Source organism: Hermetia illucens, chromosome 1 (assembly GCF_905115235.1).
Source record: "Hermetia illucens chromosome 1, iHerIll2.2.curated.20191125, whole genome shotgun sequence".
NCBI classification, from domain to species: domain Eukaryota; kingdom Metazoa; phylum Arthropoda; class Insecta; order Diptera; family Stratiomyidae; genus Hermetia; species Hermetia illucens.
In genome coordinates, this window is record NC_051849.1 from 99121114 (window position 1) to 99193202 (window position 72089).

General features: G+C 40.9%; 1 long non-coding RNA gene across 1 annotated transcript; it reads right to left on the reverse strand.

The window, feature by feature from the left end:
* Window positions 1-25485: 25485 nt before the first annotated feature.
* On the reverse strand, window positions 25486-46199 carry LOC119649093. The gene is made up of 3 exons (XR_005249089.1): window positions 46049-46199; window positions 45885-45983; window positions 25486-25690 (listed from the first exon to the last, which is right to left on the reverse strand). It is a non-coding gene; the product is annotated as an uncharacterized LOC119649093 (long non-coding RNA).
* Between the last annotated feature and the right edge of the window lie 25890 nt (window positions 46200-72089).

Below are 72089 nucleotides of genomic sequence, written 5' to 3' on the forward strand. Positions count from 1 at the left end.
TAATTTGGTCAATGTACCGAGTCGTGAATGGAACAGGTATATGTCACCAGCCATACGTTTAAGGGAGGGAAGATGGCATTGTTCATTCAATGTCTCTAACATGAGATCTTCCAGACCAGATGCTTTTTTGCTCATGCAAATATAATACCAGCCTTTTTGTTGAGAAAACATTCATTTTAACTGAACCTGAAATGTGGATACCTAGGGATATATTTCTAGAAGAAAATGTTAACCCCACTTCACTGATATTTTCAAAAATCTGCACCTAATTTCGCTTCAATATATACATATGTATATGTAGCAGTTTTCGAGAAAAGTGCGTGTTGCAGACAGAGAGTAATCCGATTTTAACGAGTCTTTGTTTTACACAAAATCTTAAAAGCTACAAGTCATACTTTTTTAGTTGTTGGAACATGTTAAGTGCATTTAAGCCAAATGGAGGTGACAAAATCCATTCTATTCAAGAGAAATATTATTAGCGAAGCTTGGACGTCAGACGAAGTACAGAACATAGAGCTAATGAAAGTTAAAATTTCCGAGGAATGTGCTCGGAATAATCTGACAACTTGTTTTGGAAACCCAGTTGCACAATAAAAAGGATTTTAATGCTAAAAAACGTTTACCTTTATTTACTTTCAATTCAATTCCTGTAATGAGCTTCTTATTGTATTGAATGATAAAATTTTAAATTAATCTTCTTATATTTCTCCCAGAAAAGCTTTTATATGTTCGTAACTAAGATTGATGGATATAAAGGATTACGACTTGATTCAAACAAAACAAAAAATATTACGTTCTAAATTGAATGCAAACAATGTTATTTCTAATTCATCCTGACGAACTTCCATTCCCTGAAAGTTCAAGCTTTCCTGTGAATTAATGATGCTAGTGTCTGCGCTCACAGCGATGGAAATGCGAACGTGCCAACGAAAGGGTGTGTTTTGTAAAAATAGCAATTCTCCCCTTCCCTGGTAAACACATGCCGAGTTTCCGCTAATCGAAACAGCTAACGGCTTTTCCAACATTTATTTTTAGATAAAATGCGAGGAGCACTTAAAGCATGTAATTTCGAACAATGATGTTTTTTCCAGGACTTAAAGCTGTGTCCTTATGTCTATACATTTAAGGTGTTCGTATACTATAATATGTACATGTTTGGCAAGGTTTCATTCTGCTCTGTGAGGCTTTCTGCAAGGCGCGGTTTCCCACGCGCTATGGAGCGATGTTCTCGGTATCCCTACTTGTTGTCATCTGCAATTACCGCGATAATCCGTACGAATTACTGGAGCGGTATGTAAGCAATGACAGGAAATATGCGGTTGTGGCAGTTGCATTTCCTGGAGTCGTAAATGATTGAACGTGGAGGTACAACCTGGATTATATCGATTTTCGAGAATCTCCTTATCATAGCGGCATGAATTAAGTATGCTATTTAATTTGCGATGACCTCGCGCTTCCACTGGATTGCTAGCGACCGTGAATGTAAAAAGGACTGGCTTGAAACCGCGCATGTATGCCGACTCTTTTTGATTCACGATTGATAAAGATAACAAAGTTGACAAGGATGACGAACTTAGAATTTAAGGGATCAAGTTTAGCATTATTCAACAAAATCTTCAGTCAAAAGTAATGCGATTGCATGTAGTGCTTACATTTGATCTATAATAGTATTCTCCATGCATCCGTTCATTCCATAAGCTTGACATATCAAAACCTGCTCAAAATTGTACTTGCTTTACTTTACTTAAGAAATGTGTTAGATCTGATGAACATGAGAAGCATTTACTGTTTACAATAGGATCATTTTCGGTAAAATCCATATCCCTATTTTACTGAAAATCGCCCCCACTCAATTGAAACATTGAGTCGAATGGTAGGTTATTGTGTAATCGTTTAATATATTTGCATCCAGCCATTGGATTAAAACCTCCAACGGAATTTATAATTGAACTTACAACAAAGTATTGAAGTAAAACGTCAATATTGAGACAAGGTAAAATAGACTAAAAATTTCATAATTGCCATGAATTGCCCGCAGCTGGTTAACAGGAATCCGAAAACAATGTTCTGCCCGCGACTACCAGAAGTTTCAATGGCTTAAAAGAACTCTATCAACACAAGAATGAAAGAGAGAAAAATCTCCCTTGTTGGCTTGTTGCTAAAAATCATAACGAAACAAACTCTCCCATGGCATCGGAATTTTTAGCAACGCAGTCTTCGTGGTTGATGCGGTTTGTTGCCGTAAGGATGCAATATTCAACATTTTCTAGATGTTATGGACTGACCGCGCTATCACCTGCGCAGGTTTATTGAGCGAAAGCAAAAAGAAAAACAAAAACAAGTCAGCATTTCGGAAGCTCGATGCTTCGGGTATAAATGCTTTGTGTTCATCTTTTGTGAGAAACTATCAAAGCACGTTTTCCACTTCTTCACAGCCAAAAATTGAAAACATTCTTCAATATGTCTCCAAACCCCAACTCCGTCGTTCATATGGGCTCACCTTATGTGATGATGACGTCGTACGCGTCTTACTTTGAATTTGGTTGGATTGCCTTCAAACTTCCCAGAATTATGTCTAATATTTTTCTTACTTACGCCGACGCCAAACTTTGTACTTCTAGAGTGAACTTAAGGGGCCTTTCGGGTAAATTTCTAAAATATAGTATTATGTCATCATTAAGTTATTTATGCAGATATCGGAGTGCGATATATTTTGGGGCCTATATTTTGCCTAAATGCATCACTGCGATTTTTTCATATTTTCGGATGGATTGGTTCGAAACCTGTTACAGATATATATATAAATATATATATTATATAGATGAAAAAGCCCACGGACCCTCTTCCCACCCAACCGGACCGAGGGGCGACCAACCTAAGGATGGGCTGATGGCAACATCCAAAGGCCCGCATCACAGCGATGATGCGTTTTAACGCAAAGTGTGTGCGACCATGCGAAAATGTATTACTACATCCCGATTGTCGCAAACACTTCAAGCAATGACGCGTTGGTTCTATACTACAGAGACATGGATCTTAAATCGATGACAGTGCGGATCAAGACTGAAACCCATTAGGTCAGATTAGTACCGGACAGGACTCTTCTGACTATAGCACAGGTTGCAAGGATAACCGCTTTTCTCCATGTATCGTCCAGCCCTAAGATCGAGCGTTTTCTGCGCTTTATGTAAGTTCTGCGGGTCTAATCCCGTCGCTGAAATTGCTACTGGGACTACTTCGATCTTTTGTAGTCTCCAAGTCTGCTTCATATCATTTCAACAGTGTTTCGGCCCAACGATACGGCTACATCGATTATGAAGCACGCTCGTTCTTCCTTCAGAAGCAGAGCTAGATCGGGTCTGTTATGATTAACACTGTGGTCGGTGGCAATAGTGTGATCCCACAGTAGTTTGGCCCGATCATTTTCCAAGATTCTCTACAGAGTATACTTATAGTAAGGATGGTAAGTTGCCACTAAGTTATACTTCGACGCAAGGTTTTCATGGAGAATCTTGCAGACAGAGTTATGACGATTGGTGTACTCGGTACCGCTCAACATCCTGCACGGAGATGTTATTTGCTGGATGGTCTCCTCCCCACAGTTGCATAACCTACAACATGGGTTGGTGATTGAGGAATGGTTTCAGCTAGAGTACTTGTGTTGCGCCTTTGACTAGTCCGGTAATTTGATGACTCGAAATTGAGCTCAAGTGAAACTTCTTGCGAGATTTGTTGCCTAGCTGGTAGGGCAACTCGGTTGTTATTCACTATCACCCGGTACTAGTTGACGACGTTCTGTTCCGGAGCATGACTTAGTTCCGGAAATCGGTTTATGAACGTGTAGTCGGTGCCTGTACCCTAATGGATTCCGTTTGAAATCCGTGACCCGGTAATAGGGGCGGACGATAAATTCATTGAGTTGGTTCGTCCAAACCATACGACGCCTAGGTCTTCCGTCCCTGTTGGTTGAGGGCACAGCCACCCAAATATCCAAAGGCGAAGAGCTACTTGGTGTTGTTGAGGGACTCTTAATCGTGTTCGGTATTATCTTCGTGTCCTTGGGGTCCCATTCAAATTGTAAAAAATGTCCCCCGTTTTGTTCCTACTAGTATTGGGGAGACAGTTAACCCTGCAACTGAGCCCCTATGTTGCAATGCCCCATGGCTACCTCCAAAGGTAGGGAAGGTATTTGGAGGGTAGCCGCCGAGTCGATTTCTTCACCGCGGATTACGTATTTGTTAAGGAGGTTTACTCCCCCTGAAAGGGAAGAATAGGTTATGGAGGACGAACGCAAATGGAAACGTTCTGCTTGCCCGCGGCTACTTATTTACAAGGTTAACTTGTGATATTCGTAGCTGACCTGGTGAGTCAGGTCATTATCCGCAACCCATGACACGCGCCTGGTTGCATGCAGCTTTGCGTTTGCAACTCAGGTCAGGATAAATTTGGTACGCCAGAAGATAAATATTCCCCTCTTTCGCATATATGGGGAGCCCCTTTAAATTCAACAAAAAATTATGCAACTCATTGCATGCAAAACGGTTCACAGACCACATATTCCCACCAAATTTCGTGACGATAACTCTAGCCGTCTCGGAGTAAATCTCGTATGAAAGACAAACAGACAAACAGACTGACATTGAACCGATTTTAACAAGGTTTTGGGCCACAAAAAAACCTAAATGAAAGCTTAGGATTCGGGTATGAAAGGTTTTGTGATTCAGGGGAGAAACTTAAACTGCCTAATACCGAATATTGTACATATATATGCATCTACATTAATTGATCGTATCTGCATTTCCGATTTACTTAGTGCCCAAAAGCGTACATATGTACATATACAGTACGGATAATAAATACGGCTGATTTAATGTACAAATATATCTATCTGAAGTAGTACGTATATATACCCATATCCACACATATGTCTGTCTGGAGTAATTGATACTGAGATACAAACTAAAACAAGATATTTCTTTGCGACTCTTCGTTCATAAGGGCTCACTTTGTTGTGGTACTGACGAATTTATATGTGATGATAACGTCATGCAAGTTGTAGAATGCATGAAATTCACAAAAAAGTGCAAGTTTCACTCTCTATACCTTTGTTAATAATAGTTGGATTGTTTTCACACGTGACCAAATTGTGCCTTCAGTTGTCCCTTACATAAATACCAAATTTTACTTCTGGTATGAACGTGATGGGGGTGCCAGGTAAATTTCTAAAATATGGATATATGGGTACTGTTATTAACTTTATTCGTGCAGGTATCGGAACCATATTTCGTAGAGATGCATCACTATGTTTTTTTCAGATTTTGTGGTTAGATAGGTTCTGAGAACGAGACCTGCTTCACATTCCTCTTCTTTAAAAAGTACTAATCGAGCCCTTTCATTTGATACCCGATATGACCATATTTGGTGAAAAAAAATGACACCCCCCTTTCACATGTATGGGGGCTTCCCCCATTAAATGGTGCCACTTGCTATATGTAAAGGGATTCGCAGACCACATTTTCTTACCAAATTTAGTGACAAACGGTTTAGTCGTTTTCGAGTAAACCGGGTGTGGCAGACAGACAGACGTTGAATCGACAAAAGCAGAAAAGGGCAACATTTCTTATTTCTGAATTCACATCTTGCCCGGATAACGTTTAGCCAGCACTCAGTTTCAGTATTTGATAATCATACTCGCTGTTTGTATGGAATCGGTAATTATCTTTTCAATTGGAAGTAGTTCAGTTATTCCACCTGTTGGAACATTGAATGGTGGCCACCCCAAGTGCACACTGGTGGAATCGCAATTAATTTCTTTACACAATCTAAAAGATAGTTTATTTCACACCCTTTTCCCTCTCACCTTCTTGTTGCTTTTCTGCTTTTGTATTACTAGAAAATATTGTTAAGAAGGACATATGTTTTTGTAGTTGCTCTACATATATGAACCATCCTACCAGTCCCCCGGTCAGCTTCTGTATTACTGACAACCCTCGAATTGTAGTTCAAAAATCTCGTGCGCACTTGACACCTTTCAGCCTTCCCGTTTGAAAAAATTCACCCACGTCATCACCACTGCGACCAAAACCACATAAGTCGTCGGCCTTTTGGTCGTCTTTATTTGCAACACTGACAAAGATCAAAAGGGCATTAGTGTCAGCATAGCTACAGCTCAATATATGTGAATGAAGTTTGCAAATTTTTTTCATACAAAGGGCTCAATTAATACTTTTCAAAACTGGTCCCATATTTGATATCCGGTGAAAGTTAGGGGAGTGAGGGCTCAAAATATGACCCCCAAAAAGTGTAACAGGTCTCGTTCTCAGCACCTATTCATCCGAAAAATCTGAAAAAAATCACAGTGGTGTATCTAAACGAAATCTAGGCCTCAAAATACATACACCCCATTTCGATATCTGCACAAATAAAGTTATTAATAGTAGGTTACCATTTTTTAGAAATTTAGCCGGAGACCCACCTTAAGTTCATACTTCATAATTTCGCACTTGTATAAGGGATAATATAACGCATAACCTTGGGATGTTTGAAGGAAATTAAAAAAGTTATAGAAGGCGAAACTTTTACATTTTATGTGAATTTCGTGCACTCTAAAACCTATATGACGTCATTATAACATATTACTTCATCAATACCCCAACATAGTGAGCTCAGATGAATGGGAGGTCACTGGGACATTTCGTTTCAGGTTTTAAATCATTTATATATTAATCTGAATTACTCGAGACCGACACATGTATGTATTTATATGGAGCTTTGGAGTAGTGCCTAATTCAAATAGATATATTTGTACATTGAACAAGGTTTCTTATACTTTGAAAAAAATATGAAGGAAGATTTTGGGTTTTTAGCCAGATACGAATGGAAAAATATGCGTGGAAGGTCTGTCTCATAAGATGAGCAGCGAAAACTTTAAACCCGAAGCGCCAGCTTTCGGAATTCCGACTTGTTTAACATTCTTTTGGGAAAGGAGTTACTTCTTCCTCGGAGTATAGGCCCTGATCCCTCCCTGTCGAGACGATTTCGGTTAGTTTGTGGATTAACTGTCACTATAACTTTGTTCTCCAAATTTTGTGCAATAGATACTGCAGTTGCCTTCGAATTGTTCCTTATGCCCCGGAACGTTTGTTTGTTTTGTTTTTGTTTGTTCCGATTGGATTTTCGCAGGTTAACTACTACCTATTCTTCGATAAACGGGTCCAGTTTCTTTAAAAATTTTTATGACGTGGTACACAGTGGACTTTGGTCTTCCTATTACTTCAACTATTTTCCGCACACTTTTATTATTATTGAAATATTTAATGATTAGCTCATTCCAGCCACGAGACCACTGCTTATTGTCCATTGTCGAGCTTTTACCTGGCGATACTTGCAAGGAACTAATCGTTGCAGTAGATGCTAGGAAGCCCCCCTCCCTCCACTTCTAGACACAATATGAAACATAACGGTACTCTTTTTGAACCGCAATTACGTTACGTGTTGCCGATAAGAAATGATTACTCGGAAGTGTCTAAGTTTTTGTTTGTCCACAATAAACGTTAACTTTTTTTTAGTGATTTTTCTGTGCAACGTAAAATAATAAAAATAATAATAATGATAGAAACACAGATTTAGTATTATTGTTTTCTCTTTTTTGGCTTCAAAGTGTAATTTAATTGGTTGACTATATGTGAAGGAATATTTTGAATTTAAAATAAGAACAAGATGATCATAAAACCTTTTTGCCTGAAGCGCTCAGCTTCCAGTATTCCCACTTGCTAACTTATGTTTGGTGTAAAAAAATTCCTGTGACTGCCTCAGATAACAGACAAACAAATATATGTGAATGTTCCGGACATCAGACAGACAAATATCTGCCCCCGAATGTTTCAGGCAAAATCTTCACACAAATGCCTGAGTGTGGTTCATACATCAGATAGTCAAATTTCTGTGTCTGTGTCAGACAAATGTCAGCCTCAGCCAAACGTCAGCTTCAGACATCCGACAGATGTCTGTCTGATGTCTACCGCATGCTCAGACATTTGTCCGGCTGATGTCTATCTGGTGTGTGAGACAGACACAGAAATTTGCCTGGCGCAGGAAAAGGTTTTGTCTAAAAACAGACATTTGTCTGACTCGAACATTTGTCTGTTGACGAATCCAATTTAGATGCCAACTTTTGTAAAAATATGTACTATTTCACTGCATTGCACATTGATTGGATCAAAATATTTGTTTTGAGGACTTCTTCGTTTGGCATGGCTGTAATCAATTAGATTGAATCCACACTCATTTAAGAAAATTATTTTTGGCCGTATTCCCTAACATCTTGTCGAGAAGTCGGTCTTTTCTTAGTTAGATGCTTTCCCCTTTAATTCAATCAGGTTGCAAATTTTCCATTGCAATGGTTTTCTAATGTTCTTTTTTTAATTTTTAAGTAATGAATTTAGAAAATTGAAGATTCAATGTGAATTTATTCGAAAAAAATGTTAATTTTATTTGGAAAGATGTTAATGTTAAAAACCATTACGGGTTAGAGAAAAATCTACTGCTTGGTTCCTAATATTTTAGTCGAAGAAACATAATGTGTTAAGCAAGTAGTAGGTTACTCCGAAATTGCCCCATAAATTTATGCGTTTATGAAGCTTGATGAATACACCCTGTGAAAAGGAAGAGCGATTGACAATTGATCTGATTCATGGGAGAATATCACTTCGAGGGAAGCTATCACAACTCGGTACAAATCCAAATTGTAAATTTCACAATTCAGTCGGAAGTTCAAAACTTTTATAGTTATTGAAAACTTAGCCTGTCATGGAAACAGCCTTTATTTGGGAAGGGAATAATCGACAGTGCATACATATACATAGTTCTGCTATTATAAGGTGTATGTTGCAAACGGTGCCTTCCAATCACACATTTCAGTATTGTGTTTTTAAAGTTTTGTTGAAATGCAAAACTAACTTTCGAGAGCGTTGCCGACTATACACAACTGCTTGTACGAATTTGATTTTTATCTCTATCAGTATCTAGAACTATAATATATATACCATATTTGAAACGGAAATCTCTCAATCAGGTCCCGCAAATAACAGTGCTTTTTTAGAATGTTTATATAAGAAATCAGTCTAAGCCTGCAATCCTTTTTATTCGTTGCGACAACAATGGCAGCACAATGGCTCCATATCTCCATTAGGGTTTTACCTGTATTCATTCCTCTTGGGAAATACCATCTAGCTCCTTTAATATGTATCATATCAAAGTTCATAGATCTATGGCAGGTTAGATCAATTCAATTTTAGATTCTGGGTGTATTTTTCAAGCAAACTTTTTGTTGCGGCTTGTGAGAAATGATTGTATAACGACAGTGAATCCTAGACTAGACAGAATTCAACAGAGAATAAGAAATTCAATTTTAAAAACAGATGCACGCTGGGAATTCCATACGAAAATTGGTAGCGACAGAATTCCATGCATTTTAACTACTTCTTTGTTCTCGTTTTTATGCAAGTACATTTCTCCAAGGACAAAGTATGATAGTTTTCTAAACGAATTTCAATGTCTTTGCTTAAGATTAGAGTGTTCCATTTGCATTACATATTTCAAACGCGCGCACCGTATTCACATTTGACTTCACAGTGCAAATGTTTCTTGTATTCTGATTATCGAACTACTTCCCTAGATTAGCCGTTCGGAAATATATTCTCTTGATCAAACGATTTTCCATGGTGTCGCTCCCCTATCGACCCGATTTAAGTTCTGGTTTTTGCTGAGTTACCAGGTCTGTTACTAATATTCTCTACCGATTTCAGTGCGTTTTCCGTTATATACTATTTTCAAAATGGCACTAAATTTGTTCCAACGAGTTTGCACTAAATTTTCTTGTGACGAAGGTAAGATCTCCATTGCTGAGTCCCAGCCCAGCACAGCTTTCACCGACTATAGCGCAATAACGCGTGGATTTTGCATCACGTTAAAGCACTCTCTCACTATGCTATCATTAACTAGAAATTTGTATGATTACTATCCAACATTCTCCAGATAGACCCTATGTAGTTCCCTGCGATGCGATTTCTTCCTCTGCCTCTCTAAGAACCTTTTTTAAACGATCGGCTCCCTCATAGTTTAAGGGGGTCATCCCGTGTGAAGGGCGTTTTTTTGGGAAGAACTGAATAAAGAATAAAGAACGCTTCGAATAACTCAGCGAACATGTCCGGCCTGGATTTCACGGCAAGCTTAAAGGCCTTATTCGGTACTCCGTCCAGGCCCGGTGCTTTATTGTCTCCTATTCTGCTGCAGATCTCCAGCAGCTCGTCTTTGATGACTGGCGGGATTGCCGTCACATTCAGAGGTGGTTGGAATATGTCGGTGCTCTCCCCTTGCTGGGGGAATAACCCCTGGATGATTTTTAGCAAGAGGGTGGGACACGTGATCTGCGGAGATGAACGGCCTCTGAATCATCCCATAACGATTCCATAAGCTCCCCCCACGGGTTTATGTCCGCTTCTGAGCAGAGCTCCTTAAAGCATTTCCTCTTGCTACGCTGGATGGCGAGCTTAAGGATTTTGCGGGCTGCCTTATAGGCGCATTCTTTCTGCCCCTGATCGACTCTACCTACCGCCCTCTGAGCCGCTCTTTTGGCTCGGTGGCAGGCTGATCGAAGACCGGTCAGTTCATCGTTCCACCAGTAGTTTGGTCTTCTACTGGGGAATGAGCACCTTCTAGGCATGGACACGTCACATGCTTTGGCGATGCATTGAGCCAGATGGACGGCTCTTTCCGTAGAGGTGCCTGCATTATCAGGTTGATCTAACCACACCTCTATGAAGGTCCGTTCATCCAAAGATTTTGCGGACCAGCCTGAAATCTTTTTCGGTTTCGGGCATGATAGCTCTTTGGCCTGAGGTTCGACACATGTCTCAAAGAAGATTGCCTGGTGATCGCTGTGGGTGTAGCGTTCGCTGACGCACCAGGACATACCACGCGCCAGCGAAGGGCTGACAAAGATCAGGTCTACAACTGAGCCTGACCCCCCTTTCTGGAAGGTGTTTACAGCACCTTCGTTGGCTAAAACCATGTCCATCTGCGCGAAAGCCTCGATTAAACTGCGCCCCCTAGCATTGGATTCTCTGCTGCCCCACTCAAGGGCCCAAGCATTGAAATCTCCAGCAATCACTTTTGGACTTCGTCCCCTTGCGTCGAGAACAAGATTATCAAGCATTTACTCGAATTCAAACCGTGTCAAACTTGGTGAGGCGTAGCAGCTTTATACATATACACCACTTATTTTCGCCCACACAAAGCCACTGGCTGCCTGACTTGCAGTACATTGTATGGTCTGTCGACTACAAGCCCATATAGCCGCTCCACCAGTCGAATCTGTGACCCATATGCCACGTGACGGTTTCTATATGGTTCACTTATGATGGGAATTTTCATCTCAGATTCGAACGTGGTCTGCTCAAATAAATCCCGAGCGACCCTGCAATGATTCAGGTTAATTTGAATAAACCTCATTTTCTCATTGCAGTGAGCGCCTTCCTGAATTCCGGACATTTACCACTTCCGGCAATATGCCGGTGATCCTGTCCCTGTTTTACTTCGCACAGTAGGCATATGGGGTCCCTATTGCACCCTCTGGCAATATGGCCTTTCTCCCCACACCTTCTGCATCGATCGGACCGATCAATGCTGCTGGTGCATGCCTTCGCGAAGTGCCCAAACATGAGGCATTTAAAGCACCTCTTCAGTAAAATTTGTTCTCTTAAACAGCAGAACACCCATTCAATCCGAACCCTTCCAGCAGCCAACAACATCTGCGCTGCCTCCGCTGGCACTCGTATTGTGGCCGTTTGTTTACCACCATAGGCTTTTCGTAAGCCCGCAACAGACTCCTCGGTAAGTTCTTCCAACTTGAATTGCTCTTTCAGAGCAGTACAAATTTCTCCTTTCGATGTCACTTCATCGAGATCCTTACATTGTATATAGATCTCATGTTTTTGGGCACGCACTGCGGCATTCTCCCCAAGTGAGTTTTTCACTAGAGTGCGAAAGTCATCAGTTTTGCCACCGCTGGATCTTTTTAGCTCGAACATGAGATCCCCTTTCTGGGTTCTTCGGATTCGATTCACATTTCCGCTCAGATCTTTTAGGTCGGGATCAGCTTTGACCTTTTTGAGTATCTCCGGGTAGGACAGATTGCCCTTACTGGAGATAACAATTGCATCTGGGCGAGTTCGGGCTTTTGCTTTTCGTTTCACTTTTTTGCTGGTAACTTTAGTCCATACACTGTTTTCGTTCGTCTTGGGCTTCGCAAGGCTGGTCGAGTTTCCTACATTCGCTGTATGCTTTTCTCCTTCTGAGCTGTTGGTGTTGGTTTTCAGGATGCCCTGTCCGCCTTTTTTTCTCTTAGCCGCCTGCTGATTATTCAAAGGATCCCCCTCTTTTTCACGTACTCGCTTATTTCGCTGGGATTCGATGGTAGTACGGTTAGGCGTCACTTGGGTCGCTTGTGATACTGTTGGCACAGCGGAGTTCGGCGTGTCCTTATTATTCTTTTCCTCCATCTGTGATCTATTGTAGAGCACTCTAATAGCCCTCACCATATTCTTTATGGCTTGGTGCACGTTGTGCTTGTCCTTGATAAACTCGGACAGCTCAAATACTTTTGCCCCAAGCTGGGTGAAGGGTAATTCCTCCGGATTGGGACTCTGCTTTCTGTAAGTACCGGCAGGGTTACTCCTTTTACATGGTCCTTCACTTTTGGTCTGTACTTTATCCTTCATCGTCTTTGGCATTGGTGCAAATCTCAAAGTTGATGAGCTTCTTTTGAATGGATCTCTTCCTTGTTCCTGGAGCACCTCCTGCTGTCGAGCATCTTGAACGTGTGCGGTGGGTGTTGTCACGGTTTTTGTTGTCCAAAAAGCTGCTTTTAATTCATCTTTGTTTGCTCTTGTTATTGGTGTTCTCGGTAAGGTCGTACTTCGCTTGAATACCTCCTTCTCCAAATCCAAATCACTTGTAGCATTATATGCCAAGGTGGCCAAGTTGTCCACCACCGAGGCACTGCGGTCGAGGGATATCGACGGCCGGGAGCCCGCTTGCTCAATTCCAAAAGCCGCCAGTACTGGGTTCCGTGCCCCTGCACCGTAAGTTTCCTCCTTTTCTCGTCTTCCATGGTGGTTTTATGTTCTGGGTATCCTTCCCATAGCCATTTTGGTCCGCGCACCAGAGATGAGCAAACACTTGTCCATGCACAGTCAGAAAATAAAAGTGCATGAAAACATATTTATACATCAATAGTTATGCCCCAATCCGCCAGCTGAGGTCGCGCCTGATGGGAGATCTGGCCACTCCTCACAGGAGATATCCCTAGCTTCCCTAGGAGATAGTTCAGCCGACAATGACCAGTGAGAATTCTCACTATGATTCGGAGGTTCTTTTTGGTGAGGTTTGAGCATTCCTTTGTGCGCATGGGTTCTTATTCCCCAATAAGCAGCCTCGTCCGCTCCATCTCTGGTAGGCCCGCTCAGCATAGTTCCCTCAACCGTTTCTCTTCATTTCTTAGATTCATAGCCATGAAACCGTTTCCGATTCCACAGAAGGGTTCTGGCCCGTATAAAGGCGTCCCTGCTCCCTTTTTGGCGAGTTCGTCCGCTGCCTCGTTGCCTTCCAACCCAGCATGGCCTGGAACCCAAAGTATCCAGACCTTGTTGGACGAGCCGAGTGTATTCAGTCTCTCATGGCATTCCCATACCAGTTTAGAGTTCACCTGGTTGGACCTAAGTGCCTTGATCGCTGCTTGGCTATCGGTGAGAATAGCTATGTTCTACCGCCTATAGTTCCTTTGGAGATTAAAGGAGGCATATTTGTCATTTGTAATATGCTAATGAATCTGCCTATTGGCTCAAATTACATTTTCCTTGGACCAATGACACGAGCACCTGCTCCCTCTGCTGTGAGAGATCCGTCAGTGTACCAAGTAATCAGTTGCTGGTTTAGGCCGTATGTCGCAGCCACGCTCTCCCAGTTTGCCTTGTTAGTCCAACGTGTTTCAAACTTCTTATCGAAGTGAAACCTCGGTGTCATGTTATCCCTTGGTATCAGTAATTCGGGATACCGCCTAGAAAGAATATCAATCTTCAATTTCAATTTAGGCAGCTCCCCCTCTCACTCTAGATACAATTGATGCCAAAAAAAACATTCGATTCCGCGGATCCGACACTCGGGATGACCACCCTTAAAGGCAATCCGAATCCTCAAATGGACTTTGGGTGCGGCCTCGTATCCGTTTAGGTGTATCCCAGTCATCTTCTGGCCGAGAAGAGACTTACGAAATCTCCCTGTGAGGTTGAGCTTGTCAAAATTGACACGCGGAAAAGAAACTGGACGGAGCAGAACGATAATGGTGTAGACATGGTCCGCAGAATTGGATTTAAGCAGTCGCGCCAGGCGTTCAGATGACGAGTCATCATAGTCCAGTTAATAACCACTGCAGCTGAGAAACATACTGCTCTCTACAGTTCACAAATATTACAAGGGCAATCACCCTACAACATGTATGCTATATATATGTATATGGTTTTGTAAAGCTACGATGCTAACACAGCATATACATATAACCGGAGCCTTCAAATACTATCATTTCTAAATTTCAGATAAAACAATTCGGAATACCGGAAGCTCGCGCTTCGGTTATAAAGGTTTTCTGTTCATCTTGTGTAAGAAACTTCATCACACATTTTTCTGTCCCTATATAGCTACAAACCCAATATAATCCTTCATAGTTTTCCAAACTACAGGGCATACGTACATATTACAGCCATAGATATTATACTCACCCTAAACAAACAAACTGCCTATTTCCGAATGCTGTACATATATATGCACGTATATAAATTGATCGTGCCCATATTTCCGATTTACTTCGTTCACAAAAGCATACATATGTACATATATAGTACATATATTAAATACGGCTGGTTTGTACAAATATATCTATCTGAATTACTCGCAAACTTCATTAGCACACATGTACTATATATCTACACACACACTTGTCCCTTTAGAGTAATTGATATTTATATACAAATGGCTAAAAACCTAAAACAAAATAATTCTTTGCGACCCCATTCATAAGAACTCGTTTCGTTGTGGTATTGAATTGATATGTGATGATGACGTCATGCAGGTTGTAGAGTGCACGAAATTCACAAAAAAAATGGCAAAGTTTCACCCCCTATAACTTTGTTAATCATGGTTGGATTTTCTTCAAGCTTGACCAAATTGTGTACTGGACATAAGAGGGATATGCACCACTACGATATAGGGATATGCACCACTGTGATTTTTTTTTAGATTTTTTGGTTGAATAGGTTCTGAGAACGAGACCTGTTACACTTATTGATGGTCATATTTTGAGCCCTCGCTCCCTTATGTTTCACCCAATATCAAATATGGAATCAGTTTCGAAAAGTACTAATTGAGCCTTTTCGTTTGATAACTCACACGGCCACATTCTGTGAAAAAAAATGTTGCATCCTCCATTCACATCCCCTTAAACTTAACACAAAATGGCGGCACTTGCTGCATGCAAAGGGAACAGCAGATCACATACTCTCGTCAATTTTCGTGACAATCAGTCCAGCCGTTTCTGAATAAATCGGGTGTGACAGACAGACAGACACCGACTCCATTCTAATTAGGTTTTGTTTCACACAAATTGAGGCAGTTTCATATGGATCTAGCTCGTTATTGCCTTTTGGTTGGTTTTTATTGTCATTGCAGATAATAAGCATACGACGGTGTAGAAGTTGATATTCAAATATATGAAATATGTCGTCAATATTTTACTCGTCTCCACTTTTTTGTAGAGCACAGGGTATATGCACTCCCTCTTTCCTTTTACTCGCATTTAACGCAAAAAAAGCTATGCGTTAAATAGTCAACAAGGATCTCCGCTACATGCCTTTCACAATTAAACCGAGACAAATGCTTTCTGAACTGAAACGAAAGTTCAACTTGATTTTATATTGCTACGATCACACTTGTTGGGCAAAAAATAAGTCATTCCAATGGATCTTTTTAACAAAAACTCCGGAAATCTTTTAAACGATCATTATATCATCTTAAAACGAATACATTAAAAAAATGTATCTTCTCATGTTTTGGTGTGACCAAAATTCTGGCAGACTTTTTCATCTGACCAAAAAAATGTCAATATATTTAGCCAAATAATAGTAAGAGCAAGGCGGGAAACCAGAACCTGGACGCTTCAAGGTTTTGTGTATTTCTTTTATAAAAACATTGGAGCGGACATTTAACATTAGTACCTAGCACGCAATGTATATACGTATATTAGGTGAGAATATCCATTTTCGCGTAATACTGACATTCAAAGCTTTGAATTTGCACAAAAGCGATCACTTCAACCCATTATAACTTTGTTAGTAATAATTTGATTTTCACCAAACTTAGTGGGATCATGCTCTATTTTATAGCCTATATTGCATGCATAATATCATAATTCTAGGATGAATGATGATGATGAGTCAATTACGAAAAGTTATAGTAACAAACTATTATTCACTTTATTTGAAGATTTATCGGTATTGAGGGTATTCGGAGCCTAGGTACCATATAGTGGCACCTGCTTGATTCTTTTTCAAATTTTTCGATTGGGTGGTTTCTGAGAATGGATATGTGCAAAAAATTAACCGTTTCGATCCTCCGCACTACACAATACAACCGTCTTCGGAAAGTACTAACCGAGACCTTTCATTTGATACCCAACATGACTATATTTGGTGAGAAAATTTTACGTCCGCCTTTGGCATTTGTGAGAACCCTCCTTCAATTCGACGTAGAATGATGTAACTCGTCGCATGCATGAGAGTTCGCAGTTCCCACATTTTCCCCAAATTTGGTGTCAATAGGTGTAGCCGTTTCCGAGAAAAATGCGTGTGGCAGACAGCCAGACAGACTGTAAACCGATTTTTAATTTTATACAAAATCTTAACTAGTGTTTCGTCGAAGCATTTGAAAAATATACATTTGTCACAAAATGGCGGACAACCAAAGTTAATAGTTAGATTTGCATTAAAAACACGATTGCTCTTGGGCTAGGCCAGAAATCGAACGATGAAACTCTGCATTTGTGTAAAAAAAACCTTATTAAAATCAATTTAGTGTATATATGCGTTTTTTCGAAAATGGTCAAACCGATCCAAACGAAATTTGGTGGGTATATGAGAACTATCAAATTCTATGCATGCAGTTAGTGACATAAATTTACGTGAAGTTTAATACATGCAAAGGAGGATGTAAATTTTTGTTTTCACCGAATCTAGTTAAGTAGAATATCAAACGAAAGGTCTCGATTAGTACTTTCGGAAACTGACGCGGACGTAAATTGCAAAGTATGCTAGTAAAGAGTCAAAATGTGTTCACTCAAAGTGGGACGGGACCCATTTTCTAAAACTACCAAACCCAAAAATTTGAAAAAGTTAAGGTGGTGCGCTTATATGAAATATGTGCTCAAATAAAGTTACTAATAGTACATTTCTTACTTTCATAAATTAACTGAAAAACCCTCTTAAGTTCATCATAGGAGTACTACTGGAACAGTGTAGAGATTATGGCGCATACGCATACTAAGTTTCATAGAAATCCGGCTACTGTTGTCGCAGTTATATCAGTTCAAATTTATCAATTTCGCACGAATTTACTGCATCTAGAGCCATGCAAATAAAATGCTGACGTCATAGAGAATAATTGAAAATATTAGAATTCCATTCATGAAGCATCTTCTTCTCCCCAACCTGTTTTGTTTTGCAAACAAAACCTTATTAAAATCGGTTCAATGTCTGTCTTTCTGCCTGTCTGTCACACCCACTTTCCTCAGAAACGGCTATAGAGATTGACACGCAATTTGGTAGGAAGAGGGGAACTGTGAACGCACAGACATGCAGTGAGTGGCATCCTTCCATGTTGAGATTTAGGGGGGCTCCCCATATATGTAAAAGGGGAGTGTAAAAATTTGTTTCACCAAATATAATCATGTGGGGTATCAAATGAAAGGTCTCGATTAGTGCTTTTCGAAGCCGGGCTTAGTTTTGCGATTTGTTGAAAAAGCGGCAAGCGGGAAGTAGGAGGGGTAGAAAGTGATGATTTCTTTAACGGACCCATTCTCAGAAACTACCCAACAAAAATCTGAAAAAAATCATGAAATAGTGGATAGTGCCCAGGCCTCAAAATGCTCTATCGATATCTGTTCAAATTAAGTTAATAATAGTATGTTACCATATTTTTGAGGAAATTCAGTAAAACCCACCTTCAGTTTATCCCAGCGTTATAAAAGTTGGTAGTAGTATAAGATATAATATGAAGCCTATTATCGCCTATTATCGATAAAAATCATACTATTAGTAACAAAGTTACAGTAGCTCAAAGTAGACTTTACCCTGTAAATTTACTGCAACTAAATATCAATATCACACTAAAGTGGGTAATCAGACATGCTAAATGCATATACATAACGGGTTATGTACAAATGGGATAGTTCGACACTCAAATATACTCACAGAAGAAGCAAACAAAACCTTTCATACCTGAAGCGCGCAGCTTCCGGTTTCCCGACTTGTTTTTTTGATTTTCTTGGTCCGGACTAATGACTCAAGAGAGCAATACTATGCTGACGGGTCTAGATCTGCTCGTGTTCGGTAACATTCCCGAGAGCGCTGTCTGTCACAATCATACTTCTTAAGCTTTTATGAAAAAAGAAACCTTATTAACATCGATACACTGCCTGTCTGTCTGTCACACGCGCTTTTCTCCAGAAGGGCTAACGCGATCCGAATAAAATTTGGTGGATATATGGAAACAATGAAATTACACGCATACAGTGAGTGACAAAAGTTTGGGTGGAGTTTGAAGGTGGGCTCTCCATACATGTAAAAGAGGGATGTAAATTTTTTTTTCACCGATTCTAGGCATGTATTATCAAACGAAAGGCCTCCGTTAGTATTTTCTGAAAATGATATTAATTTATTAAGTGAATTGTAAAATGCGTGAGTTAGAAGTCAAAATATGCACACCTAAAGTGACACAAGACTCATTTTCGGAAACTACTTAGCCAAAAAATCTGCAAAAATTGGGGAGGGTAGGGGCTGGAAAGTGGTAATTTCTTTCCCGGATCCATTCTCAGAACTTACTCAACCGAAGAATCTGAAAAAAAATCTCAAATCTGCCATTATACGGTGCCTAGGCTCCAAAGCCGATATCTGTTCACACAAAATTAATGATAGAATCATAAATTTTCAGCAGTATGCATATAGAGCATGATCGTACTAACTTTGGAATGTGGAGGGGACATCGCACTATTACTAACAAAGTTATAGGTGAAAGTAGTCGCTTCAGTGCAAATTCCAAGACTTTGAATGTCAGTAGCATGCGAAAGCGAATATTCTGACATAATATATGCATATACATCACCTGCTAGGTACTAATGAAACAAATGTCCACTGAAATGTTTTTGCAAAGAAATACATAAAATCTGCCATGCCTCAAGTCAAGCGTCCCGACTTGTTTTTCTATATATTCCATGCACTTTAAGTTGATTGCCCAGCATTACTCCCAGTGATTTAAATACCCTCGGCTTCTTATGGTCTGTAGAAGGTATATTGGACGATATGATGACGATGACGATATGTTTCTTTTCGGTAACAGACCAAGCATTGTTGCTCCGATTTCTTAGGGAACTTCTTTCGTCGAGAGATTTTCACATGGTTTCCATATGCATGTCTGGTTTATTGCGGGCGGTAGCTTTCACTGCTTTGTCCGTAATACCATCAGCTACCTGGGTTTTTTTTGTCGCTAATTCTCTTAGAAAATTTGAGCAATTCCTCTTCGGCCATCTGAGGAATCACGGTATTCGATCTTTGTCTGATCAGTATCTCCTTTGTTGATTTCAGCATTATCGGACAGACTACTTGCCATATCTTTTACTTTTCTTGACCTTCTTCTGTAGGTAATGCTTCAATTGTCTAAACATTAAGAGCTGAAACTCCGAAGTGTAGTCCTTCTCTCTATCGTTGAGCGTGTGAGGGTTGAATTTACTATCAATATGGGTCCCCCAGGGTTCGTCAGTGATCCTTAACTGGTCGCTTACAATACGGGGAGTGGCGTCCACGAGGTGCTCGAGCAAGTAGTTCTGACTCCCTAGCTAGCATAATACCTTCGTCCTAGAAAGTTTCTAGGTGAAAAGAGCCGTCGACAACTCTTTGTCGACGTCGATGGGGTCAGTTGAGCCCAGTTTTGCCAAGGTGGTAGTTGTGGCGTGTACAGGAGCCAGCCGCTTCGGGACCCTGGTCGGGTAGTGTCTATGGAACCATTATTAGCAGACCGCATTGCCCCGAGCGAGTGCTGATCCATCCGTGAGTTCCGGAGTCAGCTAATCGTAGCTTAAACCCATACCCATTCCTGACTGACGGTCTGCTCCCTTGCACGCGGTACGCTGGTAATCAACTTGAATGGCGAACAAAAAAAAATCAAACGAAGAGTGGAAATGGTAGAGTGAGCTGGCTGCCCAAATAGTTTGGAAAATAAGACAAGTGGGAGGGCTGTCGACTACTCTGGCGCAAGCTGAAGAGGAAAGGCTTATTAATAAATGAGCGGCAGTTGTGAAGCGCATGCGACCTGTCACGCTCCTCCAGAAAAATGTCAGCAAAGGAGTGGAAAACGGGCTAATGGAATTGGAAGAGTTCCTGGACAGGATTTCATATTATAGGCGACATGGAGAGTAAGAGAAGCGGCAGGAAGCAAAAACAGCCGCGTCTCCCGACAAGAACACTACGAGTACCAAACGGATGGCAGATAGACAATTGCAGAGCGAACTGCAGAAAAGCGAAAGAGGGAAGCGACAAATGAAGGAGACTTCACTCAGGTTCTCTCTAGTGCTCCAAAGAAGAAGGCGAAGAGGAACAAAAAGAAACAACACGTCGCGCGTCAGAAAAACCTCTGCCTAAAATTAAGGTGGACACGAAGGATGGAGCACCAAAAGATAAGGCGGCGAGACGAAGGAGAGCCAGACCGCCAGCTCTGCTTATTGAGCCGACGAAAGGCAAGACTTTTGCGGATGCCCCCAGTGAAATCCATTACAAGAGTAAACCCGAAGATAACGGAGCAGAAGTGTCTTCCATTCGTAAAACAAAGGGTGGTGGAGTCTTAGTCGAACTAGGACCGAAGACAATAAATTAAATTACGTTCTATGAAGCAGTTAAGGGGCTTCTAGGAGAAAAAGCCTGGAACCTGGGTATTCACAGGATATCCGAAACCTTGACTGTCTCAGGGAAAAGAGGTAGAAGGTAGAAGAGGCCGTCAAATGCGAATGTCCGGAGGTAACCAATGCCCGGATTGGCATCACCTCTCCGAGCTTCCAAGGCCAAAAACTCGCTGTGGTGGAAGTTGCGAAGTAATAATTATTGTTATTATCTGCAAGCTGTCGGGAACCTGACAGAAGGGCAACATGTCGTAAATGTGGTCAAGCCGACCATAAAGTGAGCACCTGCAATGAAAAGGAAAGCGGCGTTCTATGCAGGGATCATGGCGCGGTTGGTGAGAACGTTACGCACACTCCGGCCTCGGGGCGGTATCCAGTCTTCAGAGCAGATTTGGAAAGAGCTAGGACGCCACCAATATGATTCGCATCCCACAAATCAATATGCACAGGAGTGCAATCGCTCACGAGTTGCTAGTGCAGTTCGCTGCGGAGAACAAAGTTGATTTAGTATTGATCAGTGAACAACACCAAAACAAGGACCCAGTTCATGGCACCCTGACATACCAGGTACCGCTGCCATTTGGGTTCGGAAAGGCAGCCTGCTCAGCGTTCTTACCCAAGGCCGAGGGGACGGCTTTGTCAGGATTCGGTGTTCAGGGATAACGTTTTTTCGTGCCTATCTTACGCCGAATGAGGCGATGCCTGAGTAAAAATCAGCCAGAACGAGACTCCGCAACGCATTAGACAAGAGCAAAGCTTGCCCAGCAGATTGGTTTTAAAGCAGGTAGATCCACAGTTGATGCTGTCATGCAACTCGTGGATACCGTTCAACGAGCGGAGACACATAGTCGCCGAACTTGACGGGTGGTGCTTCTCGCAGCACTTGACGTCAGAAACGCCTTTAATTCCGTAAGATGGAAAGATATTCTAGGCACACTAGACAATACTTTCCAGACTACCGAACTATCTCTTACGGATATTGAGGGAGTATCTGAAGAACCCTTCCCTGCTCTATAAAACACTAGAGGGTCAGAGGAGGATGGAGGTCGCGCCGGGGGTAATACAGGGACCCATCCTAGGGCCAGACCTCTGCAACGCTACCTATGATAGTCTACTTAAACTCGACATGCCAGAAGAGTCGCGCCTGGTCGGCTATGCAGAGGATGTCGCAGCGCACTGTCGAAGAGGCGCAAAGCAGACTCGGCATATTGATGCAATGGGTAAGCGGATGGATGACTATTCATGTTTTCAACCTTGCACTGGAAAAACCCGAAATAGTCATCCTGACTAAAAAGAGAATTCCGACCCTGCATTCCATATCGTTCAGCGAGTCGATAATCGAATCAAAACCAGCGGTAAAGTACATCAAGTTGACTCATGACTCAAAGATGACCTTTTCCTACCAAATCAAAGCAGCAGCGAACAAGGCTGCAGCTGGAATTTTGGCGTTAAGTAGGCTAATGACAAACTTTGGGGTCCTACGTCTAGCAGGCGACGTATCCTGATGAGTTCAACGCAGTTTATCCTGCTCTACGGCGCAGAGGTATGGACTGACGCTTTTGGAAAGAGGTATATCGTAAACGTCTCGCGCAAGTACAGATACGGGAAGCTTTGCGGGTGGCATCTGCGTACCGCACTGTCTCTGAACCGGCCATGATGGTGATTGCGGAAGTGATCCTCGTTGCCCTTCTTGCAAAGGAGCGTCAAACCATATACAAGCGCAAGGAAGATGAGCCAAGGGAGGTGGTTGCTCGTGAAGAACGGTAACGCACTCTACACGAGTGGCAGCTCTCGTGGCAAAATAAAACTAGAGGCAGATGGACTGCGCAGCTCATCGGCAACTTAGGTGTGCGGCTGAATCGAAAGCATGGTGAGACTGACTATTTCTTTACTCAATTTTTAAGTGGGCATGGAAGTTTTCAGTCTTATCTGCACAAGATTGGAAAGGCGCGATCTCCCGATTGTGTGTTTTGCAATGGAGTTGTGTACGACGGCCACCACACTTTTTTTTGTGTGGAAGGTGGAGTGGGGTTCGTCAGCAGCCCTATTCAAACACAGATCTCTCTCCAGACAACATTGTCGAAGAGATGCTGAGGAGTACTAACAGGTGGAGCCGTGTTGCCCATTACGTTCGGGTCCTTCTCGTTGTTAAGAAGATAGAGCTCTTACCGGTGTGGGAGCCGGATGACAAGGGGTTCCTTGAACTAACAGTTCCCTCCCTCCTCTCCCCTTCCGTTAGTTAAGGGAATTCTCTGATTTGAAGGCTCCGCTGGGCGGGAGAGTTCGGGGACTAACCCGAAGTAATGTGACAAACGGTGCCAGGCTAGCTCTCTGACGATGGGGCGGTGTTTAGTTGGTAGTGCGGCGACGTACTCAACCGGGAGTCCAACATTGTGTGCATAAATGGATGAACCTAATCTACTCCAAAAAAAATAAAATTGTAAGTTATGCACTTTACATGGTTTTTTAGGCTATCCGGTCTTTGTTTAAACTATATGTATTAAATAAGACCCATTATCTTTGGTAATTTTTTGTATTGTAATCTGTTTTCCATACCAGCCCCACCAAGCAACTATTAGAACCATATTATAATAATAATAATAATAATCGTTGGGGCAACAATCCAATTGGATCAGGGTCTTGAAGTGTGTTAGAGTGCTTCATTCAAGACGGTAACGGTGCAGGATTATAGGAGGCAATGTGCTTAGCATTGCGTTCGACCGAGATTATTACCCTGATTCGACTTAGGTACCCATTTACAGCTGGGTCGGCTTGTATCCTAAGTCAAATCACGATACAAATCCCACTGCCACCATTGAGATTTGAACCGCGACCTTCCATACGACACCCTTGCGCTACAACGACTCAGTTCTTCGGATACCATATTGCTTTAGGGAAAATCAGTATCACTAATGTCTCACTGTTCGCTTTGTTCAAAGGGTTTATGGATAGAGCGAATTGTTTTGACAGCAGTGAGGGTACATCGCAGCTATAACACTCTAAAATGTTTCTTATTGTCGACTGGGATCCGGCAGTCAAAATCCTGCCTGACAATGGCTTCCAAGTAATGTTGGCACACCTTGCGATTCGTAATTACTTCAGCCAGGCTTTCCAGGCTTTCACTTAGCCTAAAATATCTAAATTACACATAAGTAGGAAAAAGCGAACATCCTTGGGGAAGGGGAGGAGCGACAATGTTGTTGTCGTTCTGTCCCTTTTAGTTGCCTTTTACGACAAGTGGGCACACTTACAGTGAATTCTTAATCCCCGCCTCGCTGGGGTAGAAAGCAAATTAATGGCGAAAACTATTAATAAGACCTCACCTATTCTCTGAGACGCCTGAATGTTCCATGGCCATTCAAGCCATTGCGGCTCTTCGCTCCTTCTCCTTTGGGTTCTCGTTTTTGGCAGGGTTAAAGTACAAAGAAGTGGGGACGGAATGGGAAGGAAATCAGATATGGGACATATTGAAAAAAAATAACACAGTCCCCTACATATTAAGTCATATAATAACGTTGTTGTGGACCAATATCAAAAACCGATTGTCTTAATATTCAACAATATTTGTCCGTACTAAGTTTGCAGATCATAGATATTTTACGATATTATGTTTAGCAAGTTAAACATTCATGAGTATACATACGATAATTCGATAAATGTTCATACAATCATTATATTAGCATAAACTTAGATATGTACACAAACGATGCATACGTTTAAGGAAAACACGGCGGAGAAAAATCGATTTAACACATGCATACATTACTGGAAGTTTTCCTCTCGAGTCCTTCATTAGAATTTTATACAAACCAAAATGGAGGTGATAGTGAGGAGAAAGTGTGCTTTAAGTGGAGGCAACGATGTGAACAAAAGGGCACTTTGCGACTTTGAGTTCTTAGCGAAGAAAGCTATTCACGGTTATTTTGGTTACTTTTCTCCCTTACATTTCTTACACTGCACATTTAAATAGGTGTGAAAAATCATCTCTTTGTACCTTATTCCCCATTTCACTACCCAAGGTCGATGTTACTCACTTCTGGAAGTTTTTCTAGCTTGAGTAGAGAACTGTGAGGTCCTGAATAAATCAGAATGATCTGCGGCTAAAACAAAATGTTTTGAGCTTTATACTTTGCAGAAAACTTAATTATTTGATATTTCTATTTGCGTATGAATCTATGAAAAAAAAAAATTCAATATTGGCTAAATCAATTAGAGTGCTGAACAAGTTGTATCAATTTGAGCCTGATTTTTTCCGTTATTATTTATTACTTACTAATAATCGTATATCGGTATCGTTTGCTTTTACCTGGAATATAGGACTTATCATGTCCACATCTTAATTAAATCTTAATGAAAATGTGTGTCTATATTTATCCATCCCTCTGTCCATCATACGCCAATAATTCCGAATAGTTGATCCTGAAATTCAATGGAAATAAACGAATTATTAGGATTGATTGACATGGTTTTGATTTGAGCTTAATCTTATGAATTGCCCATAGACCCCTTTCTCGAATTTTTTTTCTGATTTTGTCATTTAAGTTGTCAAACGGATTTTATTTCGCATAGTTTTTGAGAAAGAGAAGAGTGGGGAATGGAAACATTCGGACTCAACGTGAACAAGACCGTGGATATCATTGTTTGTTGACATGTAACAAGCTCAATAAAGTATATACGATGCGGGGTATTCAATGCACATTCAACAATTACCAAAATGGAATTACTTCATCTTAGTCCAAAACAACACAGCTCTAGAATGAAAACACTCTGTCCCGTGGCGTAAAAGATCCATAGCGGAAACCGTGCTTTTATTCATTCTATCCCACGCGATTCAGATTATGTTTGTATGAAGTTCAATCTCTCCTACTTGATGTTGAAAACCACTGTTGAGTCTGACGTTTTAATTTTTACTTTCTTTCGTCATATTGTGATATTAGTATAATAGTTCCCCTTGCTATATCTCAATATATGTCAAAATTGCCTTCGACGAATTTACCAACACTCAACAGTTGGACTTCTACGAAACTGGCATACATGCTCTTGAATCTTGTTGAGACAAGTATTTTGAATCGACTGGCACCTATTTTAATTAAATAAATAAATTTTTGTAAGCTAAATTTTAGTACCAAAACAGCCATTTCATTTGCAACAACTTAATAGCATAAAGAAACAGTCCGTGCAATCCATCGGTTTAAAAAGTATAAGTCGCCGGGAACCGATGGCATTACAGCCGAATTTTTGGCCCCCTACATAAGGATGAACGAGTCCGTAGCCTACATAACGAAAACTATGAGTTACACTATGACCGTCAGGTTGTTGATAAAATCTGGCTTAACATGTTACGGTGGGCGTATGGATGAGAATGATCCAGCCCGGAAAGTCTATAAGGACAATATACGGAGCCGGAGCGATGGCGTAGGATGACAGACAGCTTTTAGGGGCATGGAATTGTCGGACCTCGGCGCAAAGCAAAGCAAGTGTCTAGAGGTCCTTATTAAGGCATGCTTAGACCGAATATTGGTCTTTGCGCCGTTGATGTATATGAAATTAGCCATTTCTGAGTGTGTCTTACGGAAAAGAAAAGGAAGAGGCTTGCTTCGTTTTCTACAATTACATTTTTTGAACATACGCTATGCCTTGAATATTTTGTTCCCCTTCTTCAGTGTGAGCAAAACACTGGGGAAGGAAGGAACTGGACCTTTCTTTAAAATTAATCACCTCTGCTTGGTGGGTAAGCTAAGATGATATTGGTTTAAACAGGTCTGCTGAATCTGTAGCTGAAATCGACAGCCAAGCTTGAGTGTGATTCTTCATTAGCTGTTCTTTTAATGGTCCTTCGACTCTGAACCGGGAACGAACACGAATATATTCACGTCTTTGGAATTAAATGTCCCATTGTACGACATATAGTCTCTGGATGAAGACTTTCGAAACTGGATTGTGAATGCGAAAAATAAATCATGGAGGAAACTTCCTTTTTAACCGTGTATATAGCGGCTCAAAGCTTTGCAAGTAAACTTGATACTTTTTTTAACTAGCTGCGTTAAGTGTGTTTCTACTGCTGACTACGATTATGTTAGTAAGTTTTATATTGTTTTTCCGATGCTAAGTGTCGAAGGAAGTGTCGTAGAATATAGTGGCTGGCAATCTAGTGTTTCCATAATTGGGGAAAAGATGGTAGGGGAATCACACACAGACTTCGCACCAACCGCTCTGGAACTGCACGATCCGTGGAAGTATTTTCTTTGAATTGTTTTTTTGTTCTTCACTTGGCAAGTGCTTAACCACTTTGCGTGAGTCACCCGCCACCCGCTCTTTAATTATATTCCGAACTTGAGGGATTTACTACGGAGGCTTTACTGCGATGACTTCTATATATTGGCGTTATTAATCTGTTAAGTTTACCTCGCGAAGGTATATTATTTCAACCCAAATTTCGAAGCCATGGCGATTGTAAATTTCAGTGTGCAGGTCCCAATTGGCTCAGCCATACTAATACTGGCAGATTATCTGGCATCCGCGTTGGTACCTCTTTTATCCTTATTTTGAATCAGGCGATTCTTTGAAAATAACCAACTGTAGCGGATAAATTGCTAGAGATTTAAAGTTTTAGGTGAGTCCGGGCTGAACTCTCTTCCAAGCAACCAGTGTTTTTAACCCTCTAGAGGGTTTTTTTTTGTTTTTTAAAATCATTTTTATTTTTAAGAAATAGGTAACAATAGTATATGGATTGGAAAAATGAAGAATAAAAAACAATCTTTTAAAATAACAAAAATAACTTAAATCTAATGGCCACTGTGGGCTCTCAAAATTTTTGAATAACGATTTACAGACAGAGAAGAGAAACAGTAAGAAATGAAAATCTAATTTTACAATAAGTTGTCAGGAAATGGTCAAAAACCCGACAGAATTCACTTGGCCTTAGTGGCAAATAAAGAAATATAAAAAGTAATAATAAATATTTGATCGCTTCAAAAGACACTTTTAACTTAAATTATTGTTCTTAAAACTATCATAATTATAGATTTTATATTACACATTTTTTCTTTTTTTTTTAAAATAACATCCATACAAAAAAAAACAAACAAAAAACAAAACAAAGAATAATAACGTATGTATTTATAAGTTACAACTGGAGACAAAATCAGCACCCGTTCAATGTATACATATTTACAAAGCCCCACCAAGAAACAAATGGCAGGACTGAGCACGGCCACCGCTAACCGGCATCCCGCAGCCACCAGTACCAAGATTTCTCTTTTTCATCCCGCTTAATGTCAATTGCTCTCGCTCTGGAGTATCTCCAGTCGAATCCCGGAGCCCCCACTGTCAAATTCGGGGGGTATTCTATCCTTTTGTCCGTGGCCCGCCTATGTATATGATACATAACCGGATCACCGGCAGAATCAAGAATTAGACCATTCCTGTCAAGATACACGAACGCTTCGGGAGGAATGAAGCCTGTCGTGAGAGTTTTCTCGAAATACCCATCATTTGGGTAGAACGGCTGCGAAACCCAAGGGTTTTCACCATGCGAAGCAGATCGCACTATGTGATTCCTCCCCCCTCTAGAGGGTAACGCTCACAATATGGGGACAAAACGACGGGGTGCTTCCGCCTACTGGGAACGACATCACTCGACAGAATTTTGCATGGTAAGATAAATTTAGAAAACACCATTGTTAACTTCTGTCTAGCATTGGCAAATGCCTCTCTCGTAGATAAGATACCGACAAGACATCAGGCATCATATTCCTAATAATTTTTCGAATCTAGCGTTGTTTCATTTGTGGCATGATTCGGAGGACAGCAATCAACGGTCGATGTTGACGTGTGATTGTCTCATAGGGGAAGTCTTTGTTGTAATGGTGAGAAAGTGGCTGCATCTTATGAGAATATAGTCGACATGCATTTTATTGTTCCCAAGTTAAAAAGTAAGAGCATGAGGCATTTAATAAACCATGTAACTTATTAGCAAGTATAAGATCGGGAGCATCTATAATGTTGCGCACTCGCCACCTTCATTGCATATGCTTTTACCCCTTGGCCTCAGTGCCCTTTAAAGCAAATTGTCTATAATGATTATATAATAATTGCCGGACACGTTATGGGTCTTTCTGTCAAATACTTGCCAGAAAGTATCTTTTTCGGAATCATCTATAGTAAACTTCATCAACCGGTTACCAAATCGCTCAACTTTTGTAATGGCATCACGGAAACCTTCACGTTCTGCATGGCAGCTCTTGACACCACACCATCAAATTTCTTAGAAAGCTCAGATATTGATGCCAAAGGGCGCTAGCAAGTTCTTCAGTCTTACCGATGATAGTACCAATATTTAGAGTAAAGAAAAGGGTTTGTTTGGTTTGAATTAATTGACACACATCATGATGCCCTTCATAACCAGTTTCTTTTGTAACGAGACTGGATAGGATGACAGTGATAGAGAAATACCATATTTACTGAAGAGAGGAAAACGAACCTTAGGTAGATTGACTTGTAATGACTTTAATCAATAGGGCGATGGTCGAAAGACTATCCTAGAGGAAAAAGCTATCTCAAAAAACCGAAAAAGTTTGTGAAATTGACAGTGGAGATGCACATTTAAATACTGGTATCCCGTCGAAACGCTGCTCACCTCTGCCATGGGAGCAGCGTGACTCAAGTGGTTACAAGTTGGCATTTGCTCTCTTTATTAGTCACCGATTTATTAAATGATCATGTTCACGATGTCATTTGAGTATTTTTGTTTCGTTTGTTGTTTATTGCACATGCTATGAATTATCAGTAGGCACACAAAATCAATCACATAGACATTAGCAATTGTATCTAGAAAATATCCGACCTAGCTCAATTGCGCTATGTTGACCGCACACTTTCATTCGTAAGGGAATTCGTTCGGTAGCTTCTGAGACTTGGTCCGCCAAAGAAATGATCACTCTCCAGCTTCCGTACTCCCTCCTATTACATCAAATGCCAAAGCTATTTTGGAGATTACCAATCGAGGTCTTTCATATTTTTCATATATTCCGCGAAAAAATATTTGACGCCCCTACTGCATATATGAGGATATTCTTCAACTCTAGGTAGGGCGATGTTATTCACTGCATGTAACGGTGCATGTGAGAGAAACAGTAAATCAATTTTAATAAAAGGAATTAAAAAGGATCATTATTAGTATTATAAAATTGATATATTAAAATGGAAAATATTTGATCGGATATTAAGGTTTCGAGAAGTTTAATCTGCGACAAGGTGTTGTGGTTTAAATTACAAAAAGATTTAAAAATTATCATATTTGAAGTAGTACTTCAATATAAGTGAAAGCCGGGATGGAAATTAAGGAATCGAAAGAATATTAATGAGGGTAAAGGAGGAAGAGAAATAAGGAAAAAGAAAACTGCTTCATACTAGCAAGTAAATCTTTCATCAGCTGACCAAAGGGCAAAACCAAAGAAATGATGCACCTGCTGCGAAGCCGCGACACTACAAGTTGAATATTGGAGGAATTGAGAAGAAGAGACATTATTTTTATAGTACGAAAATTCCAACATAATTCTAATGACTTTTAAGGTTTTGTGTAAAACAAAACCTTATTAAAATCGATTCAATGTCTGTCTGTCTGTCTGTCTGTCTGTCTGTCACACGCACTTTTCTCAAAAACGGCTAAACCGATCCGAACGAAATTTGGTGGACAGATGGGAACTATGAAATCCCACGCATACAGCGAGTGGCATAAATTTAGGTGGAGTTTAAAGGGGGCTCCCCATACATGCAAAGGGGGGATTCAAAAATTTTGTTCACCGGATATAGTTGTGTAGGGTATCAATGAAAGGTCAATGAAAGGTCTCAGTTTGTACTTTCCGAAACTGATATTAGTTTTGGCATAAATTGCAAAGTGCGTGAGTAATGAGTCAAAATGTACGCACTTGAAGTGAGACACGACTCATTTTCGGAAACTACCCAGCCTAAAAATCCGGAAAATATCGGAGTGGTGCGCCTAGATGAAATCTAGGCCTCAAAATATGTCCCATTCCGATATCTGCTCAAATAAACTTACTAATAGTATATTACTACTTTATAGAAATTTACTGGAAAACCCCCCTTAAATTCATCCTAGGACTTCCGAATTTTGCACCAGCATAGAGGATAATATTTTGTATATACATGCAAAATTTCGTAGAAATCTGGCAATTAACGCCAAAGTTATACCAGTTCAAACTTAGCAATTTCGCACGAATTTACTGCTTCCAAAGCCATGCAAATCAGATGCTGACGTCATAATTACCCGGAATAATTGACATTCGCGTGAAATATTAAAGTCGCATTTATGAAGAATCTACTTATCTGCAGCACTTTTTAAGATTTTGTGTAAAACACTTATGTGAAATATAATCTTCGAGAGATGTCCTATTCCGGTATCTGCTCAAAAAATTTACTAATAGTATATTATCAACTTTTAGAAATTGACTAAAAAACTCCCCTTAAGTTCATCCTAAGTGTACTAAATTTTGCACTGACATAGAGGACAGCTTCGTGCATACACATGCCAACTTATCAATTTCGTGCTAATTAACAGCATCCTAAGCCATACAAATAAGATGCTGACGTCATAATTAACGAGAATAATTGAAATTCGAGTGAAATATTAAAATTCCATTCAAGAAGAATCTAATTCTCCCTAGCCCTTTTTTATATTTGATGTTGGTTAAATTGTTGGCATTTGCTAATAATATTAAACTCAGAGTGTGAAGCGTATGAGGTTGACTATTTCAATACAGGGCTTTCCATCAAATGATTTATTTAAATTACCTTCTAAAAAATAGATGCCAATAGAATTTTTAACTATGTGACACGGAACTGTCAGGCTCACCGCTCCTCACATCTTCTTCTTTTTCTTAAGCCTTCAGTTCACAAGCGGGGTCGGCTCGTCGTGATCGGTTTCGTCATTTTATTTTATCAAATGCCTCATCAGGATGTAATCGCGAGACCTTCAAATCCCCATCCAGTGTATCATGCGACCATTGTTTTGGCCGGCTTTTGGGTTGCTTACCATTGACTTCGATGTTCTCACCAATACTGGTTGTTGAATTCTCGTTAGCGTGAATTACGTGACCACAACATTAAAAACGCCTCTCTTACAGTTTTTCCACGATCGGTGCAAACCCATATCGATCGCGGATATTCTCATTTCAGACGTGATCAAAACGTGTCACGCCACCAGTGCAATGCAACATCTTCGTCCCCATTACCGCAAGACGTCGTTCATTGTCCTTTATAGTCAACACTCAAACTATAGAGAGCGACAGATGGACGACATTGCAGTAAATTTTAGACTTGGGACGTGCGCTGATACGTCGATCACAAAGAACACTTGTTGCGGAATGTCACTTCATCCAGGTGGCGTTAATGCTTGAAACATTTCATTACGCAGTTCTTCATTGGCTGATAGCATTGACTCGAGATATTTAAATCGCTCAGTTCTTTCAATGGCAGTAATCTGCCCCTCCATATATTTAAATCGCTGAATTCTGGCAATGGTGGTAACCTGCCCAGAACTGAGCGATTTAAATATCTCGGCTCAATGCTATAAGCCAATGGAGAACTACGTTATGCTCCTCACATAGGGAAACACAAAATCTTTTATACCTGAAGCGTCAAGCTTCCGGTTTCCCGGCTTGTTTAATTCTATTCAAGTTTGGCTTCTTTTTCGTTATTATTTGTTACAATGTCGAATTTTCAAATCTGGACACCAACCGAACCCATGCAAATGTATAATAAATATAGCGACAAATTCCATTTGCGAAATGCTGTATGGGGAGAATCACGTTCACATCAATATGAATTAATGTCATTACGAAACCATATTGCGCACTATATACATTCACTTGAACGATTTCATGTCCTCTAATTGGAAGTAGAAGACAATTGAATTACTTCCCTGTCGTTTCCGAGTATGCGGTTGATTGACAGCCTATCCATAGCAACGTAAGGCCGCAAAGGGGTGTTCAAGCTGTTAAACAAAGCATCAAACATCATTTCCATATTATCTTCACTATCAGAGGCATCCTGTGGAATTTTCATCGGAAGTTTCTAATCCCCATTTTCATCACTCGAAGGGACATTTCTATGTAGACAACCTCCTAGCAATCATAAATATCTAACAAGGACATAGTAGTTTTCTTCCAGTTGATTAATTTAGCAGCGACAAAATTTTGATTTAATTAACAACATTAATTTACAAAGGATTGGCTTAACCCTCCTTGGGGCCCGGGATATTCGATTATAAACAGTGTCTATGAATTTATTGAATGATAAAACCAGCTTTGGCCTCATTTGTTTCAATACTAATACAAACCTCTACCATCCTTGATTATTACATCATGAATATATTCAGAAGAATGGTTACTGATGGTGCTCCCCATTTTTGGGTTCAGTTGAGTTATGAGTTGATTTCATTATGAAGCAAATATGAACTTATGTTAACTAGTTAGTGGAGCTGTCGATGTCAGTGTTCGGTTGAGCGTATTTGAAGCACTCTTTCTTTACTCGATATTCTATATAGGTAACTGGATATAAATGCTGCAAGAATAAAATACGCATTTATTCTCTACCTGCTCGGTTTCAAAATTCCCAGCAGATAATAATCAAGGGCAACATCGTTGTTAGAAAATGAAAATTTCCTTACGCTTCAAGCATTCCAATTAAAGTCAAAGGTACTTTCTGCAGATTTGAATGTTGTGCACGTCGAGACCAACAGATGAAACCATTCAAGTGCAACATTCACAGCAAATGTAGCGGAAAAGTGTATATATTCACAGAGTTAGATTAAACGAAGTTTTCTGCTTTCCATTTTTGAGTTTCTTATGCAAATTATGCGAACCCATTACGAATTTGTGTAGAATTGGTATGGACTACATTAGAAGTCAGATTCTCAGTATTCAGTTTTATATTACCTCACTTCTATTCTATAATAAAATTATAATGATTATTAACAAACGTATTCTACCTGTGGATTTTTTGAGATACTAAATGTGTGGAATAATCAATGAACCAAAATCGAGTTCATCTATGAAAAATAGTAGTTCCCAATCACTGTAGTGAACGCGTAACCATCATTGTAGTACGGAAAAATCCATAATTTCTAGGTATATAGTGGGTGAAAAGGAGGGAGAATTTTTTCGGGTGCAGCAATTGAAGAAAATCTAATCTGGGTACTCGGACACAGACCAGTGCCTTAAATTTCCTCGAAACATCAAAAATCAGATTATATAAAAGAATTTTCTTCTGTATCATTCACCATAATGTAGGCCTGCTAGTCATGGTCAGATACTGCACTTAGATATATGGGAAGACTACCATGTGGTTCTGAGGAAACTAGTAGAGTTTCTTTTATCAATCATTCAGATGAATAGCACTTAGAAACAAGTTGGGAAACCGGAAGCTGGACGCTTCAGGTATGAAAGGTTTTGTGTATTTCTTTTATAAAGAGATTTGGGTGTGCATTTGTCCCATTAGCATATAGCACATAAAATATGCATATATTATGTGAAAATAGCCACTTTCAAGTGATATTGACATTGATAGTCTCGAATTTGCAGAGAAGCGACAGCTTTGACCTAGTATTACTTTGTTAGTAATAGTGCGATTTTCACCAAATTTGGCAGGACTATGCTCTATGCTGTAGCCTATATTGTTGCAAAATTTTGTGATTCTAGGCTCCCCAAACATGTGAATGGAGGGTCAAATATTTTTTTTCACAGAATGGGGCCATTTGGGGTATCAAACGAAAGGGCCGAATTAGTACTTTTCGAAACTGGTCTATATTTGATATCGGGTGAAACATAGGGGAGCGAGGGCTCAAAATATGACCATCAGAAAGTGTAACAGATCTCGTTCTCAGAACCAATCCAACCGAAAAATCAAAGTGGTGCATCTCTGCGAAATCTAGGCCTCAAAATACATCCGGTTCCGATATCAACACAAATGAAGTTAATAATAGTATATTTCCACATTTTAGAAATTTACCAGGCAACCCCCCCCCCTTATGTCCGCCCAGTGGCACGGGTATAAAGGATAACATAATGCACAATTTGGTCAAGTTTGAAGAAAATCCAACTATTATTACCAAACTGATAAGGGGTTTTTTGTAAATTTCGTGCATTCTACATCCTGTATGACGTCATCATCACATATCAATTCATCAATACCACTACGAAATGAGAACTTATGAATGGGGTGGGAAAGAATTCGTGTTTTAGCCATTTGTATATAAACATCAATTACTCTAAACAGACATGTGTGTATGTAGGTATATAGTATATACGTGCGAGTGAAGTTTCTGGGTAGTATCTAATTCAGATAGATATCTTTGTACGTTAAACCAGCCGCATTTAATATACGTACTTTATGTGTACATATGAATGCTTTTGCGCACGAAGTAGATCGGAAATGTGGGTACGATCAATTTATGTATGTGCATATATGTATACAGTATTCGGAAATAGGCAGTTTGTTTGTTTAGGGTGAGGATAATATCTATGACTGTAATATGTACGTATATTTTGCAGTTTGTAAAAATATGAAGGAGTATGTTGGATTTTTTACTATTATATATAGGGATAGAAAAATGTGCGTTGAAGTTTCTTATATAAGATTAACACCAAACCTCCAGGTATTCCGCTCTGTTCAAGAAGTTGTTCGAGAGCATTTTTGCTATTACACGCACGTCAACATAAAGTAGGGTATAGGACATTGGAAGTTGGATGTCCCTTGTGACAGTGTCTATAACCAGAACAAAGAGAAGTGATGAGAAGTCGGTGTCTTGATGAACACCAACAGGGACACAAAGCGGTTTTTATACACCCGTCACACTTGGAATTAACTTTTCGTATCGTGGTAGACAAATTTAACACAGTGCACAAGTTCTTCTGTCACTAGGTGTTGTCATAGAGCATACCAGATGAGTTCGTGTACGTACACGGTCAAATGCCTTCGCTAAATCCAGAAATGCTATGCAAAGAATGCGTTTCATTGCTTTCTCGATTTCAAACGAGCTGCTCCAAATATCAGGAATGCTTGTGTAAGTGAACAATAAAAAAATTATTTCGTTGAAATCTGTTCGAAAAACTCTCGCCATATATCCGTCGCGGCTCGTCGACCCTTAAGCAAAGTACTGTTCTAACCGTTAACACAACAGAAGTGTTCGATATCCTGTACACATTGGTATTGGCTTTTAACAAGCTGATGAAGATCTATGTCACCATCTCTCACCAGTGTCCAGTTTAGGTAAAGATATGTGTACAAGACCGCTTGCGTAACAGCAATCGTTTCGTTTGTTTGCGGCAGCCTTGTAAATTTACCAATTGGCCAGCGTTTTATCGGCAAGAAACGTATAGTAAGAGCGTTTTTTCCTAAGGACCTTCATTTGGACATCGTCATTCCAAAGCCAAATACCTTCATTGATAAATCACATACTTGGCATAGTTACCCCGCAGAGTTATTTATCGCTGCACCTGCAGTTACTGTCAATCTGCTACTTTCACTCGTACGGAAATCTTGGGAATCCGAGATCTTTCCCAGGGGGGATGATCGTCAAGATCCCAAAGAACAGGACCCATTTTCAATGGAATAATTGAAAGTGTATCTGCGTGTTACGCATCAAAGGGTTTCTCCAAAACTTAATCGACAGAAAGCAGGGTGGTTTCCGTTCCAGATCCTCCTGCATAAACACCCTACGGACCATTTTGGAACAGTCCACGCAGTTTAGATCTTCATTGCACTCGGTCTTCATTGATTTCGAGAAAGTTTTCGATCGCGTGAACAGGGCGTGCACTTGGCGCAGAAGAGTAGAGAATGAGTGCGGGCAGCTCCAGAAGCGGGGGGTCATCGTCGCACTGTTCGAGCACAAGGCCTAGCGTTCGTTTAGTCTGACCAGCGACAAACGTCGAGTCAGACCGACCTCATCGTGATCAACAGTAGGAGTTGTCTTCTGAGTGTGGTTGATGAAAGGGGTACTTTTATTCGTCTGCCACAGAGGTTGGGTAGGTAGGTAAACTTAACGTTGAATCGATGATCTTATGAATCTGAAAGTTTTGTTAATGATTGCAAGGTAGACTGAACTTGATACGCTGCACCTCGGTTATCATGAAAAATTACTAGAATTACAATGTAGTGCCCGTCGTGATACAAGGATTTAGACCATTGCATCCACCGGAAAAGCAGAAGCGGGCGTAAATGGCTGCAATGTCGTTACCGAATACTGCACCGCGAAAGAGCTTACAAGTGGTCGTAAGTCTTTCGATGGGCTTAGGCGGGATATTGTACACTTCTGATCCATGCTGATGAGCATCATAAATGGTGGAAGCAGCTGAATGTTTCTTAGTTTTATAACATCCCGTCAAGTTGCAACTCTTGTAGATGACATAGTAAGCCAGCGTAATATGCGGCTATGGTTGGACGAACAGGAACGAAACTATCTTCTCCAACTATGCAGTCGAAAGAAATAAAAAATGTTCGGAAGATGAAGATGATCGTTAAGATTCCATAGAAGGCCACCACAGAGATGGGGGGTCTAAAAGAATCTTGGGACATATTAAGGGATATATCCAAACTTAGATCAATGCAATGCAAACTTATTTCCGCCCATGATTCTTCTGTGCCGCCCCATCAACATCCTTCGTATCTTTGTGTAAAGTTTAGATCTGCCTTTATGTGATCTTGCGAGGAAGTGTTAACAGAAGATGTTTACGGAACGTCTCACACAGCACTTCGAGAAATTGATAGCAATTATTACCGTGATATGTAATAACATAAAATTTGCGAGGAATTTAGAATCCAAGGCGCAGTTTGGCAGAGATCCATTTTGTCACCGGTATTTTTTTTACGTTGTCGGTGAAGTTTCTCAAGCTGTATTGGCTGGGGGAGACGGGGGGATTTAAAGATGTTATCTGTTTTCCACTTGCAGGTTTGTGGAGAGTTCTGCAAAGAAAGTTACTGTCAGTAAAAGGGTAATCATGGAGTGTAGATACGGTTGGAGCGCTGTGGCCGATCTAAGGGTTTATAGCAACCATGTTTATTTATGATTATGTGCGTTTTGGGGAATTATGTTCTGATTTTAAGGAAGAGCCTTGCATTTCCTGTGCCATTTAATATAATTATCTACAAATAATTATTCAAGAAAACCTGGTTTTGCGTCGAGGTCCACCAGCTCGATATGCCTAAAAGCTGTCTGGCGCAATGACTTACGCCATCGCCCTAGGCAGGGTCTGCCTCGTCACCTTTTTCTACCAAAACTATCGCCATTATAGACTTTCGAGGCTGGATCATCCTTATCCATACGGATTAGGTAACCCGTCCATCCAATCAGCCAACTCCATATGGATTAGGTAACCCAGTCAAATTTTATTCACAACCTGACGAAGAATGCTTCTCTCGAACGCAGACAATGTTTCTCAATTTTTCTTGCTAAGCTTGATGTCCCCTAGCCCAAATACTCCCGGGATTTAAATGAGTGAAACTAATACAAATATAAAAACAAGTCGCGAAACCGGAAACTGAGCGCTTCAGGTACGAAAGGTTCCGTGTATTTCTTTGATTATTTGAGTGGGAGTTTGTGCCTTTCATACCCCGCTCTTCATTTATTCATTTCGTTTGTCAGACTATTCACTTTAATGTAATTCTGTTATTACAAGTCTTAGATTGACACAGAAAAGACAATTTTGACTTACGTTTTTATAATTTGCTATTTACACCAAACTTGTATTATGGTCTATTCTAGAGCTTATACCACTGCAAATTAGATGATTCTGTAATGAACGGATGACTCAAGTGATTAGAGAGTTGGGCTATCAAAGCGGAAGGTCGCAGTTCAAATCTCACTGGTGGCGGAGGGATTTGTTATCGTGACTGGATGTCAGTACTATAAAGTACTGCTTGCGGCTCATATCGGTAAACCGGACATGTCCCCGTGATTAGCCCATGTTTGTATGCAAGGTTTTGATAAATCATCTTACATACAACACTATGCCTGTACGCGTATTGTACCAGTGCCATAACAGTGCAGCCTTTTTCCTTGCTATATTGTTATTTTGTATATTATTGAATTGGTTAAATTATTATTATTATTCTGTATGAAAACTAAAACTAGTCAGGCCGCAAGAGTCGGTGTTACCTCCTTCTCTTCCAAATATTATAAAAAAGAATGCTGCAAGAGACGTCACAGGACCATTTTCTTCTTCGCTCTTTCTTTCTACTCGTTCCTTTACTCATTCCACTTAGGTGTTTTTTTGTTGCGAAAGCGGACAACCCACAAGACAAGTTCCTCGGTAACTACCGTGGCCTTATGGGTGCGCTGTTTTGACATAATAGCCTCCAGTTCGAGGCCCAATTCGCATTGGTCAGCAGATGTCGTTTGTTTCAATTACGCGCTAGTCGGGCTGGACGCGGATGCCCTTGTCACCGACGTCCTCGAGGACTGATCTTATAGGCAATTAAAAGAGCAGGGCTAAGACGGCTAAACTGCCTGTACCATCGCAGGCTCGCTGAAAAGACTAAAAAATGTACCCGCCAACAACACTAATGGCTCCCTAGGTGCATCCATTACCACCGTAGAAGCTCGCAGTTGCGCGAAAGGAGTTCGGAGAACTTCTTAAGCAGAGTATTTGCAGACCTTCAGAGAGTTGTTGGTCTTCGCGAGAGTTGTTGGTCCCTGAATCCAATCGGGACTGGAGACCATGGGACGACTACAGAGGTCTGAATGCTAAGACCATTCCAGACCGATACCTCATCCACTCATCCACGATTTTGCGCACTCTATCGAAAACTGCCGTATTTTCTCTACCGTGGATTTAATCAAAGCATACCATCAAATTCCTGTATCTCCCGAAGGCAGTCCGAAAATGGCAATATGGACCTATCGAGTTCACTAGGATGACTTTCCAACTGTGCAACGCGGCAAAAACCTTTCAGAGATTGTGTGCGAAACCTTAACTTCTGTTTCGTATATTTGGATGATGTTCTGGTCGCCTTTTTCTCTGAGTCACGACATTTATTATAGAACACCTCGCGTGCATTTTTCAACGTCTCCTTTCTTCAATTCTTGTAATTGCAGGTGAGTTTCCTCGGCGACTTCATTACCACTGAAGGCACTTAACCGGGCCCAGTCAAGGTACAAGCGATTTCGAGCTTCACGCTTCGAAAACTATTAAGGATCTCAGAAGTTCATGGGCATGTTAAACTTCTGTCGTCGTTTCTTGCCCAAGGTCGCCCACTATCAATCGATCCTTAACGTCTTCTTGTTTGGGCTGAAACCCAAGTGTGTGCTTCCAAGATGCTGTCCAGACCAGGTGATCACCAGACAACATTCGGTGGATGCTAGACTTTTGGCATTTCCTCGGTAAGATGCACCCCTAGCTGTGTTCGTCGATGCCTCGGGTATTGCCTTAGCTGTTGCTCTTCACAAAAAAATGTGAATCAAATCTGACAGCTGTTGAGCTTCTTCTCCAAACAGCTCAATTTCGCTCAATGGAACTACAGCACCTGTCATAGTGAGTTACTTGCGGTGTACATCACTATTAAATACTTCTGGTATTCCCTCGAAGGCAAGCCGCTCATATTATTTACGGACCAAAAGCCACTTACTTTCGCTTTGAAACAAACGTCCGACAAAGCGCCGCTTAGCCAACTTCGGCACTTGAGCTTAATCAGCCAGTTTACTTCTGACATTCAACACGTGTCTGGAAAAAATGAGGCCAAGATCCTCGCCTCCGTCGGTATTCGCCGAGGCGCAGAAGGACGACGCAGTTTTTCAGAGCTTGAGGACCAACTCCTAATACACATTTAGGGAGTTTTTCGACTCAGCATCCAGTAAACCTATCCTGCGAGACCTCAGACAAGGGATCAAGGCCATACATTCCCGCCGATTTCCGAAAAGAGGTATTTCATGCCGTTTACGATCTGGTGCACTCAGGCTTCCGGACCACGAATCGATTCGTCACTGGAAAGTATTTCTGGCCGTCCACGAACAAGCATATTACTTCTTGGAGCAGACAGTGCATCACGTGCCAGAAGTGCGAAACTACGAAGCAGGTAAGGAAAGAGGTAGCAGTGTTCCCTCGCAATCATGGATAGATTCAAGCGGTAGCCTGAGGCGATACCTCTTAAAGACATTTCTCCATAATTTTTTGAAGAGGCCCTCTGTCGAGAATGGATTCCACGCTTCGGTATGCCGGCAATTATAATCATTGACCGGGAACTGCAGTTTGAGTCAATATTTGGCAAACAGCCAATCGCGAATAATATACTGGAAGTCCCGCAAAGCAGGTATACGTCTACCTAACGACTTTGTTTTCGACATCAGGTCACCACCACCTACGAACCACGCGAAAACCGTGACTGACGTGGGGTTTCTCAATTCCTGTACCCATGCGACTAACGAAACCCCTTCGTAGTCCTCGAGCGAGGCCGACATCATTATAGTCTCAACGTCGGGTCTCCTTGACTCCACTAAAACCCTTCGTTCAGCAAGAAAAGACGACCAGGGCGAGAGATGCGCGTCGTCTCCGTTTCGACTTGCGGCAGCCGAGTCGAGGAAGGCTTTCAGCTGAGAATGGAGTGATGTGGCGGAACGAGAAACTTGCTGCTCGGACGCACGCAAATGTGAATCGCGTTAGCCATGACATGGAAAACCAATTTTTGGTAGCGAAATTGCTTTTCGATGTCAAGTCAGTTCCAGACAAGTTTAGCCGGAGGTGAGAGGTGACTCCGCTCTATTAAATTTATCTCGTCATCAACCTTCCTATTTAACCAATTCATCTGTAATTTCAACGCCTCTTGGCGACTTATGGTTTTTAAGCCGGTAGATTGCACGGAGTGTTTCTTTTATACTTGGTGGTGGCCGCATTTGTCCGTCGTCTTCAGTTGGCGGCACCTCCAACTCGCCAATATTTTGATTGTTAAGCAGTTCATCAAAATACTCAACCCGTCGCTTCAATGTGCCCATTCTGTCGGAAATCTGATTTCCCTCTTTGCCGCGGCCGGATGAGCATCGAGATATATAGCGCTTCATCCTGCTGACTTGTTGGTAAAACCTCCGCGCCTAGTGCGATTGATATTTCGAGTCGACAGACCTGTTGGTTCTCCCAGGCTTCCTTTCTCCGTTTATGAAGTCGCTTCTCCGCTTGGCGGAGTCTCTATGTGTGCCAGCGTTCCGTGAGAATGCAGCATTACTCAGTATGCAGCTTGCCTCCGTTCCGTTGCTAGCTTACATTTATCGTCGAACCAGGCTTTTCAACTTACAGTATGTTTTGTATGAGTATGTTTTTGGCCGTATTTATGATAACTTTCGTCAGGTGGTTGTGACGATCATTTGTTGATGCTTCATCTCCAGGATCTCTGTTAACTGCGGGACTGCGTATGTTTGTAGACTGCTTATTTCCAACAACCATTTCGTATGATACTACTAGCTGTATAATCCCCACTCCGTTATCATTTGTATTATTATGTAAGCTATGAGAGCCAACGAATCGCCTGAATACCAGCTCCGTCCGTACTTGACTATTAAAATCTCCAAGTATGATTTACTATCATACTTAGGGCAATCTTCGAGGGACCGCTCAACTGCCTCGTAGAAGGTATCCTTCTCCGGCTTTACAGTCTCCTCTGTAGGGGCATGAAGATCAATGAGGCCAGTTAGTAAGGAACCAATCGGTATAGTTCATCCAGTTTTTAGGAGCGGGAGACTCGCTTTCATATTTCTCCATCTGCAGCTTCTCATTAAGTAAAAGAGTCTAAGAAATTGCAAATTGGAGACGCCATTGACAGCACTTGAAAATAGAAGTTTAATTCGCATGCAATACAACAATGCCAAAGCCCCCACAATTAAGGAGAAAAGTATTTAACATTTTGAATAAACTAATAATTTAAGCATTTACTTTCTTCAGCAACAGCAAATCTAAAATAATTGGTTCCAATTATATGTTTCCAAATTAACCAAGGACCTAAATTTGGAAACATCATGTTTTACAGAAAAATACTCTCGGTTAACCTAATTATCACATCAGAACCACACTGAATTAATCTGAGAGGAGAAAACTTCATTACGTCTGCAACTTTGAGCCTCTCCGTTCATTTAGAAATTCCACAATAAAAAGCTTAGCTCGTATCACAGTGAATCTGGACGGCCCGAAATAGACCACTGAAATTCGAAATTCTCATTCAACCGAAACTCAACTCATTAGCACTTTACTTTCAGTTCGGCTGGAACTAGGAATTTCCGTCATCGGCCTCAAATTTGAGTAAGCAGCATAAATTAATTAACAACGACCCAAAAATGTCCACGAATGAGGAAAAAGTTTGTGCTTTGAAGCTGTTCATTATCCAAGTATAGTTTGTCCTAATAAGGACTCAATGTGGTTACATTCCAGTCTACCGTCCCCCGGATGATTACGTGAAAATCATCGACCAAAATGAGAAGTTTGTCATGGCTGTTTTGGGTTTGCCTAGTCTTCTAGGATTACACCTAAAGGGGGGATACATTTGTAGCAGATGAAAGTGAATTTACTAACGTCGCAACTTTTTTATTGCATAATATACCCTGCGTATATACGACAATAGTCTTCTTGTGGATTTATGTGGTCAGAATGCAGAAGTTGCAGAATTATACCAAGGGCATGCAATGAGAGTGTTGGGTTGCAAAAATATGAAAAATGTTTGCCCAACTTGTCACTCTGATGAGTGGAAAATCAATGGAATATTCTAGTTCATAAACGCCTTTCCCACCAAAGCCACACATCCTGTGTAAATTTATTTTTAAAGCAACCCCAGCAGTTCGATTTTTTGCTTCCGTTTTAACATTTTTTTTTTGCTTTACGTTACTGCAGATTACTCTTTTTACTTTCCTGCCGCTTTCTACTCATCTATTTAGGAAAAGTCCAACTGAGATATAGACTCCCCTATGAGGTAATAATTAAAATTTCACTCAAAATATTCCCTGCTTGCCGTAAAAGGTGATTTAAAAGGCTTACAGCAACTAAAAGGTACGCCCAGATTACGTGTAACTTGACTACGAGATTCTAGTCTAGAAGGAGGAACACTTCAATAGTATAGTGTTATTCACCAACGTAGACTTCAGATAGAGAGGAGAAGGATGTTTTTCATAAGCAATCCAGGAGATACTTTCTAAAGTCGACCTTGTGATCATAGTGACCTTGCTCAGACATGTGATGAGAATACATGGCTTTGGGACCGTAACGATATTGGTGTTAGGCTTGCGAATTTATGCAGCTTCCACGGCCTTGTCATTGGTGACATATTGTTCGAGTCTTGTCAAGGTCAGTTGGATTTCAAATAACTGACAACGTACGTATTATAAACAACAAGAGCAGCGCTAACATCGCCCTAGAAAGAGGTTATCATCAGATGTCCGCTTGCGTTCACTTGCGTATCGCATCTACTGTTTTTTGAAGGGTTTAAGTGCTGTGGCCGCACAAGTTCAACACCGGTTGCTTATATGATCTACCTATCGTTCGAGATAGAAAGAAGATAGAAAGAAAGAAGAACCTGCTAATCGGATAGCAGATGCGTTGAACAATCGGTCTGAATACATTGACGAGTATTGGATCGCCATTGCTATTTTCTTAGGTACTACTCAGGTTGTCGGCCACGAACCGAAGAGGCTGACTGCGAAATGACGGAAGCTAATCGATGAACGGAAGGGATTGAATGCTTTTATGGTCGCTGTAAGAAACGGAGATGGGGATGCACTCAAGCTAGAATCTCAGAGGACGGCTTCAATGGACCATGATGTCATTTCTCAAACACTTCACATCTCCCTCAACGCGTCATGGATTTTGACTAAATGGTTCTGGATTTCGACAAAAAGGCAAAGGAGTTGGACTGAAGATAAATATCACCAAAACCAAGGTTGCTTGTCTAACTTGTTGCCGTATCATCGCATCGGCGGCGTTGATCAATTTGTCTACTTTGGTTGTTGCTAACGGCAGTAACGAACTTAATGTCAATAGGCATGTTAGCAGCTCTAGATCGTCTTTTGCTCCTTTGTCCAAAATTTGGAAATTCAGACATCTTAACTCCAACATTATGGTAAGAGTATTATGCTAATTTTATTCAGGTGTTACTATATAAGACTAGCATATGGAAAGTGGCCGCCGCTATAACTCGAAGGTTCTAGCTCAGGCGAATGCGACAATGGAAAGGTTGCATAAAAAGGAAGAAGCAACAGTTACATTGCTGGCTATGCAATTCAACGGAACCTACTTTCCAAGATAGCCGAAGAGTCGGTCGCCCTGTTCGATCTGGATCAAGGTAGATTATACATCTCGGCCAGTAGTTGAGTGCACTTAAAGAAGCTGGTGCCTCTCATTTACATTCGCATCACTACTCTAATGATAATGTTACCATGTTGAATGCGTTGGAATTTTACACATCCTCAATGAAAAACGAGTAGTAATTGATTCATAGGCAGTTATTTAGTTGCAGCTCAATAATTTCATTCTATTTCCTCCTCCTTCATTTTCAATGTTCACTTCAGTTCAATTAATTTTATGTATGCATATTTTGGTTACCATCATTAATTTTGCTGCTATACACTCACATTAGATTGCAATCGAATTTTGCGCAAACACAATCTTTCGAGGTGGATGGCAGTTAGCTTTGGCGTCATAGTTCATATGATACAATCCAATTGTAGAATCTATACATTAAAATATCAATAGACACTTGTAAATTCTTAATACAATGAGAGTTATCATATCGTACTTCAAATAACACTATTCGGTTTAATTAACTCAACCTAGAGATGAGAGATGTGAGTTGAAATTCACGTAACTTGAGTTCAACTCAAGTTAAGTAATTAGAGTTAACGGCATTTTTTCTATACAGTAGTTAATAATTCGAAAATCTAGCAACAATAACAACCGGCACTCGAAATATAATATATAACTTCAAATCTGCAACAATGTGTTGTTGTGACATTGACATTTTTAGCGAATGAATACGGTCATAAATGATCGGCAAATTTCTTGCTATCTCACTCGGCTGATGCGCTAGGGCGGGAGTATTCAAATTCGAGTTAACGAAAATTTAACTCGAGTTGACTCGATCCAAGTTAAATCGAGTTAGTATATCGAGTTGGCACATCGCTAGTTCAACTGTAAAATCAATATCAATGTCAAGATGAATGGTCACTCGAAGAATCAATAAATTAGGATATCCAATGTCGCTTGTTGTTCGATTCGAAACTCCAACAATGCATTAGTTTTGGTTAAGCCTAAAATCCGTTAAGTATTTACAAATCAAAATCATTCGGTTACGAACCAACAACTAAAGAACCCACTTGTCGATTTATTCATCTATCAGATTCGAATTCCTGTTTTTCTTTTGAAATGAATCGGGCGTGACCCAATGGCCAGGCTGGGCTTTCACGTTTATAGAAAATGTTTTTCCAATATGTTGGCAGCACTACCGCCACGCAACCTGACTTTTTTCCTTCAAAACAAGCCCCCGGTCAGTACATTGAAAACTCTTCACTCGAGATCACCTCTTGCGAAAAATGTCGATTCAATATCCCGCAAGTGCGAAATCCGGATCGTCATGCCCTATTCCGTTGTGAAAAGAAAAACTCCAGTTAAGTTTTTAATGAGGTTAAAACCGTTTATTTGGACGCCTACCATACGCCTGGCACCAAAAAATATTTTTCTTTTTGAGGGATTGAGGAGTGCTAATTCCGCATCCATTTAATGTCGGACCGGATCGAATGGAGAGCAACTTCCTCCCATTCAGACGCTGCCTGAAGATTTGCTTCTGCCCTGGTAAGAAATCGTAGCCGTCTTCGTCCCTCTTTTAAATTTTGAACTTTGAATGTTTGCTTAAAAAGAGGAGTCCGTGTACCATAACAAGTGGGAGGAAGTTGCTCTCCATTTCGTCCGGTCCAACATTAAATGGATGCGGACTTAGGACTCCTCAATCCCTAGAAAAAATATCTAGTTCCCACCAAGTTTTGGTCCGAACTATCATCATCATCATCAACGTCGCAACAGCCGGTATCCGGTCTAGGCTTGCCTTAATAAGGAACTCTAAACACCCCAGTTTTGCGCCGAGGTCCACCAATTCGATATCCCTAAAAGCTGTCTGGCGTCCTGACCTACGCCACCGCTCCATCTTAGACAGGGTCTGTCTCGTCTTCTTTTTCTACCATAGATATTGCCCTTATAGACTTTCCGGGTGGGATCATCTTCATCCATACGGATTAAGTGATCCGCCCACCGTAACTTATTCAGCCGGATTTTATCCACAACCTGACGGTCATGGTATCGCTCATAGATTTCGTCATTGTGTACGCTACGGAATCGTCCATCCTCATGTAGGCAGCGAAAAATTCTCCGGAGGATTCTTCTCTCGAACGCGGCCAAGAGTTCACAGTTTTTCTTGCTAAGAACCCAAGTTTCCGAGAAATACTTGTACAGTCTTGTACAGTAAGAGCTCTGATCCTATGGTGAGACGTTTCGAGTGGAACAGTCTTTGTAAGCTGAAATAAGCTCTGTGGGCTGACAACAACCGCGCGGTTTCATCATCGTAGCTGTTATCGGTTGCGATTTTCGAGCCTAGATAGGAGAAATTATCAACGGTCTCAAAGTTGTATTCTCCTATCCTTATCCTTCCTGTTTGATCAGTGTGGTTTGATGTTGTTAGTTGATTCGTCTTCGGTGCTGACGTTGCCACCATATACTTTGTCTTGCCTTCATTGGTGTGCGGCCCAAGATCTCGCGCCAATCACCGCCTGCTCGATCTGAATGAAGGCAGTTTGTACGTCTCGGGTGGTTCTTCCCATGATGTCGATATCGTCAGCATAGGCCAGTAGTTGGGTGGACTTAAAGAGGATGGTACCTCTTGCATTTATCACAGCATCACGGATCACTTTCTCGAGGGCCAGGTTAAAGAAGACGCATGATGGGACATCCCCTTGTCGTAGACCGTTGTTGATGTCGAATGGTCTTGAGAGTGATCCTGCTGCTTTTATCTGGCCTCGCACATTGGACAGGGTCAGCCTAGTCAGTCTTATTAATTTCGTTGGGCTACCGAATTCTCTCATTACCGTGTACAGTTTTACCCTGGCTATGCTATCATAGGCGGCTTTAAAGTCGATGAACAGATGGTGCAACTGTTCTCCATATTCCAACAGTTTTTCCATCGCTTGCCGCACAGAGAAAATCTGATCTGTTGCTGATTTGCCTGGAGTGAAGCCTCTTGAGTATGGGCCAATGATGTTCTGGGCGTATGGGGCTATCCGGCCTAGCAAGATAGTGGAGAATATCTTATAGATGGTACCCAGGAACGTGATACCTCTATAATTGCTGCAATGTGTGATATCTCCCTTTTTATGTATGAGACAGATAAGATGGATGATCCGAACTGTGGACAGATTTACGCTGAATAAAATTCGTACCCTTGTTGTGTTTTACGAATTATAAAAAGAAGCATAAAGCAGCTGCGAGCCGCTTCAGTCACCCTGCTCCCGGGGCAAAGGTGAGGTAGCGTCTGAGGATTTGCCTCTGTCCTGGTAAGAAATCGTAGCCGTCTTCATCCTTCTCTTCAGGAAATAATCTAAACAGTGGCGCCACACAGTTTCACTGGTCAGAAAATTCAAAACCATAATTTCAGCCAGAAGATTCATGTCATCCGTGTCTGTGAGATTCTAAAAAATAAAATGACATCCATCCAGCAATGGTAAAGGAGGGTATAGAAGATTTAGAGCAACTCTTCGTCTTGGCAGAAGGTTAAGGTAGCGTTCATACCTAAGCCTGGGAATGATGACTATTTAAGCCCAAAGAACTTGAAATAAATCAGCTTTACATTATTTTAACTGAAATGTCTGAAGACACTGGTTGCGCATCACATTCGTCAGAAAGCGCTAAGCTCGCACCCACTAAATGAAAGCCAACATGCTTACCAGCGTGAAAAAGTCCTGTGAATCTGCTCTTCGTTCTTTGGTTTCAAAGATAGAGGATGCGTTTCCGAAAGGCGAGTACGCAATGGGTTTGTTCGTGGACATTGAAGGCGCATTTGGCGGTGCGCCCTTCCTAAAGCTTTCTGATGAATGGTGTTGATGAAACATTAATTAAGTAGATCTATACTATGCTAACACAGAGATTACTGTGTGCAAAAGCGGGTGTTGATCGGTACCTAACAACGGAAGCGACGAAATGCTGCCCTCAAGGAGATGTGCTATCGCCGCTTTTGGGCAGTATGTTGATCGGCTCACTACTATGCGAACCACAAAATACACGCTCAAGGTTATTCGGATGACGTGGATGTGCTGGTTGTTGGTCGAGATCTCGGCACGATGTCTAGAAATACACAAGGCGCTGTTAATTTGTTTGACAGTTGGTGCCCCAGGCGTGGAATTTCAGTAAATTCAAATAAAACTGAATGGTCTTTGCCTTGCAGAGACTAGGAGTACAACCCTTGGCAATTCAGGATAAAAGGAATGACAAAGAGAGTCTGGCGCTGCACGACAATTCCAGACATCATACAGCTGACCCAACGAAGTCACTCCTGGACTCATTTAGATCGGACGTTTTCAACGCCCCCCCCCCCCATTTTCTTGGCTTGGTGTTTTCAAACTATAATATGTTTATCTCTCTTAACGGGGTTTTCCTATTTGACTCTCTATACTTTAATTTTTCTCTTCATTTTTGTTTTGGAACTAAAAAAAATGATATCTGTTCTGTTATTATTAGGGCCTCCCAAAATAAATATAAGAAAAAATCGATTTCTAGAAACTGTCACTTACCCCCTTAAGAAAAAGGTTTGTAACAAATATGATGGGGAAGTGCAAAAGTGAGCGAAAGTGTTGACGCTGACTTTGTCGAGGGGGCTTCATTAAATTAACCCCCGCCTTACCACCTTTATGGAGTCAAATATCTACTTTTTTAATCGTACAGACATTGAGTACATTTATTTTCTGAACATACCGTGTAGTAACCCCGCTGTAACTAATGACTACGTACTGGAGAGTTGAGTTCTAGAGAATCCTTTCGAGAGGTCATTATATTCACCTTACAACAATTCGTGGGAAATTCAGCGTAGACGTTCGCTGGCAGTGTTCTAAACTTTATTAGGTGTTCTTGCACTTTTAGATTCAAATATCGCCACTAACACTGTCGTTCATTGTCCTTTCCTTCTTTTCAATATGTAGATAAAGCAATGTGTACCTGTTGAGTTCCACAATGCTTTCAATATTCGAAGTTGCGGTTAGCATTCGATAGATACGCGACATCGGGTAATATTTTTTTCGCATCTAAATTATGTGTAAAACAAAATTTTACTAAAGTCAGTTTATTGGCTTGCTCGTTTTGACACGCATTGGCAATTGGTGGACACATACTTACTGTGAAGTCTTATGTATACAAGGAGAGAGTTAAAGAAAACCAGAACTCGTTTCCAGATAGTACAGATATATGTAGATGTTAAAAACATAAATATATAAAATCCTGGATAAACAGTGCCTATGGTCGCATACTGAAGCATGCATATGTATATATGTACTTATCCAAATTGATCGATCTCATCTGAATATTTTGACCTTAATCTATGCTCAAAAGTACACATACAAATGAATATATGTACGTAAATTAAATACGGTACGGTACGGTACGGTACGGTACGGTACATAGATATTCACCTTCATTGGATACTACCGGCAAGCTTCATTAAAAAATACATATACATATGTCTGGCTCGAGTGATCCATACTGATATAAAACTAACAAACCTTAAAACAACTTTGCTGTTAACATATGTCCGTCATTCATATGATTTCACTTTAGTCGATGCTGCCGTCTTACAGACCCTTGAGTGCAATAAATTCACATGAAATATCTTCATTATTAATAGTTGAAAATCTTTCAAACTGAATTGTGCCCCATATTAACGCACGTATTTTGAGTCCTCATTTCCCCGCGTTTCATCCAATGCAAGAAATGAAGTTATTTTCGGAAAGTACTGGTTTAGATCTTCGTTTGATACTCCACATGACCATACTCTGTGAAAAAAATTTCGCTCATCCATTGCGCACATATGGAGAGTATCCCCTTAAACAACACAAAATGATGCAACCACAGACCCCGTATTCTCATCAAATTTCGTGCCGCTTCTAAGTACATGTTACAGGCAGCCAGGGCAATTCAACTTACTTTAGTAAGGTTTTATTTCGCACAAAACCTTAAAAATAAGTCAAGAAACCAGGTATGAAAGGTTTTGTGTATTTTTTATATACTTCTTATATGTTTGTTTGTGCATTCAGTATCAAATTTCACTTTAGCGTGATCCTGACTTTCACAATATTAGATTGCACTAAATTTGCACAAGTGCGGCAGCTTTGATTTATTATAACTTTGTTAGTAATAGTGCGATTTCCACCAAACTTGGTGGTGTCATACTTTGCATTATAGTCCAAAATGCTACATTTATTTTTTATGATTCCAGGATGAACCTAAGGCGGGTTTCCAATCAATTATCAAAAAAAAAAATAAATTATGAATTTTGTTTCAACGGATATCGGTATGGAGTGTATTTTGAGCACTCGAGGTATCGTGTACTGGCAGCTACATGATTTTTCAGAATTTTTGAATGGGTAGTTTCTGAGAATTTCGCCTTTACTGTAGTTGATCCTATCACTGGATGCCAAAAACAAAATATTAAAAGCTGGTGGTCAGTCCTCGAAATGAATTTTTTCAAAGGTGGATTTGAAACTGAAAACTTTAACTTATATTTATTTGAGTTTCTATTGCATGGATAAACTGCCTATTTCCGAAACTGAACATATATGTGCACGTATATAAATTGGTCGTACCCATATTTCCGATTTACTTCGTGTACAAAAGCATTTATATATACATATATAGTACGTATATTAAATATCGCTGGTTTAATGTACAAATATCTCTATCTGAATTAGATACTATTCGCAAACTTCATTAGCACGCATTTACTATATACCAACATACACACATCTCTGGCTGGAGTAATTGATATTCATATACATGTGACTAAAAAACTAAAACAAAATAATTCTTTGCGACCCGACATAAGAACTCATTTCGATGTGGTATTGATGAATTGATATGTGATGATGACGTCATACAGGTTGCAGAGTGCACGAAATTCACAACAAATGGCAAAGTTTCACATCCTGTAACTTTGTTAATAATAGTTTGATTTGCTTCAAACTTGACCAACTTGTGTATTATGTTCTTCACACATTTTACCCCCATTGTTACACCCATGCCAAATTTTATAATTCTGGGATGAACACAAGGCGAGTTGCGGGGTAAATTTCTAAAATGTGGAAATATACTATTATTAACTTTATTTCTGTAGATATCGCAACCGCATGTATTTTGAGGCCTAGATTTCGTAGAGATGTTCCACTGTGATTTTTTTCAGATTTTTCGGGTGGATAGGTTCTGAGAACGAGACCTGTTACACTTTTTGGGGGTCATATTTTGAACCCTCACTCCTCTATGTTTCACCCAATATCAAATATGGAACCAGTTTCGAAAAGTATTAATTGAGCCCTTTAATTTGATACCCCACATGGCCAGATTTTATGAAAAAAATTTTGCACCCTTCCATTCACATGTATGGGGAGCCCCCGCTTAAACTTAACACAAAATGGCGCCACTTGCTGCATGTAAAGGGAACAAAAGATCACATACTCTTACCAGTTTTCGTGATAATTGGTCCAGCGTTTTCCGAATAAATCGGCTGTGACAAACAGACAGACAGACAGACAGACGGACAGACAGAAATCGACTCGATTCTAATAAGGTTTTGTTTCTCACAAAACCTTCATACATTTGAATTTTTTTTCAAAAATACAACATTTTATTCTGGAGAATAAAGATATGTTCAAGTCATAATTAATAATAATAATAATCGTTGGCACAACAATCCATATTGGATCAGCGCCTTGAAGTGTGTTAGAGCACTTCATTCAAGACCATAACGGTACACTACAGAGGAGGAGGAGGCAGGAGGCAATGTGGTCAGCATTACGCTCGCCCGAGATTATTACCCTGATTTGACTCAAGTACTCATTCACAGCTGAGTTGGCTGGTATCCGACATCAAATCACGATACAAATCCCACTGCCGCCAGCGAGATTTGAACCGCGACCTTCCGTACGACAGCCTTGTTCTCTAACCACTCGGCTATCTGAACAGTCATAACTAAGTGAGCTTTATTATTGCATCATCAATTTCCGCACAAACCCTGCTGATTTCCCGTCTACAAACTTCCAGTAAATAACTGGTGATTTGTCTTTCAGGTAATTAGTGAATTTTAAAAATAAAACAGTAAAAAAAAAATTATAAGGTGATGGTTTCGTCTGGCACCACGAGCAACCCCCCTTCTTCTTTTATTGAAAATGCGTGAATACCTCCTCCATCTATTGTTGAAAATTCATCAAAACTTATGATTCCCTTTTTGGAGGGTATGGAAAAAAATATTTTTCTTTGAGTAACATTTTACGGTCACCAAACCCTTAAATAAGGACATACCACGAAAAATGTTAGGAGCCTATAGGAGGGTCTTAGTACTATGAACCGACGAACTTTGAAGGAATTAAGCATTAATCAACTGTGACGGTAAATGTAAAAAATCGGTAAGATGTCCTTTATGTCCTCATGCAATATTATAGTCAGCGGTGTGTGGTGTCAAACCATAGGTATTTTGAAGGTGCATATACGTACTGAATTTGGGTTCACAGGGCTTTACCGTTATGAAGTTATTTCACCCTTTATAACCCCGAGTCAATAAAAAACACATACTTTTCTAGATTTCTGAAGTCACAATGTACCGTTACACAAAATACCATTGTTATTAGTTTCGGAACAACATCCGTAGAGATCATCAAATAAATAAAAGAAAAAAATTAATAATTTAATTTCGAAGGTAAAAAATTAGATGAAGAAAGGCAAGAGGATTGTATACATATATTCTACATATATTCTTCCGTTAGCTGGGGTGTATGTATTGCATTGAAATTCACTTACAATTTCAACACGTCTAATTTTTCAATCCAGCATAACCGATGCATTTTGCTTCGGTTTTAATACTACTTTACAAACCGAAAAAGTGCTCATTTATCTTAAATTGGTGGTGAAACCTTAAGCCCGTCTTGGATGCCTGCTGCGAATCAGACACATGATTTGTCAACATCGAATTCCATTTCAGATTTTTATACCGACTATATCACTAACACATCATATACGACCATATCCACTCTGATCCCGAACTTTTCTTAACTAACAAAACCAAGACCAAGACCAACTATAGTGCCAACCGAAGTTAACGTACCGCTTTAAGAAATTCTTTTCCTGGAAGAGAAAGTAACAAGTCTGAATAAGGAACAGTCTGGAATTAAAAGCAAAACTAACTGAATTATCGCCCTTTCCGCATATCGATATTTTTTGTCATATACCAAAATAAAAACTATATATTTGTATAAATAATATTTTTGTATAAACGTTTGTTTGAAAGATATACTTGTAAGTGTTAAAAAAAGCAAAATAGTAAAGAACAATTATATTTGATAGACACGTTGTTTGTAGTTATCCATGAATAGTTCATTGACTGCTGGTATTCAATGCCAGATAACGATATAATCATACACAAACTTAGTGATGCTAAAGGAAAAGTGGTAAAGGACATACTTAGGAAGATAATTCTGAAAACAAAGACGAGTTTTAATGGAAACATTTGCTGTGAGAGAAAATGTCTGACGGAGTGGATCGACGGGCATCGTCTGTTCATAAAATTGCAGTAATTAGTGGACCAGCAACAGTCGCTCAAAACGGAGGCGAAATGGATGCTTTATTACTTGGACGTACAAGGGTAAGTTGAAATTTATTTTTAGAATTGTATTTATTATATCCGTTGGTAAGAAAACAGCATTACTGCTGATATAGTGTACAAATGACCCTATCTGGGAGTGTGTTTTCCTTCAGACACTTCCAAGCAACTGGAATGAAAAATTACCTATGCAAAGGCATTCTTAAACCAATTAGTACAGTTAAGCTGATTAACTTACTGCACCTCAAATTTATTGATTTTCTCCCTTAACCTCAATAACACATATGTAGTGAAACGTAGGGGCATCAACTGATAATACATTCGTCCATTCGGTGAACGAAGCAGTCTACATTTCGCTGAATCACAAATTTGCATTATTCTCGGCTATTGAGCAAACGTTCCCAAATATTCCCGTGTTCACAACATTCATTCAACCGAACGAAATACGGATAACGCATAAATGTGGGAAATATTTGGAATCCCTCTAGCCACAGTTTGAAAGTTGTTGATTAACGGGCAGGACGACACTTTGCCGGAATTCCAATAAACCTCCGATATACGTTTTATTTCCCATCGACTCAATGGTTGGAGTGAATGAATTGAAATTGACTGAGTGTAATAAATTATTCCTTGGATATCGTCATTGTATCTGACTTGAGGCCGCGTGGGAGAGGGACCCTCAGGGGATAGAAAGAGTTCAATGTTATATGCTTTCCTCCGACATGACCGAATGAGGATGTATAGTCTGTTCGGCTGGATCAAACGCGAAGACGCAGTATATAGTATACTTCAATGTATCTTTATCTCACAATGAGTTGTGCTGAACTTAGAAGATACTCCAACTTATACTACATGTGTATGTACACATATTGGTTATTCGGGTATGGCGAATATCGATTCTGAATTCAGATTCATGAATGAACAATTTATGTTGACTGTAACAAGGTCAACAGGCGGACATCCGGTTTTGGTAAGATTTATTTTGAAAGCAAAGATACAAATCTTGTATCGTGCTAACATGTTGGATCATCCGGGCCAACACTTCATGATAAACTATAGGAATAGCCAATAAGCTATAGTAAGAAGGGTACTGACAGGAAAATTCGATGTACGTGTTGAGTTTCTCATTTCTGACTGATCATATTCTTAACTCATCAAAAATTAGGGCTACTCAAGCAATTTTTCATCGATTCTCAGAATTCTTAAGGCTACGTACGAATACTGAGGAGTCATTGACGGACGTATTTTCCACATATTCGTATTATATTTTCGGTATGATGTGCGATTTTCGTTAACTACCTTGCTGAAGAAAATTAAATTTTCCGAATGTTGCAGAAACCAACGGCTTTGGGATTTTGCCTGCTGATTACGAATAAGGTACCATTTTTTCGAGTACGTAAAACTTTTGAGTAAATCGCGTTCTACATGTAAGATATTTTCATTTCCCCGTATTTCATTTGTGTTTCTCTTAAGGTCTCAGCGGTAATCCACAAGCTAATTTTTATTCCGTTCTCCATTGAAGTTAATTGAAGTTGGTTGATTTCTTGCTAACCATGTTTATAATTCACGTCGCCAGAATTTTCTTGGAGAAAACCAATTATGCAGGTAGGAACTGAATCATTATTCACATGTTTTCTCGCAAGTCTTTGCACATGTGTGGTCATTTATTTATAAACTTCTCGCCGTATTTAGCATTCACATTTCGGAAAAAATGTAATATCAGAGTTTTAAGGGGGTCATCTCGTGTGAAGGCCATTTTTTTGCCTTTTTTAGAATTTTTTTGTGAAGAAATGGATAAAGATACGAATGCGAATTTTTCACCGTATATTTATTAATATCTTGAGCATACGTAGTAATTTTTGCAGCACTATAGTATTGTTCATTATTGAACTACAGAGCAATTTATACACCCATCTCCAAAAAGAAGGTGTTTTCCCGCTGCCACGCTAGATGGCGCTGTGATCATCTTAAAGAGAAAAAGTAAACGACATTTTAACGTCAAGACTTAACTACAATCCGCAAACTAGGACTATTAAAAAATATTAAAAACTAAATTTCTGGCGCCGTGTTAAACTTTTTTTTGCGAATTTTGGCGTTTTTTAAGGCTTCTTTATTGATTAAAAAAAAACTACTGAATCAATCGCAATTATCCTAGTTTGCGCACCGTAGAAATATGTTCTGAACAAGTCGTGAAAATTTCAAAAAATTTGGTTGGATAGATTTTGGGCTATGGTGGCAGTCGATTTTCAATATGCTGTTTCGAGAAAAACGCATTTAAAAAGTAGAATGTAATTTTTAGCCATAAAATCTTAACTGATCATTAATCTGCTATACCTAGTCCATAAACCATAGGTTTCTTAAAGGATCACATGTACAGCCTTGGCTTCAATTCTGTCTATTTAGTGAAGTCTTTCGAACGTCATTCGCACCAATAAATACGCGTTTTATTACGGCGATCAACACAAATCTGTCATGCGACTTATCACGTTTTTAACACTATAATTTCCGAACGACTCCGAATATCAAAAAATCACTTTGCCCATATATTCGACACTAAATCTAGATATAATTGATGCCAGAAAGAAAAATCGATTGGGCGAATCCGACACACGGGATGACCCCCTTAAAGGACTTCTCAACCGGTAAAGGACTTCTCAACCGTAAAATGTCGTCAAAAATATCATCTCTTGTTCGTTTCCTAGTTTCAGGTCCTCTAAATGTTAACTCCTCTATTTCAGTTTCGCTTATTAATGCAATCATTAAAATCCAAAATCAGGGTGAGGGTGGTATAAAAACCAAAAATTATATAGCACCGATGTGCACCCCCCACCCTCCGGGGTGGATTTTTTTTTAAATAATCTCAGAAATCAATCAAATGGTCGATTCTAAGCCAAAAATTTTCCTTACAAATAGTAGTTGTCGAATTATTCATGTTCAAATATGTCGTTTTTTCATTGAAAAAATACATGTTTTTCAACGGTTTTTCGCAAATAGCTCGAAAACCATGCAAGCCTTATCAAATGAAAAATGATAGAAGTCAGAAGGATAGATAATAACGGAGCTATAATCAAATATGCAATAACCTGAATTGTTGACATAAAAATCAATAAAAACAAAACCTGATTTTCTCATACAAATTGAAAGTAAGCCGAATCCTGTAAGAATATACTGCAATAGATTTTGAAAATTTAGAGAATTTAGCGTGGGTAGTTTCAGAGAAAAGTATGATTTCCTCCAAAAACAAATTTTTATTTTTAAACGGAAAAAGCATTTCTTTTTTAAATATCTCAACAAATAAAAAAGGGTGAAAAAATAATAATGTACGAAAATGGGGCCTTTCTCTTTCTTAAAAATTTCTAATTTTATTTTTTCAGATATTTTTGAAAAAATGATCCTTTTTTGTCTGTCTGTTATATCCGATTTTGGTGAAAACGTGTGGTTTATGAATCCCCTTATATATGGTAAGTGGTGCCATTTTGTGTAGAGTTGAGGGGGCTCCCCATAGATGCGAAAGGAGTGTACAATTTTTTATTTATAAAACATGACCATGTGGAGTATCAAATGAAAGGGTTCAATTAGTACTTTTCGAAACCGGCCCCGTATTTGATATAGAATGAGAATATCATCAACATCATCATCAACGGCGCAACAATCGCTATCCGGTTTAGGCATGCCTTAATAAGGAACTCCAGACATCCCGGTTTTGTGCCGAGGTCCACCAGTTCGATATCCCTAAAAGCTGTCTGGCGTCCTGACCTACGTCATCGCTGCATCTTAGGCAGGGTCTGCCTCGTCTTCTTTTTCTACCAAAGAGATTGCCCTTTTAGACTTTCCGGGTGGGATCATCTTCATCCATACGGATTAAGTGACCCGCCCACCGTAACCTATTGAGCCGGATTTTATCCACAACCGCACGGCCATGGTGTTGCTCATAGATTTCGTCATTGTGTAGGCTACGGAATCGTCCACCCTCATGTAGGGGGCGAAAAATTCTTGGGAGGATTCTTCTCTCGAACGCGGCCAAGAGTTCACAATTTCTCTTGCTAAGAACCCAAGTTTCCGAGGAATACATGAGGACTGGCAAGATCAGAGTCTTATACAGTAAGACCTTTGACCCTATTGTCAGACGTTTCGAGCGGAACAGTTTTTCTAAGCTGAAAAAGGCTCTGTTGGCTGACAATAACCGTGCGCGGATTTCATCATCGTAGCTGTTATCGGTTGTGATTTTCGACCCTAGATAGGAGAAATTGTTAACGGTCTCAAAGTTGTATTCTCCTGTCCTTATCGTTCCTGTTTGACCAGTGCGGTTTGATGTTATTGGTTGATTCGTCTTTGGTGCTGACGATGCCACCATATATTTTGTCTTGCCTTAATTGATGTGCGGCCCAAGATCTCGCGCCAATCACCGCCTGCTCGATCTGGATGAAGGCAGTTTGTACGTCTCGGGTGGTTCTTCCCATGATGTCGATATCGTCAGCATAGGCCAGTAGTTGGGTGGACTTAAAGAGGATGGTACCTCTTGCATTTACGTCAGCATCACGGATCAGTTTCTCGAGGGCCAGGTTAAAAAGGACGCATGATAGGGCATCCCCTTGTCGTAGACCGTTGTTGATGTCGAATAGTCTTGAGAGTGATCGTGCTGCTTTTATCTGGCCTCGCACATTGGTCAGGGTCAGCCTAGTCAGTCTTATTAATTTCGTCGGGGTACCGAATTCTCTCATTACCGTGTACAGTTTTACCCTGGCTATGCTATCATAGGCGGCTTTAAAGTCGATGAACAGATGGCGCAACTGTTGTCCATACTCCAACAGTTTTTCCATCGCTTGCCGCACAGAGAAAACCTGATCTGTTGCTGATTTGCCTGGAGTGAAGACTCTTTGGTATGGGCCAATGATGTTCTGGGCGTATGGGGCTGTCCGGCCTAGCAAGATAGCGAAGAATATCTTATAGATGGTACTCGGCAACGTGATACCTCTATAATTGCTGCACTGTGTGAAATCTCCTTTTCTATGTATGAGACAGATAATGCCTCGTTGCCAATCGTCGGGCATTGATTCGCTGTCCCATACCTTGAGCACGAGTTGATGAACAACTTGGTGTAACTGGTCGCCTCCATATTTAGCCAACTCGGCTGTAATTCCATCGGCTCCTGGCGACTTATGATTTTTTAGCCGATGAATTGCACGAACTGTTTCTCCTAAACTTGGTGGTGGCAGCATTTGTCCGTCGTCTTCAGTTGGCGGGACCTCCAACTCGTCGATGTTCTGGTTGTTCCGTAGCTCATCAAAGTACTCAACCCATCGCTCCAATATGCCCATTCTGTCGGAAATCAGATTTCCTTCTTTGTCTCGGCAGGATGAGCATCGAGGTGTATATCCTACTGACTTGTTGGTAAAACTTCCGTGCCTGGTGCGGTTGCTTCCTGTACTTTTCTAGTTCACAGACTTGTTGGTTCTCCTAGGCTTCCTTTTTCCGTCTGTGAAGTCGCTTCTCAGCTCAACGGAGTTCGTGGTAAGTCTCTGCGCGTGCCCGCGTTCTTTGAGAGTGCAACATTACTCGGTATGCGGCGTTCTTCCATTCCGTTGCTGCCTTACATTCATCGTCAAACCAGCCGTTCCGACTCCTTTTGCGGCTTGGGCCAATTATGTTTGTGGCCGTATCCATGATAGCGTTCTTCAGGTGGTTGTGAAGATCATTTGTTGATGCTTCATCTCCAGGTCATCTGTTGACTGCGGTTATTGCGGCGTCCATTTCGCTCTTATAGGTGTCGCGGAGTGTTGTGTTGTGGATGGCTTCAGTGTTCACTCTCACCTGGTTGTCAGAGGGGATTCTAGGCGGTATTGTTATTTGAGCTCGGAGTGCCATGCCAACGAGATAGTGATCCGAGTCTATATTGGCCCCCCTATATGTTTTAACATTCATTAAGGCTGAGAGGTGGCGGCGTTCGATCAACACGTGGTCAATTTGGTTGAAAATGGCCCCATCTGGAGAGGCCCACGTATGTCTGTGGACCGCTTTCCGCGTAAACCAGGTACTTCCAACAACCATTTCGTGTGACCCTGCAAATTGAATATTTCGCAGTCCGTTATCATTTGTAATTTCGTGTAAGCTATGGGAGCCAACGTATCGCCTGAATAGGGGCTCCTCCCCTATTTGGCTGTTAAAATGCCGAAGTATGATTTTGATATTATATCTGGGACAGGTCTCGGGGTTTCGTGCTACTACCTCGTAGAAGGAATTCATCTCGGACTCTGCAGTCTCCTCTGTAGGGGCGTGAACGTTTATGAGGTTTATATTTCTAAACTTGCCTCGCTTATGTTTTCAAAGCCGATGACAGCAGATTTCATTTTTTGGCTGACTGAGAAACCTACTCCGAGCACATGGTTTACTGGATGACCGCTATAATATATGGTATAGTGGCTCTTCTCCAGGGAACCGGTCCCTGTCCATCGTATTTTTTATAACGCTGTTATATCAGCCCTATATTGGGACAGGCTATCGGCTAGCTGCTCATCAGCTTCATCTCTGTACAGGGAGCGCACGTTCCATGAGAAAATGCGCAGATTGTTTTTCCGTTGTCGTTGCCGGGTCCGTCGTTTTAAAGTCCGTCCTGTCCGAGGCTCCTGTTATGGCCTCGTAACAAGTAGTTTTCCGTGTAGGGTTGTCAGCCCTACCCAACCCGCAACCTGGAGGACCAGTTGGTAAAGTTTGTCCCGTTTTTAGGCGCGGGAGACTCGGCTTCTTCCTTCTCCGTCTGCAGCTTTTCGTTAAGAAAGAACTCCCAGCGGTCACATGGAGGTGGAGATAGGGTTTGGTAGTAGAGCTGTCGGTGTGCATTTCCCAGGTTTTATGCTCCATCGTGGGTACCAATCCACGTTTCGCCCTGGGACCTATACTACCCTTTAACCACTAGAATGAGAATATGACTCTCAAAATGGTCATGTCGGCGAAAAGGCAAACGGTAACGGGTGTCATGGAGGAGAGGTGCGTGGAGCGCTCAATGATAAAACGTTCGCCAGTTGGCGACACAAACGCACACAGGATATCGAACACTTCTGTTGGGTTCATGACAAAAGCTGCTCTTTACTTGCCGGCCGTCGAGCCGCGGCGGACAAATGGCGAGAATATTTCGAGTAAATTTCAACTGAAGAATTTGTTCATCCTCCACTTCCACAATCATTGCCGACATATGGAGCAGTTTCACCTGTCAGCGCCCCTGAAATCAAAACACCATCTGACTGGCAAGAAAGCACCACTGTTCCAATATGGAAAAAGAAAGGTAGTCCAGTAGAATATCCCAGTCAGCATCCGATCCGGTTACTTTCCATACCATGAAGATTTTTGAACGCATTCTTCACAACCGTATTCGCGAAATCGCTAAAATAACCGTAAATCAAGCCGCATTTCTCAAGAACTGAGGAACTACTGACGCAATATACGCTGCGCAGTTACTCAAGGAGGAGCACAATGAGAAGCATCGCCCTTTGACCGTCGGCCAGACAAGCTCATCTGGTATGCCCTACAGCAACACTTAGTGCCAGAAGAACTCATGTGCTCAAAGTGTGGCGGGTGTATCAAAACCGCTTCATGGCTCTGTTGGTGTACATTGAGGTAGCGCCCTCTCACTCTCCTCTTTGTTGTTGTTATGAACGCTGTCACACGGAACATGGAACCTCTAGCGCCCTATACATGAAGTTTTCCAATAGCAAACATCATCTCGAACAACCTATCCAAAAATGGAATGATCGCCTCATGCAAACCCGTCTCAGATTGAATCCAAATGAAACCATCCAAATGAAACAGGCGCAATCATTGTCAACGGCAGTTACTTGTCCGAAACTGACCCATTTGAATATCTTGGGTCAATGCTGCCAGCCAATGGAGAACTGCGTTATATAATTGCTTCACGCATTAGTGCAACCTGGATGAAGTGGCGTTCCACAACTGGTGTTCTTTGTGATCGAGGTATCAGCAAACGTCTCAAATCTAAAATTTACCATAATATGTCTTTTATAATCGGCGAACGGCGTTTTGCCGTAATGAAGACCAAGAAGTTGCTTTAGATTACTGGCGTGACATGTTTTGATCACATCCGAAATGAGAATATCTGCGATCGATATGAAGTTGCACCAATTATGAAGAAACTGCAAGAGAGGCGTCTTCAATGGTATGGTCACGAAATCCGCGCTAACGAGAATTCACTTGCCAAGATTGGTCTGAACATCGAAGTCGATGGAAAGGCCGGCCAAAACAACGGTGGCTTGATGCGCCGGATGGGGATTTAAGAGCCTCGCGATTGCATCCAGATCAGATAGAAACAAATGGTAAAACCGATTACGATGAGCCGAACCTGCTTGTGAACGGGACAAAGGCTGAAGAAAAGGAAAAAGAAGCGGTAGGTCATATCTGCTCCTCTCCAATTGTTCTCACACGCTAGAGCTTCTTCCGTGACTGGTGTCGCGTACAAAAGAGCAGAGTGAACGACTCCGGCCACAAGTAATCTGCGGCTACATCTTGGACCTCCAATGTTAGACATCATTCGTGCTAACCATGCGCTGGTAATTGCCACTTTCTCACAGACATAGTCCATGTGTCCCTCGAAATTGATATTTCCATCAATCATCGCCTCCATGTATTTGATAACCCGCTTTGAAGTGATGATGTGCCAAGCTAAACCATGTCCAGCCACACTTTGATGGCGCTGATGGTTTCGCTAGTATGCACTACAACATCTTCAGATTGTTTCGCACCGACAACAATGTCAAGTCATCTGTAAAACCGATTGTCGTGACCTCCTTTGGCACGGGAAGGACAGGGACCTCATTGTATATCACGTTCCACAACATACGATTCGACTCTGTGTACTGTTTAGGTCTTTCATTCGAATCGTACCGAAGTGTCCTTTCGAGGGGCAACCTTCGAGGAGCATAGTCAAATAACTAGGGACACACGTTTTATTTGGTAAGCTTTTTAGCCATTCCCAGCTGGCTGCATTAAATGTATTTTTGACGTCTAATGTTGTCACGGAAAAACATTTATTAGAATTTAATAGTTTGACCGTCTTTTGGTGAGGATTCGCCGCTTTGGCATTACATCGCCGTATGCTCTCGTGATGCGCCTCATTATCCGTGCTGAAGCCATTCCATCGGCAACATGGCCTCTGTCAATGCATCCCATTCTTGGTCGCTATATTTATTGACGAACCAGACCATTCTCCTCGGCAATTTAGTGTTGACATACATAAATCGATTATTGATTCCGAGCCTGCCCCTGGAAAAGTAGCTACATTTTCGGTGTTTGCAACGAGTTCAGTTCCGGAAAATAATTATAGTCGTTGACACAACAATGCAATTGAAGTGTGTTATAGCACCTCATCCAAAACCGTAACGATACACTACAATAGACTGTAGGAGGCAAAGCGGTCAGCATTGCGCGCGCCCGAGATTATTACCCTGATTGAACTCAGGTACTCATTGGTAGCTGAGTCGATTGGTATCGGGCATTCAGTCGCGATAATAAATTTCTTTGCTGCCAGTGAGACTTGAACCGCGACCTTGCGCTACGACAGTCCAGCGCTCTAATCAGTTGAGCCATCCGCAAAAACCACGAGTAAAATACGGCCTCTGATGTGTTTAGTTTGACTGCCCCAATCCACGGTCAACGAGTTGAAATCACCCACTATGATTTTGGAGTTTCGACTTCTCGCATTCAAGACTAGCATACTTAGCATTTCCTCAAACTCAGCTACCACCGAGTTTGGTGGAGCATCGCAACTGTATACATAGATATCAGCTATTTTGGCCCTGACAAATCAAATTTCTGGAAACTCCACCTTTTTAACCTATCGCAGTCAACGGTGAATTTCGCCGCTATATGGCCAAATTCGAAGCATCTAAACAACGCTCGATGGACTGCTTTCTAAGTCGTGAAAGTGTGTGCTTGAACCGGTAAGCTTATAGTTGCCATTTTCGTGCCTCTCAGTACTCTGATTGCGGACTCGTGCAAACCAAATTGTTTTTCTAGGGCCTGGCAGATGTCCTCCTTTGTATTGGTTTCATCAACGTCTTTACATTGTATCGCAATCTCCCTCGGTTCCTTTTTGGGGTTTTACCTCCCTTAGGGCCATTGAAACCGACCCGCTGTTTCCACAATTTTGGTTACTCTGTCGTCCTTTCCCTCTTACGATGAGAGGCCTTTTTGCCTTTTACTATCCTGTGATGATATAAAAGAATTGTTGTTCTCTACACCTCTTTTCAAGTTCACCGCACTTTGGATTTTAAGGGGGAGTCACTGGTGTTGCTTGAGTGATGCTTGTTTTGCTCGACTCATTTTTATCGTCTTTGGCATTGTTATACGGCACACGAATGGCTTTGTAATTCCGAACCGAACCGAAGAGTCTGGAATCATAATGATGCATGCAAATAAGGTTAGTAACACTATATTATCAAAAAAAAACCATAAATTTACTTGAAAAACCCCTTTAAGTTCATCCCAGAACTACAAAATTTGGTGGTATAGCCAATAACATAAGACATAATTTTGAAAAGCTCGAAGGCAATCCAACCGTAAATTTACCGCACCCTAAAACATGTATAGACCACATGCTCAATGTCACCCTCCGCTGTGGCACGAGATCACGAGAGCTCCTGTGTCAGACACGTGCAAATGCATAGAAGATTACGGCGATCTGCCCGGGACACTGGCCCATAGGAGACCATGCTGCCAGACACGGCATACCTTAAAATTTGCATTGCTGAAGTTGCGGACGAGAGGGGGAAACCCTCAGGCCCTTCTATTGCGATTACTGAACCCTAACTAGAGTCAGGCTACGGATACTTGGTAAAGCCTTCTTTGAGGATCTCAGCGGGATTTCTAGCTTCAGGGTGGGGGAGCTGCTTCCTTTCGTGAGACCAGCCGGCTCGCTCTGAAGATCTGGGCCAACTGGACTCTACCTTCTTGCTCTTATAACACCAGTCACGGTCTTGGGAGTTTGTGGCGCTAAAATAGTGTCCTACAGCGTTGATTGGGCTTCTTCGAGCGGCCACTGATTCCTACCCTATATGTTTCTTCGAAAACTTACGGGAGGGGGTTGCCCGTGAAGAACGTCATCGCACCCTTACCGGGTAGCAACTTTCTTGGCAAAATTAGCCAAGGGGCAGATGGGCTGCGCGGCTCATCGACAAATTAGACCCGTGGTTGAACAGAAATCATGGTGAGATTTATTACTCCCTTACCCAACTTCTAAGTGAGCATGGCGGCTTTCAGTGGGTGGGTGGGTGGGACGGCTTTTGTCAGCAGTTTTATGCAGACACAGGGGAGCTCTCTCCAGACAATATTGTCAGAGAGATGTTGAAGAGCGCTGGCAGCTGGAATCGTATTGCGCATTGTGTTCGGGCACCTCTTATTTCCAAAAAGATTGAATTCGACCGGCGGAAGGATCGGGTGGTAAGGGGTTCCCTGAACTAACAACTCCCTTCCTCCCCTCCCCTCCCGTTGGTCAAAGGAATTCCCTGACTTGAAGGCTCCCAAAGCCGGGAGAGCGGGAGGACTAGCCCGAAGTAATGTGTCAAACGGTTCCAGGCTAGTTCTCTGATGACAGGGAGGTGTTTAGTTGGTAGCCCGACAGCGTGCTGTTGCGGGAGACCAACACTCTGTGCGTAAACGCATTCACTTACCCTACTCCCAAAAAAAATATGTTTCTTATAAGTTAAATAGTAATCAAAAAAGTGGCGTAGTTCGGGGTTTTGTAAAATAAATGGGTTTCGTCTTGGACTGTTAATCTCTGTTTTCCACTTTATGTAATATGTAAATACCTGCGTTGTATTCACTACTACTAACTCTGAATTTTTGAGCACATGGTATTCGTCGCGAAAATAACAATATCATTTGCACAAATTGCAACTTATTCATTTTCAGACTGATGAAGGTCGTGAGTGTAAATGAGGTGTAGCAGAGGAACTAGGACTGACCCTTGTGGAACTCCTGCCTCAATATTCCTGAACTCCGAACGAATATTGTTAATGGAGACCACACATGACCTCTCGCTGAGGAAATTTGACAATAGAAATGAGACAATAAATTTGTGAAGTAAACCCTTATGCCAATCTCTGTGGAAAGTGTTTCCAATGTGCGAAGATACCACATGATTTGTGATTGATTTGTTCTTGTCCTTTGATAGACGCTAGTGGATTGGATGGAGTGGATTTTCGACTATTTTTGCAATATTGCTGAGGAGACATAAGCCTATAACTATTAGCAATATGAGATGGCTTTTTAGTGTTTAGAATTGATATGATTTTTACAGTCTTCCACGTGGTTGGATAATAGCCAGGCCTAATGCGTGGTGTGTGCAATAAATAAACTGCCGCTTTTTTGGTAGTTTTTTCAGGGATATATTGGAGATATTACCAAAACCAGCCGACTATTGGGATTATACCAGCACACACATTCATTGATCAGTGTACGAACAAAAAAAGTTCATATTTTTATCATAAAGTTCCAATTGCACAATTTTTTATCGTGGGTTTAATATTTCGAGAAGAAAGCTGTGAATGACATATTAAAGGACTTCCTTTATGAAAAAAGATCCATAATAAAAATCGGCAATTCGCCTTCAAGCAATGCCATAAATTTTTTCTGCTAATAAAATCATAACAAGGCAAAGGCAAGGCAAGGAAAATTCGAAGATCACTTTTACGACCACTTCTCTTCAATAGCCATGCCCTCGTCTCATACCGGTCGCATTTGTATGTTTGTATACACTTTATAGCCCTAATGTCGTGGAATTAGAGTTAGCACTCTTCTGATTATATCTTATACTATTTATCGTCATGTACAACACAACAGCCAGAGCTTTTGTGGGTTTTGAAATGCTTGGAGAGTTTCAGGGCCATCTTCGCTATAAAGGGATCCCCGGAGAAACAAAAGTTGTGAAGGACATTGTCGTCGGTGGTCGTTGTTCATTTTGCTAACTTAAATGACTATGTTCAGTTTGTTGTCACCGCCTAAGGACATTCAGTGAACATTTCCCGCTGCTCAGTCAAGCGACAAAAGTGCTGTGATAAATTTCAATGTGAAAGCGATTCCCGGTTGGAAAAGGAATGTAATGAACTTGATGGTAGCAGCAGGTTACTTTTCGCATTTGGACTTGCTTTTTTGTCCAACAAATTCATATTTGGTCCAATGTTCAAGTTTGTTCTAGGAAGAGTGGACAAATGAGCTGACTTCACTTTTGCTTCCAATATACGAGGAACATTTCTCTTCAATTTTTACGCAAAATTTCCTTTTCATATAACTTTGCCCAAAGATGGAAATTCTCCTGCGAACACTCTTCACTGGGCATCCTATTCCCACTCCTAAAACATCAACTCAGGTATCTGAATATTCTTACTTCTTTGTGTACCCGAGAAAAACCTTCAGGTGATGAAATTTTCTCTAATAAATTTTCACTAGCTTTTTTGCCTTCTCTTGTTTCCTGGAAAAAATTTCTGAGCATTTACGATAAAATGGCTTCGACGGCAGTATTCTGAATTAAGATAAGGACTTCTATATTGATTCAATACTCGGTTGCCTCCTTTCGATTCCTTTGTGTGCACTTTCATCTTTTTTCCTGAGGCACATCTTCCTTTATATAATTCTGATTCCTAGAATTCACGAGGCAAACCCTGAAGGCTTGAAATATAATCGTTTTAGGTATAAATAGAATTTATGAGAGCCTATTGTTCTTTTCCTTTCGGAACCGTTCCTTTTTTGTTGCTCGGCATGCCGACATAAACAATAAAATTCACTCTCGTGGAGCGGCACATTTAAGGTGTGGATGAAATATTTTTAATCAGCATTCTTATGTGGTCGCATTTTTGCTGATACTGCGTAAGTTTGAGCAAAGCAGCAGAAAATTCGATTACGTACTCATTTGGGTTTTTCACTTTCGAATACGATACCGCATGAATTGCAAGATTTGGAATAAAGGGATATTTCACAAGCTTTCCAAAGATCGGTTTTTTGAATTGTAGCCGTAGGTAATAATCGATACATAAAATAATAATAAAATTTGTGGAAGATTTCTCAGTGATTTGTTATCTAGTCACTGACAACTTGTACTTCAAATTTGAATTTTATTAAAAAAAAAACATTTCTTTCAAATTAACTAAGCAAGTTGTGGATGATCACGTGGATTTTCCACGTGAGTGAAATGAAAACAGTTTTTAACAAGTGCGCATGCTGTGATGAAATTCGGGTTAAATTCGTTTTTCGGAGTGTAATTCGAGTTTCAGAAAATGCAAATATAAACCATCTGCAGGTTGAAATTGTGGCTTTTAGCTTTTATTACGTATGGTATAGGTACAGTGAGCAAAATTGAATTTAGTGGTAAGGTAAATTAGAAAATTATTTTTATCAAGCTTTCTTTTACAGGCTTACCTCGCACTTAGTAAACCCCACTTCTTCTTCTTCAGCCTTTGTCCCGTTCTCAAGTGGGGTCGGCTCGTTGTGATCGGTTTCGCCATTTCGCTCTATCAAATGCCTGATCTGGATGCAATCTCGAGGCTTTTAAATCCCCATCATGCGTATCAAGCCACCGTTGTTTCAGCCGGCCTTTTGGTCGTTTACCATCAACTTTGATGTTCAAACCAAACTTGGCAAGTGAATTCTCGCCCACAATCGGTACAACCCCGTATCAATCGCGGATATCCTCATTTCGGATGTGATCAGAACATGTCACGCCACGCGTCCAGCGCAACATCTTCGTTTTCATTGCCGGAAGATACCTTTATAGTCTCCCAACACTCATAACCATAGAGAGCGACAGGATAGACGACATTCCCAGAAAATTTTAGATTTGAGACGTTCATTGATACGTCGATCACAAAGAACACATTGGCTGATAGCATTAATCCGATGTATTAAAATCGCTCAGTTTTAGACGGGGCGCTGCCGCCGACACTGATTATGCTTATTTCATGGGGACCGGTCGCCAAAAACTCAGTTTTATTTAAATTCAATTTGAGTTCATGTTGCGATCATTCCTTTTTTGGACAAGTTGCTCGAGATGATTTTTGCTATTAGATGCTAGGAAAACATCATCTGCATAAAGTATTGTATGAGGGGCTGGACGTTGGATGCCCTGTGTACCGGTGTCCATCGGTCACCGGCCATCGGTCCATCGGAGCGGTTTTGATACACCCGCCACACTTCGAACTTTACTTTTCGGATCGTAGTAGAACAATTGAACCCAGGGCATGAATTCTTTGGCACTAAATATTGTCGTAGAGCATACTAGATGAGTGGCATGTACCCAGTGCAGGGTCCCAGCTCTTCGCTTCCCAGGGCTCAAATGCGAAGTCGTCCTGTGACTTTCCCCGAATTCATTCGTTTGATTGCCTCCTGGACATGCGCTGACAGGTGGAACTGGTTCCAGAAATGAAAACTTAGAGAGAGAATCGAGAACGACTACTGCTTCTATATTTCTGGCGTGAGATCTAGGGTATGGGCCGATGAAATCGATATACAAGAGTTGAAACACCTGATCAGAGATGAGCGCTTTTCCCATTAGAGGCTGGAACGTTCGGTTGGGAGCTTTTGACGTTTTGCACGTTTCACAATTGCGGATATAGTCCTTCACCTAGGAAACCATTTTAGGCCAATAAAACCACAACCGCAGTCTACTCAAGGTTTTACCAACTCCCCTATTTGCGAATGTATCGAATATTGTGTCCAAATATACGCTCGGAATTTGCGCACTGCCTTCACCGCTGGCAGACATTCCTGCTCAGTAACAGTGTAGTTTTTCGACATATACGCTATAGGAGCTTCATCTCCCTCCTATGTATTCTGCATCAACACCGCTTCTATGCCATGTTGACTTGCCTCACAGTGTATAGCGAAATGCTTTGAAAAGTCGAGGCTATGCAACATTGGAGCTGATACCACCCAGTAGTAGCTGTTTGATGGTTTTCGGCCGCGGAAAATCTTTGATGGCGTGCATCTTGTCGGGATCGGTACAAATCGTTCCGTTACCGATATGTCTCAAGTATCTAACCTCCTTCATGATAAATTTGCCTCTTAAGCCGCGATATTTTCGATGGAACATGTGGAAGGTGCAAATAGTTCTTGTGCGAGTGCGAACTTGCGCACAATAGGTGAAGATTTAGAGTTAACGGGGGATCAGGAGGAACTTCATCGCTTCCGTCCGAACAATTTGCCCCATGTTGAGTAGCTAGTCCCGTCTTCTGTCCTGAAATCGATGCATAATCTCTCTCAGTTGTTGTTGTTCCAGTTGTCAGATAACTGGGGATGGGTTCTGGAACTTGGACATACGGGCGCAAACAAAAGACTTTGGGATCCTCCAAATAGTCTCCAAACAAATCTGCCGGCTAAATCACGATCTTGAATCTCAGACTGAGGATTTCCTGAGACGGTCTTTATGTCAACCCTCTTCGGATTCATCCGAATAGCTGCACCATTGCTTGATCGACTGTATTTGTTTTTTCGACACAAATCCTAATTACCTCTTTTACAGGTTTGCCGGGAAATAAAGCCTGGCGATCATTCTTAGCTAAAGTCGATCTTTCTATTACTTCCATCTGATTTTTTGACAAATTGCGCCCCCCATTTTTGGCATTTCACTTCGCAGTGTTGTGAGTAGGAGAGTTGGATCACACAATAATCTTCCTCATATTTTTGGGTTAATAGGACTGACTAGGCTGACCCTGGCTAATGTGTGAGGCAGATAAAACCAGCAGGATCACTCTCAAGACCATTCGACATCAACAACGGTCTACGGCAAGAAAAATTGCGAACTCTTGGCCGCGTTCGAGAGAAGAACCCTCCGAAGAATTATTGGCCACCTACATGAGGATGGATGATTCCGTAGCCTACACAATGACGAAATATCACGGCCGTCCGGCTGTGGGCAAAATCCAGCTCAATAGGTCACGTTGGTCGGGTC